The sequence below is a fragment of the Cnephaeus nilssonii genome (genome assembly GCF_951640355.1).
Source record: "Cnephaeus nilssonii genome assembly, chromosome: 3".
Lineage (NCBI taxonomy): Eukaryota > Metazoa > Chordata > Mammalia > Chiroptera > Vespertilionidae > Cnephaeus > Cnephaeus nilssonii.
Window position 1 is genome coordinate 75,816,962 of NC_137074.1, and position 72,089 is coordinate 75,889,050.

At 38.2% G+C, this 72,089-nt stretch overlaps 3 pseudogenes across 3 annotated transcripts in view; all 3 read right to left on the reverse strand.

Moving 5' to 3' along the window:
- The window catches only part of LOC307096735 (nuclear prelamin A recognition factor-like), a 1,468-nt pseudogene extending 402 nt beyond the window's left edge, over nt 1-1,066 (reverse strand). The window contains exons 1-2 of the transcript in view: nt 1,009-1,066; nt 1-851 (exon numbers count right to left, since the gene is read on the reverse strand). The exon at nt 1-851 is cut by the window's left edge and continues 402 nt beyond it. The product of the transcript in view is annotated as a nuclear prelamin A recognition factor-like (transcript). The remainder of the gene's footprint in view (nt 852-1,008) is intronic.
- Nucleotides 1,067-1,559: 493 nt separating this feature from the next.
- On the reverse strand, nt 1,560-2,395 carry LOC307094639 (phospholipid scramblase 3-like; annotated as a pseudogene). Its single transcript has 2 exons — nt 2,108-2,395; nt 1,560-1,956 (listed from the first exon to the last, which is right to left on the reverse strand). The product of its transcript is annotated as a phospholipid scramblase 3-like (transcript).
- Nucleotides 2,396-15,715: 13,320 nt separating this feature from the next.
- On the reverse strand, nt 15,716-45,599 carry LOC307096736 (phospholipid scramblase 1-like; annotated as a pseudogene). Its single transcript has 3 exons — nt 45,003-45,599; nt 15,831-15,883; nt 15,716-15,727 (listed from the first exon to the last, which is right to left on the reverse strand). The product of its transcript is annotated as a phospholipid scramblase 1-like (transcript).
- Nucleotides 45,600-72,089: the final 26,490 nt, after the last annotated feature.

Sequence of the window (72,089 nt, forward strand, 5' to 3'; positions counted from 1 at the left end):
CTTGGCCATGGGCCTGAAGATGTGTGCCAGGTGCCCGTCTGAGCTGGCACCCTCGTGGAGCCTCACCTCCTCCTCCTTCACGTCTCCAGAGTGTCCACGGCAGCGTCATTCGAGGAGAAGTCACTTTGCTCCATTATCTGGACAATTTCACCTGAGGTTAACACACAGTCAGCACCCTGGGAACTATGCAAAGCTGTGGGAACATCTTCTCAAAGGGTCTCCAGCTTCTTGTCATAACACGGGGCCACAATGATGTGGAAAATATTGTCTGGGGACAGTTTCTGCTGCCTGATGAAGTAATCCTTCACCAGAGAGCCCATGATCGGCTGGGGAGAATTGGCCATGCAGAGGTGGGGGTGATGGGGTGACCGATCACACGCTCTGCATATCGGTCCCAGCCGGGGCAGGCGGAGGTCAGCATGGGTAGCTGGGGCTCTTCCTCACGGTGCTGGTAGTACCAATGCCCAAATTCCTTCTGACTCTCCAGGATGCTAAGTCCGCAGCTATCTTCAGGTCAAAGACAGTGCGCCCCAAAGCTTTTGAGAAAGCCGCAGAGCCTCTGGATGCATCAGTGACATTGAGGCTGAATTTAGCAATAAAATAAGGCAGAGACTGAGGACACACGGACACTACCAGCACCTTGTGCTGTGACGTGTCACATTTCTTATTAAGGTTCAGAACATGGAAGAAGTCCTTGGTGTTCTGCTGAGAAACTTGGACTCCTTCCTCTGCAGTCACACAACTGTCACACGCCAGGCAGTCACTCAGAAAAATCTTGGCATCGGCCAACTTATGGAATTCTCCCTTCTCTCCGTTCTGAGCTGGACTCCGGATGGTGACTGTGGCATTCTCTTGGTTATCGGTTGTTGTTTTTTGTTGTTGTTGTTGTTTTTCCAAAATATTACAAAATTTATATGAATATAACATACAAAGATGCAGCCTCCTTTGTAAGAACAGGGAAGGAAGGGGTGGTTAAGTAAGGCACATGGAGTTGCAGCAAGCACCAACTGTGGGAAGGGCCGAAGGGGAGAGGAGGTTGGGACTGGGGACGAGGTCCTAGAGCCATTGCTGGGGAAGTAGGGATCCCCTCTGAGTGCCACGTTCTGAGGCTGAACTGATTGGTCAAGCTGAGGCAGAGGTGGGTGGCCATATAAGCCATCTTTGGTGCTGTTTACCCTTTCCCACCCCAGCTCTGCTGTAAAACCCCAGAGCTCTGGATTCCAAAGGCCCCATCCACAGCAGAGGCCCTGGAAGGGGGTGAGAGGAAGTGAGTAGGGCAAGTTTGAAAGCCGACATGCCTGTGTGCTGAGGGATGGCGGAGACAGAGGTGAGAGGTAGCAGGGGAAGGGCTCTCATGCATACCCTTCTGTGGGGGCCACAGTGAAGGAGGCCAGGGGAGTAGGGTAGGGATGGGCACCATGGCCCAGCCTCTTAGGCATCCCTGTCTGTCCTCTGCAGTGCACATGGAGGAAAGGGCTGCCTCTGAGGAGGGGCCAGGCCAGGCCAGGTGACCATCTTGAGTTCTGGCTGAGGGTATGGTCCTCACCCTGAGATATCATCTAACTGGTGATGGCAGAGGGCCCAGTGCCTCCTCGCTTCTCGAAGAACATGTAGTCAATGGGGAATGTGGCTCCCAGCAGTACAGCCTTCACGCTCACGTCCAGATCCAGCGCGAACTGCAAGCCAAAGTCATCTGCATCCGTGAGGGCTTCTTGGAACAGCCTCCCCCCCACACACACTGCTGCTGATGCGGCCCACACTGCGGGACTCATCCGGAGTCTTCACCTCAAAGTTGGTGTCCGTGCCACAGCCACAGGTCCAGCAGGGCCCCACCACTCGTGGATCGTATGGCGATCGGCATCTTGAACGGAGAACTTGGGGAGGGAGGGATGCCAGGTCTGCAGCACATGGCCAATGGTGGTGCCTGGTGGCGACTGTACTTCCATCGCTTGGTCCCTGGGGTCCACCAGATGGATGTGAAGGGGCCAGCGGGCCCCCAGCACAGACGTGCACAGCAGTTGCTCTCTTCAGCCGCCTGACCCAGGGGCTGTCCACCCCTGAACACAGTTCATACCGGGTACTTGTCTCCCAGCCTAGGAGTGTTTACACTTGTGCAGCCCTCTGCTGAATCAGGATTTGATCAATCGGCACCAAGAATTCCAGGCCAGAAGGCACCCTGGGCAGTGGCAAGAGGGGTTGCAGGCCCGGCAGCAGGCCTCAGGGCACTGGGGCCGGGTAAGGGGAAGAGAGCGAAGCCAGGCGCAGGGGCAGGCACATGGGCGGGCACTGGCGCCATCTGGGCCCAGGATGCTGCACCTGCTCCGGGTACCCAGCAATCACAGGGAGGGAGGAGTGGGTGGAGGGGTGAGCCTGTGGGGGGAAAGTATCCTGCCATAGGAAAGGGATGAGGTTTTGCGGGTTGTCGCTATACTGGAAGCTTAGTTCTAGAAGTGGAGGCAAGCTCGGGGACAGCCTGACAGACACAGAGACAGACACAGAGACCAACAGGCAAACGTGGAGAGGCGCTGCACCAGGCGCCCGCCCAGGGTCTCTCCGGTGGCACCTCTGACTTGGGGAGAAACCGAAAGTGACAGCGGGCGGGGCAGAGCACCTGGGACCCTGGATTCCCTCTGGGGTTTGCAGAACCGCCCCCTCCCTTTGTTCTCCCCTTCTCCTCGGAGGCGGCTGTGGCAGATGGCAGGACGGATGGATCCGCGATCAGACCAACAGCCCGGCCTCGAGGGAGGTTTCCTGACCCCTCTGTGTCCCCCGCTCACCTGAAGCCCCTAAAACAGTCGGGGTGCCCAGTGCTCAGAGGCCCCCGAGAGCTCGTGGAGGCAGGCCCTCGGTCATCGGTTTTTGTTTTTTTACTACATTCCTTCCGTGTGCAGTGATCACACTTAGTCTGGAGCGAGGCGGGCGGGGGCCAGCTGGAGTGACCTGGAGGGAGCACGGGGGGAGCAGTCACCGCTGGTCGCCCCTGGCGCTGCTGGCGGTATCCTTTCTTCCTTGTGGAGGGCTGGGGAGGGGATGCAGCCGCAGTGCCCGAGGCCGAGTTCCAGGAGGCCGGCAGCGCTGTCAGGATCATGCCCGCAGTGCTGGTCCTTGGTGCCTGGCCTGTCCTCTTGAGATTGAACCTGCAGCACTACTAAGGGAGCCAGTCCCCAGTTCCGCCCCGCCTCAGCCACCGATTGATTGGAGTCCTGGGCCCGGGAGGCGGGACCAAGAGGTCTGCCTTCCAGCGGCTCGCCAGTCACCGCTGCCACTGATTGATCACCTCCGGCTCCCTCAGCTCCCCAGCCTGCTGTTCGGTCATCCAGGTTGTGACAGCACCTGGCTTTTTATATATTAGGATATTTTGATAGCTCTGTTTCAGATATTATCATATTTCTATGTATAATGATAAGCCACCTCAGTGGAGTACTAAGGAGCAGAAGAGAACACACAACATTGTATTATTATTTCTATTTTACAGATAAGAAAACAGATTCAGATGGGTTTAATGAACTTGTAAAGGAAATGAAAGCTAACTATCTATGAATCCGGAGCTGAAATTTAAACCTTTATTTTCTCTACTGTACTACAACACTGTTTTTCTTTCCACAGCAACTGTAGTTACTATCAGATAATCAACGACAGTTGTTTGACCTGGTTGTGATTATGATATTATTAGAGTAGATATAACCATTCTCTCTCTCTCTCTCTCTCTCTCTCTCTCTCTCTCTCTCTCTCTCACACACACACACACACACACACACACACCTCTAAATGCCAAAAGCCCTGCTTGACTCCTGCACAATGACATTTTTGTTCACTCTCAAATCAACCTGGGAAAGTTGCATAAATGGACATCAGGCCTAGGAGATCATGCAAAGCAAGAGGGAGGGTGAGGATTCTCCCCATTGATAACCTCTGAAACCAGAGCTGAGGACTAGGGTACAAGGTAAGAGCAGAGTTTTGGCACACAAGACAACTGATTGAAAAAAAAATGTTCTCTGCAATACTATGGATCTCCCTGAAAAGAAAAAGAACAAAAATGAGAAAATTTATCTTTCTGCTTCAATACTGCCAAACTGAATAGGATTATTAAAATTTGTGAGGGGGTGATTAGAATGGATGAGTATATAAAATTAAACTGTCAAGAAACAAGTCTGAAATATTACAAATTGGTAAGGTTCTCTGAAATAAATTTTCTACAAATATAAAACTTCAGATTTTGACTATTATGGTCTCATTCTAGGGACAGAAAAAGAAAGCACATTCACATAGCTTCAATTATCCTTCGGATTACTGGAGAGAAACTGTAAGGTAGATGTTAGAGCAATTTGCTAACTATGATTATGAGACAATCAAAGCAAATGCTTTGAAACAAAATGAAACATTATAAACTATAGCAATCAGAGAAGCACAATTTAAATAATCCACAAAAGTTTTAAAAAACAATAAAACTATTCTTATAAGATTTATAGGTCCATTTTCTCCTCCCCCAACCCCACTCAGCTGGCAAATGTGTTTATCTACTTATTTATTTATTTAAGTGCTTTAATCAAGGGAACTGTCCCATTGTCACATTTCCTTAAATGTGATCTTGAACTTAGCACAACAGAAGGAGGTCGTGATTGTGCTCTGGAGCTCCCCTACTAGACACTCACTAAAAGGAATGACTCCATCACTGATTAAATAGATTTTTATAATTAAGTGGGCAAATTATGTTCTTTTGCCTTATTTAGCATTAGCAAGTTCTTATTTGCATCCTAGATTTTTTAACTATTTTTAATTTAAAAAAAATTGTGATTAGTTTTTCCTATATCCAGAACAATATTTATGTTTAAAGTACTTTATAGGGAAGGCTCAAGTAATCATATTTATTGGCTCTTCTGAAAAGTAGGTCAAGACTATCCTTTCATTTGGAAATGGAGAAGAGGATACACTAAATTTAAGTGAATTAATTAAGGTCCAATCATAAGAATAATTTATGAATGGATGTTTTTAAATTATAAGATGCTATCAAGGAATTAAAAGAAAGCACTGTGTGAAGTAAAGCTATTTTATTCTTCCTTTAATGAAGATGGTTAGCATCTTCTCAGAACCAATAAATTGAAGATGGTCAAAAGTTATAAACTATGAGGAATATTAGGATTATTAATCAAATAAAGAACTAAAATACAGTTCCCTTGGAATTTCCATGGTTTGGTTTAGAAGCCACATACTTACATAAACCTTGTATGTACCAGTCAATAAATAGCTTTGTAAGTCAATTTATAGACACATTACATAGAAGTTAATTAGTTCTATCAGCATTGTCAGCTTTGGCACATGCAACCAGAGATTGTTCTTTAGAATTATTCTACTGCCAGAAATAATTATAAAATAGTATATGGTAAAGGATCTCACAAAAGGATGCTCACCATCTAGATATGGACTCCATATTTCAGTATGGTCTTCATTATGCATCTCAGAAAAGTCTTGTCGATGATATCCTGTAAGGAAAACATGCTGTAATGGATTCATTTCCCAAACCAACCCCAATTCTTCTATTAGCAATGATTGCAATCAAAAAGCTGTGTCAATTATTCACAAAGTGTTAGATAACTGTAACCCAGATGTTGTTCAGAAATTATTTTAGAGGAGATTAAAACAAGCACAGAAATTGGAAAGACAAGAAAGAGCATGAAGGTCACAAAGAAAAAGTAAGTTTTTGAGATCATTCATTTGCCCCATGAATGTTTATTGTCTGTTTTGTATTGGATACAGACTAGGTGCCAGAGATACCCTGGAGAGAGAAAACAGACAAGGCCGCTGCTTGGTGAGGCTTACCATTTGAATGTGAGAGAAATATTTTTAATTCCCTTTAATTGCACTTAAAAATAAGAATAAAAAACAAAATATAACAGAGGATAAACTTCACTCCTCTTCCTTCCCCTTTCTTTCTAGTCATCAGATGTTGAGACTTGAATCCAGCAGCCATGGCTTCAGGCAAGTTCCGTTCTCACAGTAGAATGGGAGCTACAAGTGCCCTTATTTAAAGGTTTATTGTGTGCTGAAACCGGTTTGGCTCAGTGGATAGAGCATCGGCCTGCGGACTCAAGGGTCGCAGGTTCGATTCCGGTCAAGGGCATGTACCTTGGTTGCGGGCTCGTCCCCATTGGGGGGTGTGCAGGAGGCAGCTCTGGATCGATGTTTCTAACTCTCTATCCCTCTCTCTTCCACTCTGTAAAAAATCAATAAAATATGTTTTAAAAAAAAAAGGTTTATTGTGAAGATTGAGTTAATTAATGTAAAACACAATGTAGAACAATCTGTGGCATACAGTAGGACTTTACATTAGCTACTTGCTGTTATAATAGTTATGATTATTACAATTTTCTTCATTTTTACCCTTTAATAGTTAAAGCAAAATTCTTAAGAGATAGTGACAATCGCAATGTTGCAGTAAGTCCTGGTCAGTAAAGACCAGGTAAGTAAAGAGCTGGCTTATTAATAGAAACTCTGAATTAGGTGTCTTAGCATGTTCAGGCTAAGTTTTACCCATCACAGGGTGGGTTAGTCTGTCCTGGTGGGCATTATGGACAGTAGACAGGCCCTTAGCAGATTGGAAAGATCCAGATGCTGGTTTTGCTTCTAGAGCCAACACAAGCCCCTCCACAATAAGCCAAAGCTAAACAGGGCACCTGCAGCAAGTACCACAGGAGGACCAAGAAACTGGTTCCCAGAGGCCAGAGAGATATTCTTCTTGGCAAACCCAATATATAGGGTGTCCCCCAAAAATGTATACACACACCTTGAATAATTATAAAGGCAGTGTTTGTTAAAATACATTTCATTTTCAAAATTGAGCAACCAGCTTTTAAAGCATGTATACATTTTTGGGGGACACTGTATTTGGGTGAAGAATCTGAGCGTTTCTAGACTTTCTGCAGAGCAGGCATTAATTTATCCACAAAAATACTGATTTTTGTCTGTAACTTTGATGCTGTTGTTACCCCTCACTTTATATGATTTAGAATATTACAATTCTGCTGCTCCTAAATAACCACTTTAGAAATTTTTTAATGGGTGAACATTTAACTATGTATTATTAAAGTGTTTCAATTCCCACCTACAGTTTGGAAGCAGCAATGTTTTTCTCATTTATTTTCAACAGCGAATAAAGTTTACTTCCTTTCCTGGAAAGTAGAAAGTGCTTAGCATCGTTTTTATAAAAGATAAGGTTTACTGTCATGAAGCAATTCCCCATCCTCCATCATTTTTGGCACACAATAAGAGTACTTTTAATGTGGGCTGTAGTTAGTAAGTATAATCACAAAGAATATTACTTTCTAATACTTATCTCCAGAGCAATATAAATTAATCCTGGAAATAGACTCCATCCTTGAGCAAAAGATGGCTACTTCTAGGCTGGGGAAGTTGAAACTTAAAATTAGACACTCTGAGTTCAGTGCCTAGCTTTTGGTCTCCTGCTAAACTGAAAGGTTTTAAGGGAATTTTTAATAAATATGCTGAAGTAGGATCCCCAGTGAGTGCTGTTCTTTAAAAATGTTTATATGTTTGAGAACTAACTACTTATTTTGATGAAGGTTGTTGTTACTTAAACCTGGATTAGAATTCATTTTGGAAATTTTTAGAGATAGTTAACAAACTACGCAAAACACCAGACCCATCCATGTAAATTATATGGTCCCATCCTGTTCCTCGATTTAACTGTCAGGTTTAGTTCAGAATCCCCTCAGGCCTCTTCAGAAGCTCAGAGTCCACCTAAGTCAGGATAATTCCTCTGGTTATGGATGTGTTAAATTAACTGGATGGGGAGGAATTCTTTCATAATGTATACGAATATCAAATCATCACATTGTACACTTCAAGTTTCTTACATTTTTTTTTGTCCAACTGTACCTCAATAAAGCTAAAGAAGCCACTCAAAAATAATAATAACTTCTGCTGAAATAATTTTGGGAGGAAATTTCCTAAAAGATGTACCTAATGACAACAATGTCTTGAGTAATAATGGGATAGTTATACCATGTTTATAATCTCCTGATAAGTTTTAAGAATAAAAACTCTCACTTGTACAAGCTTAAAAATGTGCCTTACAAAATACATGTATTTATATATTTTCATCAGAAACATGAGTTTCAGCAAGGCTTAACCTTACTGAAATTGTTTTGGGGAGTTGGTAATTTTGAATTATTACCAAACAATTCTAACAATAGGAAATTACCTTACTAGTATACTAACCCTTTGTAAAATCTTCTGGTTAAGATTTGTGTTTGGGTATTTTCCATTAATATAAAAAGTCAAACCAGTGGCATTCCAGTAGATCTACCCTCCTGTCCACAGCCCTTCTTGACTTCAGGTTTGGCATGTTGGATTTTGCAGTGGGTTTTCTACAGACAGTGGTCTGTGTATAGCTAGGATTGCCATTTCCTGGGTAGCTTGAGTTAGTTTTAAGTTTAACATTTTTATTTTATTCCTAAAAATCCTGACATAAAAAAAAAAATCCTGACATAGACCCAACTAGGATAAAAATCAAGCTGACTATAGAAGTTATATTTTATCAATGTATTAGATGAACTTCTCATAACTCTTTTTTAAAATTTTATCTTTATTATTGAAAGTATTACAGATGTCCCCCTTTTTTCCCCTAGTGAACCCCTCCACCACTCAACTCCCTTGTCTTCCCCACAGTACTGTCTGTGTCCATGGGTTATGCATATGTGATACAAGTTCTTTGGTTAATCTCTTCCCTCCTACCCTTTCTCCCTGAAATTCGTCAGTCTGTTCCATGCTTCTATGTCTCTGGATCTATTTTGTTTATAAGTTTATTTTGTTCATTATATTCCATATTTGAGTGAGAACATATTTGAGTAATACTTGTCTTTCTCTGACTGACTTATTTTGCTTAGCATGATATTCTCCAGTTCCCTCTATGCTGTCTCAAAGGGTAGGAGATCCTTCTTTATTACAGCTGCATAGTATTCCATTGTGTAACTCTTAATAGGAAAACAAATCCCTCAACTGGAATACAATGTATGTACTAACCTATGTCCATCAGGAATTTTCAATGAAAGGCACATTTTCTTAGAAAGAGGCTCATTCAAAAAGGACTTGAATAGATATTTTTCCAAAGAAACTATACATGGCCAATAGGTACATGAAAAGGTACTCAAAATCACTAATCATCAGGAAAATGCAAATCAAAACCACAATGAGATATCACCTCAGACCTTTCAAGATGGCTGTTATAAAAAAGATATGAGATATTTGCTGGCAATAATGTAGAGAAAAAGGAATTCTTGTGCACTGTTGATGGGAATGTAAATTGGTGCAGCCACTGGGGAAAACAGTATTGAGGCTCCTCAAAATAATAAAAATACCATATGATCCAACAATCACACTTCTAGGTATATATCCAAAGGAAATAAAATTTTCTAATCAGAGATTTTTTGTAGCCCCATGTACATTATAGTGTTATGCACAATAGTCAAGACACAAAAACAACCTAAATGTCCATTAGTGGCTGAATAGATAAAGAAAATATGGTTTACTAGTATATGTAGACAATGGAATATTATTCAACCACAAAAAAGAGGAAAACCCTGCCATTTGCAACAGTCTGGATGAACTTAGAGGACATTAAGCTAAATAAAATAAGTCAAACAGAGAAGGAAAAATACCATCTGATCTCACTCAATGTGTAATCTAAAAAAAGTTAAACTCATATAAACAGATTAGATAGATGGTTGTCAGTGGCCAGAAGGTTGGGGGTGGGGGGTATGGATAAAGATGTCAAAGGGTACAAACTCCCAGCTATAAGACGAACAAGTTCTGGGGATGTGACATATATAATGGTGACTATAGCTAATAATGCTCTATTATATACTTGGAAGTTGTTAAGAGGATAGGTCTTAAAAGTTCTCATCACACAAAAAATTACAACTATATGAGGTGCTAGATTTGATAACAAACATCACTGTGGTCATCATCGTACAACATGTATGTATAGCAAAGAACACACTGTATACCTTAAACTTACACAATATTGTATGTCAATTATATCTCAGTAAGGCTAAAAAATACAAAAAAGGGGGCCCCTTCATATACAATAGGGGAGAAATAATTATTTGGGCATCTGTCACAGTCCTTGGATCAGAGCGTTTGGCCCAGAGGTCTGAGGTATGATAGCTTTATCACAAATATCGAACTTACCACTGTTCACCCATGAAAGTCAGTGGATCTGGCTGCACAGGAAAGCAGAGGACAGCCACATCAGGGCTAATCTACTATAAACATTTGGATGATATATGAATCTAGCCCCTTGATGATAAAAAAGGAAGCAGCAGCTGGAAGATTACCAAAAGCAAACAGCTTTCTTTGTCTCTGCAGGCATATATGCAAAATAAATCATTCCTGAGATAGTGATTAATGTTTTATATTCTCCTACTTCTCCTGCCAATAAAATTAAATTAACGTACATCTACTTACTTATGAGACTGACTTCTTACTGCCTTCTCAAAGGCTAGTTTACTATTTATGAATGTGGTTAGCTGCTGTGCTTTTTATATCTTTTTAATGGCCTTGATAATGGTCAAGACATTAGAAGTTATTGTGTTTTTTTCATTAAAAGGGCTTTTTCTTAGCTTCCCCTGGGTTGGGGTGAGTGGTGATCTGACAAACAGACCCACTCTGTTCTCTTCCACTGTCTGGTAGGGGTGTAGTCCCTGCTGCTTATGGCACAGCAGGGGCTGCTGTGAACAATGTGAACAATGTTGCTCATCAGTGGATTCGTTGATCTGGAGTGACACTTTGATGAGATCTAGTGTAGAGTGTTGTTGGCTACTCTGCCTCATACCATTCTGTAGCTTCATACACTGTAACATCACCTACTTGATATTGGTATTAAATCAGAAATCACTTTCATTGAATATTTAACCAAGATTGGACTCTGTTTTCATGAAATGGTGATGTGTAGATGTCCTCAATGTTAATAAGTTGTCACTGAGATTTATTCTGAAGAGTTTGAGGCAATAACGTAAAAAACGTGGGAGTCAAGCAAAGTCCCAGGTCTCCCCCTCATTATCTGAGTGATCTGGTCAAGATCTTTAATCTCTAAATCTCAGTTTCCTCATTTGTAAAATAATTAATTATCTGCCTCACAGTGTGATTGTGGGGATGAATATTTATACAGTTAAAACACATAACACATGATAAACACTTAACAAGTGGTAGCCATAATTAAATATTTTTCATTTTACAACTACTAATACATCAATAAATTGATAAATTCTATAGAAATAATTGTACAATGACTAATAAGTTGATAAACTAGTAAAACTCTATAACTGATTTATTATATTTTAAATGTGATATATAAATGTATTATATATTTCCTCAATAGTCACCTAACTCAAATGAAAAATAGTTAAGATTTCATTTTCTTGAATGTACTTTTAGAAGATTGCTGGTAATTGGTATAATGTAGCAGAGAATAGAAATAATTTAGAATAGAAAGTAATCCACAGATATGTCTAGGTGTTAGCAACACATGAATTTCAAATGCAAAGTTTTATAAAAACTAACCATAGCCTTGACCTATTATGGTAGCAATACAGGCAGAGCCATTGTAAACAGGTGATCAAACTACTAGTTCTAGAATATGAGTTTGCTTCTGTATCATCTTAAGATAAACTTTAATATTTTCAGATACCATATTTTAATAATATTAAGTTTTATAGGTTTTCTAATATTTAATCTTTCAAAAATATTGAGATTCATATATAATATTATAAGTAAATAATATATAGATATAATTATCATATATAATATAATTTTAATAATTGGGGCTGATCAGAACATATGACAGACATTGTCAATCTAATAAACATATACTATGTAATTTCCATGACTTTATTTTTCAAAATTATGAAAAATCATGTTCCTGTACAAAAAGCTAAGGCAGTCAGTAGGTTATTATTCCAATTCCTTCTGCCAGCATATTATCAGGATTTCCTGAGCATAAGACTGCTGTATCCTTCTTGAAAAGTTTTCTTTTATTGGGATATCTTTCCTCCGACTTACGCAGCAGCTTAGGCAGCTAAAAATGTCAGACTATGGATTTGAATTTTAAGAATAACAGATTAGTAATAAGATGTTACTGAGGCAATGTTCAGGAAGATGTACAGTTCTGTTTTAAGGGTGAAATTCCTTGTGAATCAAATTTTTTTCCCAGGAAGAGTACAAAGCCTCACCCAACCAAAATTGCACAACTTTGTGGACAAATGGAGCCACTGAAACTCAGACACTGGGCATTATCAGAGATGGAGAACTCGGGGAAAGCACAGTTGCATAGTTAGATAATAGTGGCAGAAAAGAACAAAGTGGGTTTGATGATTCTATTATTTGATAAGTTTCATAAAAAGAAGTTTGTGTCTATCTCAGTAATATATTTAAATTGCTATGGAATATGATAACTATGTCAGCATAGGAACTAAGATGTATGTTCTCATATTTCAGATCTAATTGGCATCAGAAATCACTTTCATTGAATATTTAACCAAGATTGGACCCTGTTTTCATAAAATGGTGATGTATAGATGTCCTCAATGTTAATAAGTTGTCACTGAGCTTCATTCTGAAGAGTTTGAGGCAATAATATTAAAAAAAAAACAACATTGTTTACTCACAGTAAGACAGTGAAGTGAGAAATGACGGTTAGGGGGCCTGATATGAAATTTACACATCTGGGCAGACTGGGAACCAGGTTTGAGGACAGCACAGTCTGGTATACAAGGCATGGAGGCCAAGAGATCATAAAATCTTAACCACAATTGGGGTAATTTATAAGTTCTAAATTTCCAAGGAGTCTGAAATATGACAGAAGGTGGTGAAAACCAGTGGTGAGAGAATCCAGGGAATAGTGATATTCTAAAACCCAGATTGCCAAAAGGCATCAGGGGGGGTTGCTCGACGTTAGGAGCCCGCCTCCATTCCCAGGAAGAAAGCAAGCTCCAGGCTTGAAAGGTTTCTGGGAACATGCAGGATGTTAGTACAAAGCATGAAATGGTGATCAGTGCAGAAGCTCAGTGTTATAAACTGAGCTGCATAGAGTAACTCTGGGCTCAGGAAATCAAATGTAAAGGACCTACTCTCTGTTAGAGGAAACTGTGATGTAAAAGCCATGTGAGAGTCCTAGTGATCACAGAAAAGATAAATGTGCCAGGTGAGTTTTGCAGCAAGAATGTCTCAACGACTGTGTCCTCACCCAGAACAGTAAGGAGGGTGATCCAATGCAAAGACCAGTCAAAATGGAATGGATAGATTGGAGTTCCTAAAATTCTTTCCTAATTACATCATGTTTTATTAACCAATGTCACCCCATTGGTTAATAAAGTTATATAGGTTTCAAGTGTACAATTCTATAATACATAATCAGTATATTATATTGTGTGTTCACCACCCAAAGTCAATCCCCCTTCCATCACCATCTATCACCCCTTACACCCTTCTACCTCCGGTGATCACTGCGGTGCTATCTGTGTCTATGAGGCTTTTTGTTTTGTTTTGTTGTAGTTGTTTGCTTTTTTTGTAGGGTTTTGTTGTTGTTGTTTTGCTTAATCCCTTCACCCTTTTCACCTAGCTCCACAACCCTGCTCCCCTCTGGCAGCTGCCAGTCTGTTGTCTATTTATAAATATGTTTCTATTTTGTTTGTTAGTTTATTTTGCTCATTAGATTCCACATGTGAGTGAAATCATATGGTATTTGACTTTTTCTGACTGGCTTACTTCACTTAACATAATGCTCTCTAGGTCCATCCATGCTGTCCCAAAGGAGATTTCTTTTATGGTGAATTAATATTTGACAAAAGAGGCAAAAACATACAGTAGGGTAAAGATAGTCTATTTAATAAATGGTTTTGGTAAAATTGGTCAGATACATGCAAAAAAATTAAACTAGACCACCTTCTAGCATACACAAGAATAAACACAAAATAGATTAAAGACTTAAATGTGGGAATGCAGATTGATACCATCACTGTGGAAAGCAGTATGAAATTACTTCAAAAAATTTTTAAAAAAAGATTATCCTATGACCCAGTGATTTAACTTCTGGGAATGTACCTGAAGAAACCTGAAACAATTATTTGAAATAAGATAAGCACCCCTATGCTTATTACAGCATTATTTATAATAAAATATTTGGAAGTAGCTCTAGTGGACATCAGTAGATCAGTGGATAAAAAAGCTTTGGTGTACTTACACAATAAAATACTACTCAGCCGTAAAAAAAAGAGGAAATCGTACATGTGTTTATTATGGAACCAGGATATAACCTAACTGGGGAAGTAGGCATGGAAAGGATTGAGCAATCTGTGGCAAATAAGACAAATAATAGATCTGAAATGCCAAAGTTCTGTGTGTGGCAAGATCAGTGAGTTCACCTGTGGAAAATATGGGGCAAGCAGAGAAAGGGGGATTGAGATCTGAGTCAATGTAGATGATGTGACAACTTCAGAGAGACACTGCATGCAGGTGCAAGGAGGAACATGCTACATCATGAGAACACTGGAAGGAACAGTGTCTTCACATAAAGTGGGCGGAAAACACCCAAAGGAAGCTGAGTCCTGAAAGAAACAAACCTTCAGAACTTCAATGGTTCTTAAAATAAGTCAAGGCAGACCTCTGAGAAAAGCATGTGGATATGGTATGAATACATTCTCAGAAGTTTCCTTAAAAACTGTGGCCTGCAGGCCTTGTCCCTTTTCTTTTAGAAGCATCTGACTAACCCTCCAAAGCCTGCTACATGGTACACTCAGGCTATCACCTCCCCATCTTACAGTGAACTTGAAGCTTTACCACATTCCCAGGGTCTCCTTGGTAGATTCTGTGTGTGTGTGTGTGTGTGTGTGTGTGTGTGTGTGTGTGTGTAGTGTAAAGCTGAAGAGAGAAGCAGAGGAAGTCTGGGTGAATTGAATACTGCCATTACATGTAGCATTTTATCTTACATAATTTTTGGTAATGCATTAATCCATTAATAAAAGCAAGCTTGTGTATTGATGGCTGTATGTCAATATTAATGTAACAAAACCATGCCTGAGGGTGGAGACTGAGAGACTGCAATGAAATCAAAGTGGGCACCACCACAGAAACATTTCGGAAGGAAGAGAACTTTATTGTATTTCAATGGAGTGCTTGTTTGCCACTTCTAATTAAAGCACTGAGAAAAAAAAGGGCAATATTTTTTCCAAATTTCTGAGCTTTCATAAACAATAGTATCGTGATAATCACTTGAGAAGGCGAAAAGACATTCAAAATTTAATGTTTTTTTTCTAACTGCAATGCAGTTTTTTGTCCAATGTGTTTTAAACTTATCTGCACTGATATTTATCGTTGTTATCATATGTCCTTTCTTACAAATACAAATATTATGATTTTTAGCATTATTATTATTATTTACCATCAAGAAATTATTCAACTTCAGCTGCTGATATAGGCCACTCTGTCTTTAGAACATACAGTGTGTCACCAAAAAAGTTTTTTTTTTTAAATAACTGATTTATACAAATGTAACTAAGAGGGTACCAAGTAAAGTTTAGAAAAGGAAGAGCTCATTTATTTTAAGGTGAAATGTGAAAGGGGATGAGAAAAATAATAAATGAAGTGGTAATGTACAGGAACTTGCTGTGTTTCTTTAATTTAAAGTAAGTAACTATGCATTTAGTCATAGAGTAATCTGAAATAAGAAGAGAATATTAGAAGAGAAAGTGAAGCTACTACTATACATTTCTTTTAAGGAAATTAAAGAAAGTTTAAAATTAATACTAAAAATAACATACCATATCAGGATCCCTATAATTCCTGAAATTGGAGGTGAAATCTCCAATAACACCTTCAGAGAGAAGAATCAAAATGAAAATATACCAGAAAAAGGTATAGAAGAACTTAACTCACACAAAAGTCTAAAGACCAGAAATAAAGGAACAGAGATGAAAGGAATAATTAGGACAGCAGCCCTACTCGGAGAAACAGAAGGAGAAATTCTTTTTTTTAAAGTATATTTCACCTACTTTATCATTTTGCTCTGAGCTGGACCAGATGACCTGGAACTAAGGGACTTCGAAGAACAATTTGCAATAAGGGTAGATACTCTTAGCAATAATTTGCAAATAAGTAATGTCTGCCCACATATTTATTATTCATTATCATGTAACCATGAATAAGTGTAAAGTCTTCTGACATGAAAAAATACTTTGTTTACTCTTTAGTCAATACCTCAAATGATAAAGTTCCCAATAGGAATTCTAGCCTAAGCAATGACTGGATTAGAATTTGTAGCAATATAGAATTTGAGTGTACAGAAATCATGTTTTTTATAAGCAATTTTAATGCCAAGAGAAGTTTATAATAGTTCCTTAATAAACATCAGAATTGCCTCATGAACACAAGGGTGAATTAGGTTGTACAAAGAAATCAGTGGAAAAAATAGAATGCAAGTAAATATGGAAAATATAACTTATAAAAGTATCTTCTTTTCCAAGATGTATGGCAATTGTTTTACTTGAAATAGTGACCAAAATTTTGTAAGATAGATTTTATTTTAAACTAAAATAATTATAATTATATGGATTTTCATAATAGTTCTATTTTTGTTAGCACATATAAGCAACAAAATCAATATGGGCCTTTATTTCTTTAGATTACCATGAGGAATTCGTTCCACTTGAGCCTCTTTGCTGCAAAGGCTTCCAAAGAATTAACTAGGAACAGGTCATGGATTCCACCCAAGCATTTTACCAACAGGTGCTGACTGGGATGATGCCTGGGTTGCTATATCCTTTTAGAGAAAGCTTCTGAGAGGTTGTAACACAACAAACATGTGTGAGATTCAGATTATTCTGATTTCTGGCTACAAGTGCAGTTATCTACACTGTGTATAGACTCAATTCCAGTGGACAATATTTTAGGAGCCACTAAGGATTCAGAGTTCTTTGCTAGGTGTGGGTTCTACAAATCCTGAGGACATTAGGAGAGTTATTTCTCAAGCTTACTGATTCTTATTTTCTAATGTAAGATATGCCTCTTGATTGAAAAGGAGAAATTATTTTAGGCCACCAAAGAGGAATGAAATGAAGAGTGGTCCTCCAATAATATCTAAATCTCCATTCAGATAAAATGCTCCACCATTCCTGAGGAGCTTGGATGCAATATGGTTGGTGAGTGGAGGAACAAGGACAATCCTATTAGCAGTGTCAGTTCAGGCAAAGTGTTCTGACATAAAGAGCATTTGGAAAAAAATAATAACTCTGTTTATGGAACTAGACAACTTACTTTCCATCTTTGATTCCTAAGTGTCTAATCTGGAAAATGAAAGTAATAATAGGACTATTGTGAGGCCTAGAAAGATTCCAACCAGGATAGTTACGTAGATGAGAACCAACACAAATGTAACACAGATGGTGGCAGAAAGGAAAAAAAAAGTAGGTAAAATTTTATTAGGCAATAAAAAGTATAAATCTAAAGATTTTATAATATCAATAACATATCAAATTAGTGGTTAAGAACTTTAAAAGTCTTAAAATACTTGTTTCCATGTTATAATGAAATTTTCTTTATTTCTGCTCTCCAGCCAGGTTCACAAAATATATTAGGTTGGAAGGTACATAGTAGTGTAAAATTAAGTGGCATAAATTTATGTGGTGGAGCTGAGGATAAAGTCAGGATGATGTATCACTCATCTCGTTACCCAGTTGTAAGAATAGAGGTCAATTAATCAAACGTTCAACAAATATATAATGAGTACCCACTGTGTGCTTGGCAGTGTGAATTAGCAGATCAGCAACTGCTCTAATTTTAACTCATCTACTATTGGGAGATAAATAAAATTTTTTGTTGACTTTGGATTAATTTATATGGTTATACCTACAGAAAAAAATGAAATCAAAAATTCTATTCTTCATCCCACACTGATGCAATTTCACATATGTGTTGTTTCTTTCATTCGGCATCCCAGTGTTATACAGTCTGCCTTAACAACATATGGTTGGTGGAAAGAGTGCATCTGTGTTTCAGTAATCTATTCAATAAAGAAAAGTCCATTTATGGCTCAAGATGAATGTAACACAGGAATGCAGTGTGTTGGTTTTTAGCTTTGCTATGACAACTACTCTTCATTGTGAAAAAAAAAAAAACAACTCAAAACATTCTCTTGCTGAATAATAAGTGAGAATGATTCATTTCCAGTTATTTTCTTTATGAATATAGTGGCTTATGGAAAGAACAAAAAGTATCCATTTCGCTTACATTAGCTTTTGATAAAGTTAAATAGATCCATTTCAAAGTAGATTTTCCCACGATACTTGTTAGAGACAATGCAAATCTTCCTGCTAAGTGGTCGCCAAGATTGTGAGACTTAAAAAGAAGAAAAATTATCCACAGCATGAAATTATGGTTCCTAAAATGCGAAAGTGGAAACTAATTTCTAAGAATGTTTTGGAGACAAAGAAAAATTGGAGAATATAGTGTTTTGTTAAACAAAAGCAAGAATTATCAGTTGGTTGTTGAATGGATGTTTCCATTGGGATATTGTTAATGAAGATAAATGAAGGCAGCTTAGAAGGAGAAACATGTTTCCTTTGCAGATTTAGAGCATGGTTTGGTTAGCTAAAAGGCAGGTGAAAGGAGAAACGTGCCCCCAGGACAAATGCTTAAACTTACTATTTCACCCTTCTTTGAACTTCTTATTTACCTACATTTAAACCAGTTTTCTCCCATAGAATAAAGCTCCATATTGAGGGAGTTCACAGAAAATTCAAACCAAAAACATATTATTTTATTAGACATATTTTGGAAAAACTAAGGACAAAGTAGAATTTTGACCACTAAAAACACTATTCAGCTTTGATTAAACTTCAACCCAGTCTAAATCTAGAGAAATATAATAAAGTAGATACATAAACCAGTTACCCAACTTGGATATCTCCCCCACCATCTGTAAGTCTCTTCAAATATCACCTTTATGACACAGACAATGGTGACCACCTAATTTAATATTATAAATTGCCCTCTCCCAGACATCTCAATCACTTTATCTTGATATTCTCTATTTTCTTTCTTCCTTAGCATTTGATAATTGAGATCATTTGCCTCCACAGAGCTTACCCATAGCACTGAGACCTGAGACCCCAATATAAACAAGATGTAGAACATTTTTTCTCCAGAAAATAAGGCTATATCTTATCTAGTAAATAACTTTACTCTTTGCACTGGGAGATGCAAAATGATTAAGCGAGACACTTTAATTATTTGGGTCTTTCTCTCTCCTATCATGCAATAGATCATTTACACTTATTAAACAGGAGCTTACTCTTCAAGAATTTCTATTGACCTTAACAATTATATTACAAACTCTGTCCAATTTCAGTAGATTTCCCACTCTGAAAGACACATCTTAGTCACTTGATCCCAATGTCCAAACACTATAAACACCCTGCACCAGTCCGCTGACTTTTGAGACACTACTAAACCTCTGTCAAGGTGATGCTCTCCGTTTTATAGAAGTAGGTCAAATAAACTTAACTTTGCTTAGTCAATAGTTTGCCGGCAATCTTTTGGAGAGTCAAGGGTCAACACATTTATCACTTTCAGACATATAACACTTTACTTTTCATGTTTATTCTTATATTTGGTCTCTTCCAACAAGCAAATTTCATGAAGGCAAAGATCCTTGTTTTATTCATTGACATATTCCAAATACTTAAGACAGTACCTGCAACTTAGAAAATACTTGGCATATATAGACACTCAACCCCATAGCAGCAGAATTCTCATTATTCTCAAGCACACTTGAACTATTCTTTAAGAGAGATCACATGTTAGGTAACAAAATTAAGAAGAGTGAAATCATACCAAGTATTTTTTGCCAACCACAATGGAATGAAACTAAAAGTCAATAGCAGAAGAAAAACTGGAAAAGTCACACCTACATGGAAATTGAGCAACATGCTTTTGAACAACTAATGGATAAAAGAAAAATTAGAAAATACCTTGAGATAAATCAAAACAAGCTTAACCAAAACTTATGGGATGTAGCCAAAGCAATACTGAAGAAAGTTTATAGTGATAAATCCCTTCATTAAACAAAAAGAATGTCCTCAAACAACTTTAACCCTCAAGATACTATAAAAAGAAACTAAGTATAGAAGGAAGGAAATAATAAAGATTAGAACAGGAATAAATGAAATAGAGAATATAAAACAATAGAAAAAATTGGCAAAACCAAGAGTTGGTTTTTGAAAAGTTAAACAAAATTGACAAGCTAGACTTACTTAAGGAAAGAGATGATTCAAATAAATAAAATCACAAATGAAAGAGAGATATTAGAAGCAATGCCACAGAAATAGAAAGGATCATAAGAGACCACTAGAAGAAATTATATTCCAACGAGCAGGGTAACCTAGAAAATGGATAAATTCCTAGACATATAATCTACCAAGATTGAATTATGACAAAACAAAAATTCTAAGCAGATCTCTAATTAACATGGAGATTGAATCAGTACTTGAAAACCTTCAAACAAAGAAAAGCTCAGGACCAGATGGTTTCACAGTTGATTTATACCAAACATTTAAAGATGAAATAATGTCCATCTTTCTCAAAATCTTACAAAAAGTTAAAGAGGAGGAAACACTTTCAAATTTATTTTATGAGACAAACATTTCCCTGTTACCAAAGCCAGACAAAGAAACACGACAGAAGAAAACTATAAGCCAACATCCCTGACGAGCACAGATGAAAAATATCTTCAATAAAATACTAGTAAACTTAATTAATAAGCACATTAAAAGGATTATACATCATGGCCAGGTGAGGTTTACCCCTGAAAAAAAATGGTTTAGCATATGAAAATCAATTAATATCATATACCACATTAACAGAATGAAGGATAAAAATCACATGCTTTTAACTCAATAGAGACAGAAAAATAGATTTGACAAAATTCAACACCCTTTCATAATAAAACCTCCCAATAAACTAGAAAAAGAAGCAAACTACCTCAATGTAACAGAGGCCATATATGGAAAGCCCACATCCAATATCATATTCAGCAATGAAGATTTAAAGCTTTTCCTCCAAGATCAGGAACAAGGCAAGCATGTCTATTCTTGCCATTTCTATTAAACATAGTACTGGAAGTCTTAGCCAGAGCAATCGGGCGAGAAAAAAACAGGCATCAATAGTAGAAAGGAAGATGTAAAATAGTTTCTGCAGATGACATGATCTTACCCTATATAATAAAAGGCTAATATGCAAATAGACCGAACGGCGGAACAACCAAACAACCAGTCATTATGACATACGCTGACCACCAGTGGGTGCATGTGGAAAATGGTGGGCGGTGGCCGCAGCAGGATAGTGGAGCAGGTGGGCAGGGGTGTCAGACCAAGGCGGAGCGCCATTCGCTATCATCAGAGTGAGCCTCTGGTGGTTACTGAAAATTCTTTGCTCCCATAGATTGCAGTCCCACCAGGCGCTCACACCTGCTGCCAGCGCCAGAGCTATCACTCGCACCCACTCTGGCACCAGCCCCAATTGCTCCACGCTATCAGTGGGTGCAAGCGGGGCCAGTGCCATCAGCTTGTGGGAGAGATAGCAGCCAGAGCAGGGCTACTGGCAGACAGGGGATCGGGGGCCATGGTGGGAGGGGCCGAGACCCATCCCTGTGTCCGCTGCAGCCTCATGGCCCACAGTTCCTTTCAAGGTGCATGAATTTGTGCTCTGGGCCCCTAGTATGTAGATAATTTTAAAATCTCTATATAAACTGTTAGAATAAACAAATTTAATATAGTTGGAGAATACAAAATCAACAGAAAAAAATCCTTCAATGAACTACCAGAAAAAAGAAAATAATCCCATTTACATTAGTCTCAAAACAATAACAACAACAACAAAAACTTAGGAATTAACTAAGGAACTTAAATACTTAAACATTGAAAACTATAAAGCATTAATGAAAAAATTAAAGACATCAATAAATGGAAACATGTATGTGTTTATGGATTTAAAGACTTAATATTGTTTTATTGTCCATACTACCTAAAGCAATCTACAAATAAAATTTCTATCAAGTTCTTAAAGCTGAAATAGTAAAATAATTCAAAAGTCCATATAAACCCCAAAGGACTCTAAATAGGTAAAACAATCCTGAGAAAGACAAAGTTGCAGTCATTATATTTCTTGATTTCAAAATACTTTACAAAGCTACCTTAATGAAAACAGCATGGTACCAACAAAAAGACAGACATATAGACAAATGTGAATGGAATAAAGATCCCAGAAATAAACCCAAGCATGTACAGTCAACTGACCTTCAACAAGGTTGCCAAACATACACAGTGGAAAAATGATAGTCTCTTCAACAAATAGTGTTAGGAAAATTGTGTATTTGCATGCAAAAGAATAAAAACCAACCCATATTTTATAGCATTCATAAAAACAACTCAGAATGGATTAAATTTTAGTAAGAGGTAAGGAGAAAGGAATCCAGGATTGCAACAGAGATGTCTGCCTGCCGGCTTAGGCCCGATCCCTGGCAGGCAGACATCCCCTGAGAGGTCCTGGACTGTGAGAGATCCAGGCCAGACTGGGGGACCACCTCCCTCCCACCCCCCAGTTCATGGATTTTGTGCACCGGGCCTCTAGTTAGTGTATAAAAAAGGCATAGATTTCTGGGTGTTAATTTTTGTATCCTGCTACATTGCCAAATTCATTTATTAAAACTAGTAGTTTTCTTATGGAGTCTTTAGGGTTTTCTATGTAAAAAATCATGTCATCTATGAATAATAAAAGTTTTACTTCTTGTTTTCCAGTTTGGATGCCTTTTATTTCTTCTTATTTGATCACTATGGCTAGCACTTCCAGTACTATGTCGAACAGGAGTGGTAAAAGTGGGCATCCCTATCTTGTTCCTGTTCTTAGGGGAAATGGTTTTAATTTTGAGTATGATGTTGGCTGTTGGTTTATCATATAAGGATTTTACTATGTTGAGGTATGATCCCTCTATTCTCACATTGCTGAGAGTTTTTATCAAGAAAGGGTGTTAGATTTTGTCAAATGCTTTTTCTGCATCAATTGATATGATTATGTGATTTTTGTCTCTTACTTTGTTTATGTGATGTATCACATTTATTGATTTGTAGATATTGTGCCATCCTTGCATCCCTGAAATAAATCCCACTTGGTCATGGTGTATGATCTTTCTAATGTAATGTTGGATCTAATTTGCTAGAATTTGGTTGAAGATTTTATCATCTTTGTTCATCAGGGATATTGGCCTGTAATTCTCTTTCTTTGTGGTGTCTTTATCTGGTTTGGGGATTAGGATAGTTCTGGCTTCCTAGAAAGAACTTGGAAGTGTTTCTTGCTCTCAAATTTCTTGGAATAGTCTGAGGAGGGTAGGTTTTAGTTCTTTGAATGTTTGGAAAAATCCCCTGTGTAGCTGTCCAGCCCAGGACTTTTGTTTGCTGGAAGTTTTTTTATTACTGCTTCAATTTCCGTCATCGTCATCAGTCTATTCAGATTTTTTTTAATTCTTCCTGATTGAGTTTTGAAAGATTGTATTTTTCTAGGAATATGTCCATTTCTTTTAGGTTGTCCAGTTTGTTGGAGTAGACTTGTTCGTAGTATTTTTTTTACAATCCTTTTTATGTCTGTGGGGTCAGTTGTTATTTCACCTCTTTCATTTCTGATTTTGTTTATTTGGTTCCTCTACTTTTGTTTCTTGGTGAGCCTGGCTAGAGGTTCATCAATCTTGTTTATCCTCTCAAAGAACCAGCTCTTGGTTTTATTGATCTTTTGTACTAGTATTTTGGGGGGATTCTCTATGTCATTTATTTCTACTCTGATCTTTATTTCCTTCCTTATGCTTTGCTTACTCTGGGCTATTCTTGTTGCTCTCTCTAAAATTCTTTAAGTTGTACAGTTAGATAATTTATTATCTTTTTTTATTTTTTTTATAGGTAGGCATGTATATCTATGAACTTCCCTCTCAGGACAGCTTTCACCATGTCCCATAGATTTTGGGTTATTTTGTTTTCATTGTCATTTGTTTCCAGAATGGTTTTTATTTCTGTTTTGGTCTCTTTGGTAACCCAATCATTGTTTAATAACATGCTATTTAGCTTCCAAGTGTTTGACATTTTTAGTGTTTTATTGTAGTTGATTTCTGATTTTATGCCATTGAGATCTGAGAAGATGTTTGATATGATTTCAATATTCTTGAATTTGTAGAGACTTAGCCTGTGTCCTAATTATGTGGTCTATCTTTGAAAATGTTCCATGTGCACCTGCGTAGAATGTATATTCTGAAACTTTAGGGTGAAATGTTCTGAAGATGTCAATTAATTCCATCTGACCTAGTGAGTCATTTTAGATTGCTGTTTCTTTGTTGATTTTTTGTATAGAGGATTTATCCAATGGTGTTAGTGGGTTATTAAAGTCTCCTACTATGATTGTATTTCTGTTGATCTCTCCCCTGATATCTTCCAGAAGATTTTTTATGTATTTGGTTGCTCCTTCATTGGATGCATATATGTGTACCAGAGTTATATCCTCTAGTTTTATCGATCCCTTTAGTATTAGTAAGTGGCCTTCCTTGTCTCTTGTTATGGCCTTCACTTTGAGGTCTATTTTGTTAGATGTAAGTATTGCTACCCCAGCTTTTCTTTCATTTCCTTTCACCTGAAAAACATTTTTCCATTCCTTCATTTTCACCCTTATTCTGAGGTGGGTCTCTTGTAGACAACATATATATGGGTCATGTTTTCTTATTTATTCAGCTACCCTATGTCTTTTGATTGGAGCATTTAATCCATTTATATTTAAGGTTATTTTTGACTAGAGGTCCAATGCATGAAATTCTTGCAAGAGTAAGCCTTCCTTCCCCCAGCTGCTGGCACTGGCTTCCTTCTGGCACTCGGGACCCAGGTTTCCCTCCAGTCACCAGCAGGTACTTGGGACCTGGGCTTCCCTCACAGCCCCAGCTTCATCCAGAAGGACATCTGGAAGGATGTCTGGATGGGTGTCTGGTCTAATTAGCATATTATGCTTTTATTATTATACATAGGTACTTGTTTGTTGCCATTTTTATTCTTTATGTCTGTGTTCCTTCTTCCCTTTCTATTTCTTCTTTTTACACCAGTACTTTTAGCATTTCTTGCATTGCTGGCTTGGTGGTAATAAACTCCCTTTGCCTTTTTTTGTCTGTGAAGCTCCTGATTTCACCTTCAATTTTTATTGATAGCCTTGCTGGATAGAGTATTCTTGGAATTAATCCCTTGATTTGCATCACTTTGTATACTTAATTCCATTCCCTCTTGCCTTATGTGTTTCTGTTAAGAAATAATTTGATAATATAAGTGGAGATCCCTATTAGGAAACTCTCTGTCTCTCTCTTGTAGCCTTTAAGATTCTCTCTTTGTCATTAACACTTGCCATTGTAATTACAACTTGTCTTGATGTTGGTCTTTTCGGGTTCATCTTGTTTGGGACTCTGTGCTTGTGTGACTTTTCTTCCCCAAATCAGGGAAGGTTTCCATCATTATTTCTTCAAATAGGTTTTCTAATCCTTGCTCCTCTTCTTGTCCTTCTGGCACCCCTATTATAAGTACGTTATTTTGTTTCATGTTGTTCCAAAGCTCCTTTAAGCTCTTCTCCTGCTTTCTAATTTTCCCCCCAAATTGCTGTTCAGATTGTGTGTGTTTTTCTACCCTGCATTCTAACTCACTAATTTGGTCCTCCACTTCTTCTAATCTACTGTTTAAACCTTCCATTGTGTTTTTTATTGTAGATATATCATTCTTCATTTCCTCTTGATTCTTATATATGTTAGTAATTTTCTCATCCAGCCAGTTTAGGAACTATATGACCCTTAGTCTGAAATCTTTCTCTGACATATTGCTTACCTCCATTTCATTTAGTTACTTTTCTGGTGATTCCTCCTTTTCTTTCCTTGGGGGGTTTGCTTTGTTTCCCTATTTTTGCTGTCTCTTTCTGTCCCTGGGCTCCCTGCTTGGGGTCTGAGGTGTTGAAGCCCCTGGTGGTTCAATAATTGGGACTCGTTAGACCAGAGGCTGGATCTGCCTTGAGTTTCACACCTTTAATGACTCTTCTCTGAGTTGTACCTCCTTCTTCCATGGTTCTGGTCCTTCAGTTGTCCACATCAGATTCTCAGGGTTGGCGGGTGGTGTGCACAGTTCCTCTGGTCTGCGACTCCCTGTAAGGGCCCAGAGTCCTCTGGCAAGCAATTCACTGTGTGGCACCAGCACGCAAGGCAGGATGGCACCCTAGGACTCTCTGGCAGTGCACATGCAGAATGATCCTGTGACCTGTAACTGGGCATACCAGGTCACACCAGCAGCTTTTACCTGGTCCAGGGCTAGGGTACACACAGGGTGACCACTCTATCCATGATGGGGGCAGAGCCCGTGCCAGCCTGAAGACTCTGTCTGTGCCAGGGGATGGAGCCTGCTCTGGCCAGAAGGCTATGTCTGTGGCTCTGTACTAGGAGGGGGCATTAAGCAGAAGACGGGTACCCCTGGCTTGCACTCACAGTGATCCTGGGACTCTGCATTTGGGCTTTGGCAAGGACACGCAACTTGGGAGGTCTCTCTTGGTACACTCACTACAGACGTCTAGGACCTCCTGTGTGCTCACTGCTGGGGCACAGTGGTGGTTCCACTCAGGTTATGGCTGCAAGTGGCTCCCTGTACAGGCCCAGGGTGGTGTCCAAGGTTGGCCTAGGTGTTGGTGTGGCTGCACTTCTGGCCTCTGTTGCTGCCCTCTACAAGATGGCGTGGGTTCCCATCTACTGCAAGGCCTGGAGGGGTCCAGGAGCTTAGGCTTGGGTCACACAGGGTCTGCAGCTGAAGCAGTGGCCTTGGCAGGAGAGGTACACATTCCCAGCTCACAGGAGCCTGCGGCTGGGGAGGCTGGAGTCCCGGGGTCTGTGGGTCTGCAAATGAGGTAGCAGGTCTTTGGCCAGAGTGGCTGCAGGGTCCAGAATGGTGTCTGAGGCCAGTCTGGGTGGTTGTGAGGCTGGGTTTATAGTCACAGCCACTCTCCCCTTCAAGATGGTGTAGTTACTGTTCCAGTGCTGGCCACCTGGGAGTGCTTGCAGCATTAACAGGGGCTGACCATGCCAGCCCCTGAGACTCATCTTTCATAGAAGGAGCAAGATATAACTGTCCCTCACTCACACACACACACTCACACACACACCATGCACACACACACACACACCATGCACACACACACTCCCTTATTACTCCCTCACTTATTTACATTCTCTCCCTCACTGCTGTCCTGCCAGCCACCATTTTAGTCCCCTCCTGTTTTGTTTTTAAATATATTTTTATTGATTTCAGAGAGAAAGAAAGAGGGAGCGAGAGATAGAAATATCAATGATGAGAGAATCATTGATTGGCTACCTCTTGCGTGCCCCACAGCAGGGATCGAACTCAAAACCTGGGTATGTGCCCTGACCGGGAATTGAACTGTGACCTCCTTGTTCATAGCTGAACACTCATCCATTGAGCCACTCTAGCTGGGGTAGAATGGTATTTACCAAGAGCTGGAGGAGGGGGAAATAGGAAGTTTCTGTTCAATGGGCATAAAGTTTCAGTTATGCAAAATTAATAAGTTCTAGAGATATACTGTATAGCATTATTTCTATAATCAACAATGAAATATTATACACAAAAATTCATTAAGGGGGTAGATCTCCTGTTAAATGTTCTTATCACAATAACAGTAAGTTAAACTGAATTTAACTTAAAAAATGACTGACTATATTGCTCACCTACTGCATTATGCTCACCTACTGCATTATGCTATATTGCTCACCTACTGCATTATGCTTCAGAAAGATGTACAAAATACACATGGGCACTGATGCTGAATATATTGCTGAGGTGGAATCCTGCAGGCATCCTACTGAGTAAACTGGCCTTGCAGAATCACTGGGGAGGTCAAAGGTATACTGAGGCCTGTGGGAGAAGAATAGTCATTCAGGGGGCTTGAGGCTGCAGCTATTTCCCAATCAGTGTGGAAGCATTTTAGTGTTTTAACAAATGGTGTACACAGGTATATATCAGCTAAATATCAGCTCTTTATATTGTAATATTATTATTTCCATTTCATTGATGAAGAAATGAGGCCCCATAGAGTTGAGCGATTTATCCAAAGTCACATGGCCATTTAATGGAGAGGGTAATGCTTGAACTTAGGCAGTCTGACACCAATTCCTGTTCTTGTAACGGTTATGCTATTCTGCCTCATCTTTATAAAGAAAATAATTAGCTTTAAAAACAATTAATTTGTCCTGGCTGGTGTGGCTCAGTTGAGCATCATCCCATCCACCAAAAAGGCATTAGTATGATTCCTGGTCAGGGCACAGCCTGATCTCCAGTAGGGGGCATGCAGGAGGCAGCTGATCAATGCTTCTCTCTCATATCAATATTTCTCTCTCCTTTCCTCTATCTCTAAAATCAATAAAAACATATTTTTTTTAAATAATAAATGGCTATCCAACAACTAATGGATTCCAGGCACTGTGGAGGACAAGCTATAGGTGGATTCAAACATCAATTATGTAGAATTTCATAAACGGTAATGGTTTTAGCAAGAAGTGCTAAAAGTCAGGAAAGACCCGTAACTAGAGTTGGAGGCTTTTCTTCAATAAACTGAAGGTGAAAATGAACTGTTTGCACATATTATCTAAATAATTGCTCCAATTTTCCATTATGTTGTATTAGAAGACAGTAGTTTGGAAACAAGAATTTGTAAAGTTTTTGGTAACATCTCCAGGGATGCAGCAGAAGGCGTTCCAACTGCACCTTGGCCAACTCTCTTTTCATTTTGGAAGTAGATGATTAGCCATGATTGGCAGTGATTGCCAATGACAGCAGGAGATAACTGGATTGGTCATGCCAGGAATTCTAAATACATAGTGGAGAAAAGCAGATAGAATACTTGTTCCCTCATTTTCTTTATTCCCTAATATTCCCCTCCCAGTTAGCACTCTTCCTGGTGCTGTGCCCAACTACCTGACGCTGGTTCTCCATAGAATGTGGCCTAGGATCTGAATGTGGCCTAGGATCTGCGTTCAAGGCTCTGGTAAAAAATGTTCACCAAAAATGATCAGTGGCACCATTTGGAAATAAAATGTGGCCATTGTTTTCAAACACTAGGTTAACCTTTCAATATAGTTAAAATAACAATTTGGTGTTACCATACCTCCCTTAAAATTATTTAAGGTGATGATAGACTTAAAGTGCAGATGACACTGCCTTTCTTTCAATTAAAAGACAAATTTTAAACAACTACAGACACAATTCCTTTTAGTAGTTTCCTGATATTTTTAACAGAATACCATTACAACCAAGAGTTTATATTAATATTTGTGGTTTTCAAATAGTAAATAACTCAAAAATCAAATGATGATAATTTCAATACAGTGAGAAATTTGATCAACATTTAATAAACTGGAAAACAATACCAACTGGAGCTGAGAAACTAAATCCCATAACGCCAGCTTTCATTTCACATGATCTCCAGGTGGCTGCTGGCCAGTTTGCCACATGAAAAAAGCCTGACATTTACTGGAAAAGACTCCAACTATTAAAAAAAAAAGACATTCAGTAGAGAACACACAATGTTGTGCTGAAAGGCTATGTTATTTTGCCAGAAAAAAATTCAATCTGTGCGCAAAATACCTCTTCCCATGTCTTTTGATCTGATGTAGCACTTGTCCAAATGGATGGGCTCCCTAAAGGGAAAACCCATTTCAAGCACCGAGGAGCTCCAACAAATGCGCAGCACTCAACCTCGTGCTTAAATATCCCAAATGGTCTCTTGCTGGTAATATGAGAACAAAATCAGTGTTTCACTCAGAAAACAGCTTTCCTGGCTTTTCTCTTCTGTTCCATTTGTGCATTGATATGAAGATCAGAGTCATCAACTTGAATGTGATTTAGAATCTCGATGCAAACAATGAGACATTAAACACTTTCTGGCGCTCTGAAATTTGTATTCAGACTCTTCTCTTTTCAGGGTGTAATCACAATTCCATCAGTATTCGAGGGATTTGCGCACACAGACTGCCTCTGTCAGAATTGTAGCCAGCTATTGCATTCTCATGTAGCGTGGTCCTGCGAATAACTGCCTTGGAAGGTGGATGTAGCTGGTATTTTGACATATGCTGCTTTATATGGAGCACAACATCTTTTTGTTGCAAAACCTCACAGTTTCAGCTTAATTGCTTGAAGATTTGGAAAACAAAATTCAACGTTAAAAAAAAAGTATGGAAATCATAATCTAACTCACAAAAAAAGGAAGACAAAGACCAAAGTCACTATCATACTATGGCCAAATAAGAGGATCAAAGACTTTAGGCTTTACTTCTTGTCTTTGCAAACTGAGAAATAATGTTGCTAGCATTTATTCATTCCCTGAGACTTAACAACATGTATTGTTTTTTTTTTATTATGTTGTCAATTTTTCTCAAAGAAAATTACCATTTCAAAGCTTCCCATAAATCCCATAACTTCTATAAGCTTAGTTTCCTCATGGGTAAAATGGAAATAACAATGCCTAGTTTGTCGGGTTGGTATGAGGGTTAGAAATAATATAAAATCACCTAATACTGCCTGGAACATAATGGAAGCTGGCACTATTACTATTATCCAACAGCTTTATCTAGACATATAAATTGGAATAAAACTCTGAGACAGTTTCATACTAATTCACACATAAGAAATAACACATTTTCTTATAGATACAAAGTAATTGAGGTAAATGTTAAAATATTTCTTTGAATTATCAAAAAACATAGATTGTTTCCATTTTCCAATTTACATGTCCAGATATGGCTTTTGTGAATAGCCCCTGGTAATCCATGGACTTTTGAAACTTTACCTATTTTTGAAGGCACTCAGTATCAAGTTTAACCAACCTGGATATGTAGCTACCAATAGGCTGCAGGGCAAGTTTCATCCATTAGTAGGGTTATTGCATCAGATATCAAAACCAAGAAAGCTGCCCAACCAGCATGGCTCAGTGGTTGAACATCGACCTATGAACCAGGAGATCATGGTTCAATTCCCGGTCACAGCATATGCCTGGGTTATGGACTTGATCCCCAGTTGGGGGCATGCAGGAGGTAGCCAATTAATGATTCTCTCTCATCATTGATGTTTCTATCTATTCCTCTCCCTTTCTCTCTGAAATCAATAAAAATATATTTTTAAAAAACAAGAAAGCTAATCCATATATAGTTCCAATAATTATCTCTCATGTGATTTAAATCAGTAAATTTGAAATTTTCCTGAATGGGGAATAACAGAACAATGGGCAATTTTCAAAAATTATCTTTGTTCTGAGTCAATGTAATCTCGGGCATTCTAAATATAGAAATGTGTGTGTGTGTGTGTGTGTGTGTGTGTGTGTGTGTGTGTGTGTGTTCATATATATATATATGAAGAAAATAAAACCTGTAAGAAACTAAAGGCAAAATAATTTTCATAGACACAGACAATAGCTTGGTGATTACCAGATGGAAAGGGGGTTGGGGAAGGTAGAAGAGGGTATAGTGGTGATAAATGGTGATGGAAGGAAACTTGACTTGGGGTGGTGAACGCACAGTACAATATACAGATGATGTATTATAAAACTGCACACCAGAAACCTGCATAATTTTATTAACCAATGTCACCCCAATAAATTCAGTAAAAAAACAGCATAACAAAAAAATTGTAAAATGATTTTGCTTACCTAAAATTAAAAGAAAAACACCTATGTTTTGGTCTCTTGGGACAGTCTTAACAGTTATTCAGGGAAAAGGGAAATATAGTAAAAGGTTCTCATAAAAAGGTGGGGGTGTTGAAAAGAATATATAATTGCTTTTTAATTGTAGGAAATACTTATAAAGTTATTTAATAGCCCTAAAATTCTGTGTATATATTAAAGATTATTATATAAAATTTGAGATGTGAAAATTATCAACTCTATGTTTATATCCTATGAACAATAGCAGAGCATCAACATGATGTTTGGGTCATTTGCACTGATCCCAAAAATAATGTTTGGACATCAGTACCTAACAGGGCACTAAGAAATCCTGAGGGTCTCATTAATTTCCTCTATAAAATGAGAGGATCAGAGTAAATAGAATTCTCTTATTCCCTCCAGATATAACATTACTCCTTTACCATGCAATTGATCTTTGGTTCAGGTCAAATAATTATAACACAAAGTTAAATTTAGAAACAGAATTATCTTCATTACATACTGGGCTATGTTGGAACTCCCTAGTTTATGTCACTAGACATAACATAAGTAAGGGAAAGCTCAGTTCCATAAACACTGGGATCAAGAATAAAGGGAAATAGAAAAGTCCTGAGGTTAAAAAAAAGGGGAAGAAAGAAGCCCAAAAGACAGGGGCAGTATGATTGGGGCAGGTCATACCGAAACCACCAAAAAGAGTATATTAGTGCCCAGAGGCAAGTCAGCTGGGAAAGACATATAGGAGGGCAGTGCATACTTTTTTTTTTTTTTGGTACAGGCAGATAAATATTAGTATTGCAAATAAGTTTTATTTATTAGATGTTGGGGAAAACTCTTGGAAACCACTCTTACAAGTCAGAATTTACATAATAAGAGAACAGATTTGACTTTGAACTATGGGATTAGTCTGAGAACCAATAAGCAAAGACTGCATAGCCCAAACATGACTGGTCACTATCAAGAGGTACCTAAAGAATCCTCTGGGTTCTACTCTTCCTTTCCACAACATGTAGCAGCAACCCCATTTTCCCCTGACAACCATGGTTGGTCACCCCAATCAGGTGAGCAACTCCTTTATCTGCTTGTTGGTTTTGTGGCCTGAGGAGGTTAAAGGAACCAAATAGCAATTTCAGCTTCCAGTTAAATAGAACCTTAGTCTCCTAGTATGATCACATTTTTTTCTTGGAAAAGTAAGAGTTTTTATACCAGCAGGACCAAAAGATGTAGGCGGATAAAATATAAATTTTATAAGAGGGTTATTTGGGGTAGGAGTGAATAAATTTACTTAAATCACCTGGTTCCTGGACTCTGGTATTCTGGCTAAGGAAGACATATATGTAGTCATTTATTCAAAACATATGTTGCATCATGTATGACAGTTCCTCAGCTCTACAAATGTTGTCACCCAGGTGGCTCTGTAACTATGTGTCTAATAGGCCATTCCACTGTTCTATTAAGCCTCCCGTTTTTGACATGAAGAGATAAACGATAAAACTAGTGACCCCCCTCTAATAGGTTTAGCCCATTGCCTCTCCTTTTTTATTGTACAACAGCTTTCTTAGTCAAAAGTAAGATTATGTAGGTTACCTTGAGGCCTTCACTTAGTCCTGGATAATGGTACTGGAAGAAACATTAAGGGCAAGAAAGGCAGAGTAAGTATCTTTCCCTGTGAGGACAAATTGCTGCTCCCTCTGTGATAGAAGAGGCACCAATATGCCACCTGGTGGCTGGCTGATTCCCAAAGGCAATGGGGCATCATCAGGGGCTCAAAAATGGACCCTGTTATTGGCAAGCTAGATACACCGCAGGGATGATAGCAACTTCTATTCCTGCAGCCATAACCACTTTGTTCATTAGCCCACTGAGCAAGCACATGATGGATGGACAAGGAGGCTGATTGACATGGATAGATCATTTTGTTACCTGATAATCAAAAACCTTACCTGCTGGGTGAATACTCACATGTGACATAAATATTCTCCATGTTCCTCTCTTACTCAGGGTTCTTCAGAGAAACAGAACCAATAGGAGAGATTAGAGATAGAGGTAGAGATAAATTACAAGCAATTGGCTTATATAATTATGGAAACTGCCAAGTCCCACCATCTGCCATCTGCAAGCTGGAGACCCAGGAAAGCTGGTAGTATAGTTCCAGTCTAAGCCCGAAGGCCTGAAACCAGGAGAGCCAACGGTATAAAGTTCAGGAAAGGATTAGGAAAATAGGATGAGACAAAAATTCTCTCTGACCCCACCTTCCATTCTATTCAGGCCTCCAATGGATTGGATGAGACCCACCCAAATTCTGGAGAACAATTTACTTTTCTCAGTCTACCAATTCAAATATTAATCTCTTGTAGAAACACTCTCACAGACATACACAGAATGATTCAACCAGTTTGACACATAAAATTAACCATAGCAGTCCCCATTAACAAATAGTAACAGTCCAATTCTAAGATTGCTATTCACATATTCTTTTCCCAGACATTTTTTTAACCAAAATGTCAATCTTATTTCAAAGTTCCTAATCATCTAAGCAGACTGTTAACAAATTACCCTGTGATCACTTTAGGTACACACCTTTGGCTATCGCCTCTTTTCAGGCAAGTAAAACAAAGTATTCCAAGTTCTGCCCACATGGCTTAGGGGATGTTAGTTGACTCTTAGTTGTGTCAGCACATTATGCAGAAGTACCTGTAAAAAAGGCCAAATACTTCCCCCCTCCTCTTTGTCAACTAGTCATAGAGAATGCCCCATGAGGCCAAGCGTGATTTGAGAAACAAGGCAGCAATGTAACAAGAGTAGGGCCCGCTGCTAATGCCACTTACATATGATTTCAGGACACACTTGAACCTGATCTCATATGGCCACTTCTACATGATGAGACAGTTCTGTTGCCCAAGCCAAAGTCATGAATTTGGTAGTCACATGACACACAGTTCATAGTGGGCCTTTTAGGTCCCATAGTCTTCTTCAATGAAGATTAGTTAGCAGAAGAGAGCATGAAAGGTTTTCTCTAAAGCCTCCACTTCATTCTTTGCATCCAGCTGCCTAAAGCAGTGGTCAGCAAACTGCGGCTCATGAGCCACATGCAGCTCGCAAGCTGCGGTTTGCCGCTCTGTTGACTAATGAGTTTGCCGACCACTGACCTACACTCTCGATTCCAATAATTACAGGCTGTTTTTGTTCCTTGTGATTAAGCCCCTATAGGCCCAAAAGAGTGGCAAGAATATGAAAACTCACATGGGATGATTTAGTGTGAGTTCTGGAGGAAAAATTTAAGTCTATACCCACATCCGTTTGGCCAAAACTCATGATCAAGGCACCATTGAATACAAGAGTGTCTTAGAAATGTAGTTTAGCTTCCTCCCCTCCACCCCACAAACAAACACAGCTCTCCCAAAGACACACAGAAATAATACAATCTAGATATATTAGTGGTTCTCAAAATGTGATTCCTGGATCAGCAGCAATAGCATCACCAGGGGACTAATTCCTTTGCCACATGCTGAAATTATTAAATCCAAATCTCTAGGGATGGGACTCAGCAATCTGTTTTTCAACAGCCCTCCATGTGATTCAGATGCACCCCAGTGTTTGTCAATTATTGGTCTGGAACCAAATGAGGAAACACCAAACTTCACATTATCTTGATAGCTTTCCATAACCCCTTACAGCCTCCCAGAAATAAGAAAGGATCTTATTGCCCAGTCCAGTCTTTGCAACCTTTCCTTTACCCACTGCACTAACTCTGGGGAAGTACTGGCAGGAATTCTTAGGCAAAGATCAACGGTCCATTTACTTTCTGCTGAGCTGAAGGGAAAAGGGGGTCTCTTTATGCTTAGAGGTATATCAGACTCTTCCAGTGAGAGTCACATTGATCTGTTTTTTTAAGGTAAAAATTAGTTTAGACTAAGTTAATAATATCTGTATTGAGTGGTATAGTTTTAAAATCTAAATATTCAAGAAGGAATAAAGACTGGTCATCTCAAACTGGCAAAGCAATAATCTCACTTACTCTAAAATTCCATATTCTATTGGCTTGATTTAAAAATTAGTCAATATTACCCTTGCAGTTTTTTAAATTACGTTGGGGTCTCTAAACCATAATGATTTGGAACTATAGTACATATTTTGCAGTTCAAAGTGAAGATTAATTGTGAATATTAATTTGAACTCATTTTAATTTTCACTTGCTTTTCCATTAATAAATTCAATAATATAAAATTGACCTTTTATACTTGAGAAGCAATTAAATTGTATTAAATTATGATTTTGCATATTTTAGTTTGGTAGCTAGATTGATATATAACATAAATTTTCATTAAGGATAGATTTTTGAGTAAGTATTCTCTGGATATAAATTGAGAATCAAATTAAAGTTTTCAGAATTTTGTTTGGTTCTCAAACAGTCATTAACTAATGTATTTCAGGGAAACTAAAAAATTGAGGTGATGAGTTTACAATTAGGAATTATTCACTAAACCTGAATTCATGTCTTCTACATTCTGGAAAGATCATATGTATTAGTTATTTATTGCTCTGTAACAAATTACCACAAAATTTAGCAGCTAACAATAAGTATTTAGTATTTCATAATTTTTGAGGTTAGGAATTTAAGAGTAGCTTAACTGGGTGGTCTGGCTGAAGGTTCCCAACAGATATAGTCAAGAAGTCAGTCAGGGCTGCACTTGAATCTGAAGACCTGATTAGGCAAGGATGTCCTCTCAAGCTAACTCATGTGGTTGTAGGAAGACCCCACTTATTTGCCAACTTTTGGTCACAGGTCTCCTATTCTCTTCACATGGGCTTCTTTTGTCTGCCTCAGTATTCTCACAGCATGTCATCTGGCTTCTCCCAAAGTGACTGATGAGAGAGAGAGAGAGAGAGAGAGAGAGAGAGAGAGAGAGATTACTCTATATAGAAGCCACAGCCTTTATACCCTAATCTTGGAAATGATTTACCCTCACTTCTGCTATACATTAAGAGATCACAGAAACCAAGCTTAGTATATGATGGAAGGGGTCTCCTCAAGAATACGAATACATAATTTGGCAGTGGATATTTTTCACACAACAGTCTTTACTTAAGATGATTATTATATTACTAGAGGCCCGGTGCACAACATTTGTGCACTTGGGGGAGGAATCCCTCAGCCTGGCCTGCACCCTTTAGCAGTCCGGGATCCCTCAGGGGATGTCTGACTGATGGAAGCTGTAGTCAGACATCCTTAGCACTGCTACAGAAGTGAGAGAAGCTCCCACCACTGCCACTGCACTTGCCGGCCATCAGCCCAGCTTGTGGCTGAGTGGCGCTCCCCCTGTGGGAGTGTATCTGCCCCCTGGTGGTCAGTACGCATCATAGTGACTGGTCATTCTGCTGTTCGGTCAATTTGCATGTTACCCTTTTATTATATAAGATATAATTTTAATGCCTAGGAATATTCCGGAAACATACTTCTGAAATGTTTGTGTGAATATATTTGTCACTGTCTATTTTTCCACATCCATTCTCCTCCCTAGACTGTGAATTCATCAGGGGAAGTACTCTTTCTTATTCATGTTTTTATTTCCAGCTCCATGAACAGTGGCTAAGATAGATGTGCTTAGTAAATATTATCTGTGCTGAATTGTATTATATTTTAATTCTCAAAGTACTTTATATTTTTTCTTATTTTTAAAATTAATGTATAATTTATATAAAATAAAAAGCACAACCTTAAGTGTTTATTGTGATAAATTTTGACAATTTTACATATCAATGTCACCTCAAACAAGACACAGAACCCTTCTATCACACATAGAACCCTTCTATCACACCATAATTCCTAATTGTAAACTCATCACCTCAATTTAAATTCTCACATGCCACTTTTCCTCTCCTTCCACCCTCATGCAGTAACTATTTTTATTTCTGTCATCATGCAATAGTCTTATCTGTTACTGAACTTCAAATAAATGGAATAACTTTATGCCAAATGCTTATGTATTTGACCTTTTTTTTTTCTTTCTTAATATACATTATTGAGAAACATATTGTTGCCACATGCATCGTAGTTAATTCCTTTTTATTGGTGTACTAGAGGCCCAGTGCATGAATTCATGCACAGGTGGGGTCCCTTGGCCTGGCTAGTGATTGGGGCAGATCTACTTGGGGGAGGGACTGCAGGAGGTTGGTTCCAGCAGCAAACTAACCAACAGCCGATTCCCTGAAGAATTGGGCTCCTTCCTCCCTCCTGTCTGGGTCTGGGGTGCAGGTGAACCAGATTTGGGGCTGTTAGGGCCCCAGCAGCAAGGTCTGGGTCATTGTGCATCATAGCTACCCACCAGTCATCCAGTCATTCTGGTCGTTCTGGTCGTTTGGTTGTAAAGGTCACTTAGGCTTTTATATATATATAGATAATATTTTAATGTATGAATACACCTCAATTTATTTATTCATTCTTCTCTTGTAAGACATTTGGATTCTTTCTACATTTGATTATTATAAATAGAGCTACTGTAAATATTATTTTACAACTTTTTTCTATAGACACATGATTCCATTTTTCTTGGGTAAATAAATACCAGACAGTGAGATAGCTGGATGCAATTGTTATTAATTAATCAAAAGGCTTCTTTGTTTTCCAATATGTTTAAGAACTTAAGACAAAATTTTTAAAAAACATCAGCTATATCTAATTCCCAAAGAAAATGAAAAGCAGGCAGAAATAGAAATACTAGTTTTTACACTAAGGTTTTGGAGTAATCAAGAGCAATCGACAGCATCAGCATCCCTTTGTACAAAATTTGTGCACAAAGTTGTGGGGTGAATTCTCCACACTAGGACAGAGGCCATGAGCAACATGCAAAGACTAGGAGACCTGAGGGAGCAGTGCACTGACAGAAAGCAGTGAGAGAACAACAGACTGAGAGCAAAGACAGCAGTGGGCCTACTCTCCATTCTCCTTGGGAATTAGACATAGTCAGTGGTGACTGTTCTTCAAATTCATCTTTCCTGTCGTCCATTTCCAGTCTTTTTGAAAACATTTCTTCTTCTTCTCATCTTTATGCTCCATATCAGCCCCCTTACTTATCCGTCTATTTAACAAATACTTATTGAACATTTACTATTCAGCAGGAACTGTTCTAGAAGCTAGGAAAAACAAAACAGACAAAATCCCTGCTCTCATATAGCTAAGTGTATTTGCAAATATATATGATCAAAATATGCATTTCACTTATATTCTGTGTTTTTTTCACCAAATAGATTAAAACCGTAATATACCCATATACACTGGAAAATTGAAACTAAGGCCTGCCATAGCATCGCTCACATACTAGGTGCTCATTACGTGTTTGTTGAATGCATAAATGAATAAATGTCCCAAAGTTGGAGGAATTATTATGCAATAGAGATTCATTAGGTGAGCATATAAATTAAGGCTTTCTAGGAGGCAGCTCAGAAATATATCAGCAATCCTGAATCAAATCCTTTTTGGAAGTACTAAGACTACTAGATGTACCAGTTAATAATGGCGGATTTTGTAATCAAAGAAAACACGATAATTTCAAGCGAAACATCAAAAGTCCTTTATTCAAAGTAATGTCCATCACTAGCTACATATTTCCCCCATCTTTCAGGTAATTTGTGGATACTGTCCCAATACAACTTTTCTTGTTTTGAGGCAAACCATTCAGAGACCAAATTTTCCACTTCTTTGTATGTTTTGTTGAAGTGCTGCTCAGAAAGTGTGTGTGCCATAAATCGGAACAAGTGGTAATCTGAAGGAGCAAGGTCTGGTGAATACAGCAGGTGGGTTAATACTTCCCAGGCAAGATCTTTTAACGTGTCTATAACTGGTTTTGAAGTGTGTGATGGTGCGTTATCATGAAGCAAAATTACTTTGTCGTGTCTTCTGGCACATTCTGGTCATTTCACAATGAAAGCGTGGTTCAAATTGATTATTTGTTGTCGGTAGCAATCAGTATTAATGGTTTCACCTGGTTTTAGAAGCTCATAATACACCACACCTTCCTGATCCCACCAAATGCAGATCATTGTCTTCTTTCCGAAGTGATTTGGCCTTGCAGTCGATGTTGATGGTTGACCTGGATCAACCCATGATTTTGTGCATTTGGGATTTTCAAAATAAATCCACTTTTCATCGCCAGTCACAATTCCATGCATAAAAGACTTCCTTTCCTGCAGTTGAAGCAACATTTTACTGATGACTTTTCGGTTTTCCATTTGTCTTTTTTCAGTTGATGTGGCACCCACTTTCCTTCCTTTAAAATCTTTCCCATTGCTTGTAAATGATCAGAAATTATTTGCTGAATAACGTTTAATCTTTCTGCAAGTTGTTTTTGAGTTTGACATGCATCTTCATCCAATAAGTCTTCAAACTTTTTCGGTTGACCTGTACGTTCTTTGTCTTTCACATCGAAATCATCACTTTTAAAGCGTTTACACCAGCGTTCACAAGTACCTTGAAATGGAGCATGTTCACCATAAGCTTCCCGAAGTGAACGATAACTTTTTCTTCAAAATAAAGTAATGAATTAAAACTTCCTGCAAATGCTCTTTTTTTTGGCACAAAATTCAACATTTTTAAGCGTAAAAATATCTATGATGTTAACACCTTCAGCAAATTTGTCATATGAAGTTTTGAAACTTGCTGTCAATACAACAAAATAGCATACATATCAAGTTGCATATATATCAACATATGTGTAACTCCATCTATTGAAAAAAATCCGCATTAAAAAATCCGCATTATTAACTGGTACACCAGGTATACTACAATTTTGCCACAGAGTACATGGTCTCAATCTGAGCTAAAAATAAAGCTTACTTTTCCAAGAAAAGTCAGACCATTTTCAGAATGAAACTAAAAAGCAAATTTAACTTAATAATGTCAGACATTTATCAATAACTTAGTGACCACCAACCAAATTACTTTATACTTGGCTTGTGGTTAAACCTTTAGCACAAATATATTTCTAGATACAAAGAGAAAATTTCATTACACAAAATTCACCTGATTAAAAAAAATCATATCTGAAAAATCACTCATCTGAGAAAGCTTCAAACCCTGGGCTTGCAAGGTCATGCTGTTTTCAAAGTGAATGTGATCAAAGGGCTTAAAGAACATAAGAAATAACTTTCAAACAGCAAGACACCACCTCAAGAGGGCATCACAAGTGGCCAGTGGATAAGCATCAGCACTAAACTGAACTGTTTGACACACAGCTTTGTCTCACTTATTCTCTGATGATAAAAGTAACATGTCTATTGTATAAAAATCAAGCATATAAAGTTAAAAAATGTAAATTACCAGGCATACTCACTGCTAAATATTGGTGAATTTCCTTCTAATCTATTTTTTGCACATATTAGTTGAGCTCTGCTATATATAAAAGTTGGGACTGTTTTTCATATATAATACTGCAACACAAGCTTTCCCCCCTAGTTTATTACAAATATCTACTTATACATTCTCTTAGTGACTACATTATAGTTCATCTAATTCTTTCCTTATTTTGACTATTACCATCGTTTTCATATTTTTTCTCTGTCTCAAGTTAACACTCCATTAAATGTTTCTAGAGTTTGAGGGATTTGTTGGTTTCTGCAGATTGGGCAGGTAATTCAGAATTTTTTACTTAGGGTTTACCTATCCTTAGGAGAGAAATTAAACAATATGTATTGCCAATTACTATACAGTCTCATAAATCTGATACATGAAAAGGTAGTCACTCCCTATCCCATGTATATAATATTCTCTGAAAACCAATTCTAACCTAATGAACCCCAGTGTCCTGACACCAGGATTTGATATAGATCCAGGATCCATATTTTCATATTTTAATACATAATTGAACCCCACTAAATTCTGTAATAATTTTATAGATATGTCAATACTCTCTAAAAAGCATTAAATGTCCTTTTTGTGGTTCCTAGAGAATGTTGCATTTTTAGACCTCATTTTATTAGATGCAGGAACATTTCAGTAGGTAAAAGATAGTGCTGAATTTATATCTCATTAATTTCAATTGTTTGTACTCAAATGAAAATGAAGATACTTTCTCTCAAATCTAAACTGATCAATTCTAAAGTCTAATTTGTTGCTACAGGTCCATTTATCTCCCTGTTCAGGACATGATGAAGGTACAGACCTGTCCCTGCAGACTGATGAAAGCATATCTGCTGAAATGTCCACTTTGTATTCTTAAAATACCCCAAGACTTTAAACCGGATAAGCCATGAAAAGAACACATCAGATACAACAAAATAAGACAGATGAACACGCAGAAACATACACCTGGCCCCAAATCTTAAGATATTTTTCAGACCTAATTCCAAAAAGTGGGGCAATGGAGAGCACTTTTTGGGGTCATGTTTCCTAGAGCTTCAGGGTAGTTTTAATGCCATTCACTGGGCATTAAGGAATCATCATGAACACAGTGCACTCATTTAGAACAACATGTGATAAACCACTAAAACATGTAGGAAGAAACCTGAAAGCCTTTTTAAACAAACTTTCAGAGCTGAATTGAAATGCTGGTATCAAAAGATGATTATAGGTATAATTACAACAAATTGTTCTGTCTTGTCACAGATGAATAGTAATGAAACAGGGAAATTAGAAGCAAAAACATAGTGGTATACCTTCAGGCAAATATGAAAGATATATGGATGTTCCTAAGCCGCTCTTTAAATTCAAGTGTCAAATAGACTCTTTGTAGGGAAACCATTCCACATCCCATTGTTTCAAGAGCAGAACTACAAAGCCAGAATAAATGTAGTCATACCTAATTTCATCTTGCTCTACAATTTGCTGGACGTTTCTCTATGTTTCTTTTTTTTTAATTTAATTTGACAGACAGCTCAAAGTTAAGTGCACTGCTGGGTACTGAGGATATAAAAGTGATCAAAATATAATTTCTTCCTTCAAGGCATTTATTAGCTAGCACTGTTTTAGGGCATAAGACAATAGCTGCACTATGGCCAATAGGGTATCATCAGAGGTATTTCAGTAAATGTCCATTTTTTCTTTTGGTACAGACACAAATAATATAAGTCAGTCCATACAGACATCATCTCACTTCATGTCCACAAAAGCCACAGGTAGGGAGTATTATTGTCTCCACTCAGAAGATGAATAAACACAGGCTTGGAGAGTCATGTGGCAAGTAGAAAGAAGAGCCAAGATTCTAGGCAAAGCTCCATTGTGACAGTAAATCATAGTGTCTGAGATTCAGATAATTACCTCAGTTTATTTTGCATGTGGAAACAAGTCACCCTTCTGACATTAGAACCATTAAAGTTACAGAATGTTGGAAATCAACGCTTGATCACAGGAACACATAAAAATATCATCTCTTCATAACAATTATTTTATGCCCACATAGTACTTTCAACATTACCCACTATCAGCTAAAGAATATACATCCATGGTTATCACCTTCCTTCCTAGATTAATATATCCCCTTTACCTAAGGTGTTTCCTTCCTCATTTCTGATTCACTTCCAACCATTTCTAACATGGCTTTCATTCCAAGCACTATAATTCACTTGCTCTTTTCAAGACCCAGTGGACACTTGTGTGTCCTCATATTATTGCCTCTCAGGTGCATTCAACAAAACTATTCATGTCTTACTTGACTCACCTTTTTTGCTGTCCTTTCATTACATAGCTCTGCCCGGTCTCACTATATCCGAGCATCCTCTCCATCTCCTTCAATGGCCTTGCCACTACATATTAATGACTCATTTATTGGTCCTGACCCCTCTACCTTTCTCAGTCTATATTCTTTTTCTATGTAATCTCATTAACATCTGTAACTTTATATGCTAGCTTTATGCTGATAGCTACCAAATTTATAACTCCCAAAGACCTCTCCTCTGAGTACAAGATATAGCCAATTATATAACTGACATTTCCACTTGGCTATTGAATGACCATCTTAGTTTCCACTAACTTCTTCTCTAAAACATGATTATCACCTTCACTTTCTCATTTCAGAAAATAACATTATCTTATGCAGTTGCTAGATAAAAACCTAGGAAGCCATTCTTGAATCCTTGCATTTCCTACTTTTCTTGAATTCAACCCAGCAGCAAATACCATCAATTATACCTTCAAAGTAAAGCTTGAATTTATCTTCTCTCCATATTCTTTCTCATTACTTTTGTCTAAAACACTATATATATACTAGAGGCCCGGTGCATGAAATTCGTGCACAGAGGGGGGTGGTGTCCCTCAGCCCAGCCTGCACCCTCTCACAATCTGGGACATCCCTCTTGCAATCCGGGACTGCAGGCTCCTAACCACTTGCCTGCCTGATCGCCTCTAACTACTCACCTGCCTGCCTGATTGCCCCTAACTACCTCTGCCTGCCTGATCACCCCAACCACTCTGTCAACCTGCCTGATGCCCCTAACTGCTCGCCTGCCTGCCTGATCGCCCCTAACCACTCTGTCTGCCTGATCACCCCTAACCGCCCCTGCCTGGGCCCCCGCAGCAGTGGCCTTGTTAAGAAGGACGTCCGGAATGATGTCCAGAAGGTTATTCTGCTGTCTGGTCTAATTAGCATATTACACTTTTATTATTATAGACTACAGGCCAGTTGCAGGAAGATTCCTGCAAGAGTAGGGCTTCCTGTGGCTGTAATGAAGCAGAGAAGGGAGCAAAGCCCAAGGCGGCTTGGGCTTTGCTCCCTTCTCTGCTGCCTCACTCCCTCCCATCTCCGTTGCCTCACTCCCTCCCTTCTCCACTGCCTCCCTCCCTCCCTTCTCCACTGCCTCACTACCTCCTGTGTCCGCTGCCTCACTCCCTCCTGTGTCCGCTGCCTCGCTCCCTTCTCTACCACTTCACTCCCTTCTGCAGCACTTGGCTGCCTTCTATGCTATCTTCAGTCTTCACTCTGCACCTGTGTATGCAGATAAACCACCATCTTTGTTTGTTTAATTTGCATACTTACTCCTGGTTGGCTGGTGGGCATAGCAGAGGGATGGTCAATTTGCATGTTTCTCTTTTATTAGTATAGATATCCCACCTTGGTTCTTATTTTTTTCTCCCAAGGAGACTTTTATTAATTCACTACCAAACTCCTGCTCTCTGTTCTTTGCCTTCAGTCCTTTAAAAACAACAAACAAACAAAAAATGAAGTAAATGGGGCAACACATGCCAAGCATCACAGCTTTTATTTTCATATCAAGTTCTAAAGGGAACTGGATCCCAAAGTTATTGGCATCTATAAATCACAAAACCAGTCTATTGCTTGGGAATCTTGCCAATCACATTTTCTTCATCAAGAGATTCAATCTCAAAATCAATATCACCACAACATGGACCAATAATTTTTAGTACATCCTCTCCCCTCTTCATTTTGAACTATAAACTTTGGCTGACAAGGATACCAATTCTGAGTAACATAACCTGCTGGTACACCAAGAGGAGTGTGGATATCTATCTCTTGAGGGCAGCAGGGGCAACAACAGCTGGCGCACCTCAGTGGTATCTCCAGAGTTATGACCTCTTGGCCCATATTATCAAGAATCCTTACAGTAAAAGACTTAAAAGCCCCATAGCAGTTTCAGGTACTATCTTCCACTGCAAAGTAAATAGTTTGTCTAAGGCTGTTCTTCATTTTATATTTAATACTAGTTCTAAAACTTGTGAAGACTTCCAGAAGCTCAACTTGCTGATGAATCAGTATCTGATCTATCTGCGTGAAATATGCCAATCCTGGTGGACAGTCTAATGGAGGTGGTGATGCTGACATCCACCATACCCCTGCAACTACACCTGGCTGATTATACAATGGTGGGTGTTGGACAGGAAAGCCCACTGAACCATCCCTCCCCATCAAAAAATCCATTGATTAATTCAATAATATTGAAAGCACACTATGTGCTAGGGCCCTGGCCAGGCAGCTCAGATTGTTAGAGCGTGTTCAAATACACCAATGTTGCATGTTTCATCTCCAGTCCAGGCACATCTAAGAAGCAACCAATGGATGCATAAACATAGAACAACAAATCAATCAATCTCTTTCTCTCTCCCTAAAATCAATCAGTATACTATGTGCTAGGGACTTTTCTATCATCTAGAGATACAAAAAAAAAATGACAAAAATCCAATTATTACAGAACTTCATTCTAGTGGAAACAGCACACAATAAACAAAAAAATAAAAGTATTAGTATGCCAGATGGTGATAAATACTAAGGAGAAAAATTACTAGTAAGCAAACAAAGGCAATGGGAAATGCCAGATGCAAGTAAGTTGTAAGGTAAATAGAGTGGCTGAGTCATACAGCAGACAGAGATTAGACTTTCTTTTAGTATAATTAGTTCATATCATTACACACCCTAAAATTCTTCTAATGAGTCACATTAAAACCTAGGGTAAAATCTAAAAATTCTTATTTTGGGTCTCCTGCCTACCTATCCTACTTTCCTCCTTCATCATAGACTCCAGAAGGTTCCATTCAGTATCTCCCCACTCTAAATGTTTCTGCGTCAAGGCCTTTGCACTGTTTTCTCTATCTGGAACATTCTATCTCAGCTCTACTTTTAGCAGACTCATCAGATATCACTTAGTAAGAGATGCCTTTTCTGAGCATACACTATCAAATAGCACAACCATCCACCAAGATTTGCTTAACTTACTTAGTCCCCTTATAAAACCTATCACAATTGTTTCAAATGCATATTATCTGACTTTTCTATTATGTATTTTACCACTAGAGTGTATGTTTCATGAGGACAGACACTCATGCTCTGTCTAGTCACTGCTTCATCCCCAACCTAGAGTTGCTCCTGGCATGAGAAAACACTCTGTAAATACTTGGTTGTTGATTGGTTGAATGAGTGACTATAAATTCCAATTCCAATTGTTTTCATTCATAAAAAAATGTATTAATAAACACACACTGTGTGCCAGACATTGATATAATTCTTAACATTTGCCTGGTCTGTAGAATGTAGGCGGATTAGCCTACCTTATTCAGAATTAGAGAAATATGAAATTCTGGTGATAAAAGGACTTTTTAAAATGACTTTTTAAATTCAACCTCTCCAGGAAAATGAAGCTAAAGGATGTTGAATAACATGTTCAAATCACATAACTTTAAGAGTACAGTGAAAACCTACCCCAGTTGAAGACTTCTCCTGTGGGTACATTGTAATAAGAACATGAGCGGCAAAATGTCTCAGGCTCCAGAATGTTGTAAATGACATCAATATTAAATATGAAGTGTAAATTTTTATATGTTTTATGAAAAATAAATAGATAATAACTTTCATTTGCAATTTTTTGCTGTGAATCCCTGAATGGATATACTTAAAGAGCATTGTGAGGATCACATTTTCAGCTAGACCAGGTAGAATGCAGATGTCTAAGGACAAGGCTCTGAAACACCAAAACTTTCATGATTAGGACACATTTGATTCAAGGATTGATCACCATTACCACCTTTCTCTCCCAAGACTCCAGTAAATAAAGATACAGGATTTAAAAAGGTAAAACATCAATCAAGATAATGTGATTAGGGGAGGAGCATCAATAGAAAGTAGATTCCAAGAAACCTCTGGAACATGAGGGGGTGGAGGTGTATAACTGAGGAAGAGTGACAAAGGAAGCATAGCTGGTGTGCTCACAGGAGGACACGTAGAGGAGGGAAAACTGCTTTCCCTGCAGAATCCCAAGAGGCTTGCCACTCAGAAATGTCAAGTGCTTATGAAGCCAAAGGTAAGAACTAAGGCCAAAAACTAGGAGATAAACTGATAGTTTATAAAAGATTTGACTGCAAACATGGTATCAAACTTCACCAACTAAATAAACTTCTCCAAGGCAATGAACCAAAGGTCCCACAACACAACAGCCAGATGGCCACTCCAGTGGGGACATCTCAGTGGGTGGAGTGGTCACCTGGCTGTTGTGTTGTGGACTCTGCCCATCCTAGGCTGTCTCTGGGGCTTCTCAATTTCTTTAAGGAGGACCCTTTTGGTTCACTTGGGAACAATGAGATCAAATCCCAAATTGTACTGGGACAAAATATCTAGATGTTTTCATTGAATAGAGTGCAAGCTTGGACTGCTAGTGGCCATCTTTTTCACCATTTGGTAAAATGAAGCCAATGCCAAGCAAAGCAGATCCTAAATATGGAAGAAACCAAAGTCCTAATAACTTCATAGAGCACCTGGCTACAGAGGGGCCTTTATTTAGAGTTACCTATAAAATTCAGAGAGGAAACCAAATGCATTTTTTGCTAAATGAAAATGTTTAAAATCATAGAAAATATTACAATATAAGATAATTTTTATAGTTTATTTTTACTTCTCCATATTCTTGTAAAAATGGAGTTTGGTTTTGAGAGGGAATATTCTTAGAGATATGCAGTTAAGTAGTATTTTTATTTTTATTATATACTGTATTTTGAGATTTTTGCTTAAATTTATAACTTAATATTTTCAATAATAATAATTAAACTTTTAAGGAAAAACATGTAAAGCAATAGCTGAGAGAGATAAAGACAAACTGGATGGATCTAAAATACAGACATGAGGGAGTCGGGAAGCACATTTCTGGAAAGAAGTCAGACTACAGAGAAAGTACGAGTGTACTGATGGCAACACTGGATTTTGCCTTAACTCTATGGTCCTGGAAAACAGTAACAGTTAAAGACGTTACTTCCCCTTTTGTGTTCCAGAATATGTCTTATTACAAAGAAACACCATTCTCCATATGACTTAGATCAGACTCATAGATGCCCCATTTTTCTTCCTATGACAAGGCTGGACACAGAGCCTCCAAATTCCCATTCTTTCCCTCATAATGACTAGCTGACTGTTTCATCCCTACTCATAAGTCAGGAAAAAAATGCTTTTTAACTATATGTTGATTACATTTCCTTTCTCCAGGCTGCTGACTTTTGATTCACCCTCAGCCTGAGCCAGTACAGGACCTCTTCTTAATGCCCCTTCTGACAATATTAACTAACCTCAGGGTAGCAGTCTCTGATCTACCGTCTTTTCAAAGCCACTCTCACTCATCCTATCTCCCAACCTGGTTCTTCCTTTTCTGACTACTCTTTGTGATGCTCACAGAGCTTATGGCCCAAGCATTCGCTCTATTACAACAGTTTCCCTTCTCCTATTGCAGGAGTCTCCTCCTCCCTCTTATGATAAAGTCTCTCCTTATGTAAGGCTGGTTTTGTTTTTCTCTGATACTAGTTAAAAGTCAAAGGAGTAAAGATCAACTCTCGAAAGGGGCTAAGGAAAAAAAGTTTCTCAGCAGAATTGAAGTCAGCACATAGATTGATGTGCAGGGAAGAGAGGGAAGCTTGCAACGTTATTGAGATTTCAAACTGATGTCAGAAAAAGCATGCCGATCGCCCACATAAAACACAAGTCTTCTTGGATCCCTTGATACAAAGCGGGGCTAGATGATGGTTCAACCTAAGATGGGAAGAGGGAAGGCATAACAGTGGTCAAAGGAAACACAAAGTTAGGGCTATGGGATAGACGTGCAGTCTACAGATGAGGGATGGCAGAGAGAGCACCTGGAAGATGCAGTAGGCCCCCTTCATTCGGGGGATATGTTCCAAGACCTGTGGTGGATGCCTAAAACCACAGATAGTCCGGAACCCTATACATACTATGTTTTTTTCATGTATATATATATACATATATATGAGATAAAATTTAATTTATAAATTATGCAAAGTAAGAGATTTAAAAATAATAAAATTGAACAATTATAACAATATATTATTATAAGATTAAATGAATGTGCTCATGTATGGTCTCTCTATCTTTCTTTTTCTCTCTCTTTCATTCTCATAACGGATCTGTTAACCAGGATGGCAACCAAGTGTCTAAGGATATGGAGCATATACAGTGAGGATACGCTGGACAAAGGGAACATTCACGTCCTGGGTGGGACAAAGTAGGACAGCCTGAGATTTCATCACACTACTCGGAATGGCATGAAATTAGCACTTACAAATTGTTTGCTTCTGGATTTTTTTTCACTTAATATTTCAGACCAAATTTGATCACAGGTAACTGAAGCTGCAGAAGGTGAAACTGTGGATAGGGAGGGACTACTATACTGTGCTGAATGTTGAAGCAACACCATCGCAAGAATCAAAATCCAAACTGTCAGCTTTACTTGATGAAAATAACTGTCCATCCACCGCTTCCAGGCATACCTCACAACAGCAACCTTAATGAGAGCTTCATCGTGTGTGGAATCTGAAGCTGTACAGGAGCCATAAGGAAGAACACCTTTTCAGCTACAATCCTTACGATCTTACTTTTCAGTAAAAGTGGTGAAGCTTTAGGTGCAGTGCAGTAAACTAAGCTTTTCCTACCGCTGCTCATTGAACATTGACTCCACAGGAGTGTTTCTGATCTTTTTTTCCTGAGGCACTAACTCTAGAAAATGGGACATAGAAGCCAGCTTTTAATGACAAGCATTTGCAACAATCAAGGTAAACCCGTTATTATCCATCCCTATTATTATCATCCTTAGTAGTATTAAGAACTGCTGGAAACCAAACATTGAGACATTGGAAGTTAAATGTGAAAAGGGAATCCTGAATGCTTTGGTCAACATTAATCGCTCTGAATGGTCAGAGCTAGTCACTCATTGTTTAGTTGAGACATTGGTAGTTATAGCAACTCTCACCTGTTAATCATATGTAAATTTTTGCTGATTGTCTATTATTGGAATTTCCTGCCTAAAGGATATGGGTGTGTCTCAGAACCCCAATAAAAGGGATGGCAAAGGCCAGAGCACGGAGTAGTCCTCCCACTAGAGGTGGGCTCCCACCTGGCCCCCCATTTACCCAAATTGATTCTTTTCTAGCTTCTCTTCATTTTGATTGCGGCCTTCTCCAGAAACCGGACCTGAATGGGAACCCTGAAACACTCAGGACGTGACAAGGGATTCCACAAAGAACAATTGCAGCAGAACCTTTGTGTTCAGATGCAGTGGATTAGCCTCAAGCAGCAATTCTCAGCAAGTAGGAAGAGATGCTGTTCTTGGTAGGATGCATAAGTAGGAAAGATGGTTGTCATAATATAGCTAATAATTCCAAACAAAATATCCATTTCATATACTTACGTCTTTTATGTCCTTAAAGTTTATTATAAGTGATAGATGTAAATAAAAATCTGTCCACTGCAGGTTATTTACATTTTGAAATTTTGGAAATATCCAATTTTGGGTTAGTTTAAAATTTTTAATATATTCATAAAAATACATCATATATATGCCATAAATCTATATTTAGAATTTTGATAGATAGATACATAGATATAGATGTATACATGAAAAGATAGCTGCAATATGTTGTTGAGAGTGAAAAAGCGAGTTACAGGACAAGCTGAGATAAACACACAGAGATGTATTCCCAAAAGATTGACAATGAACCAGAGATTGTGGCTCCTTCTAAAAAGCTGATTACAGAGTGCAGAGGGATAAGAGTATGACATCGATTTTTGTTTTATATATTTCTGTATTCTCTTTTGTCAATAAATGAGTGCTGCTTTTTATAATTTAAAATATCAATTTTAATATAAAAATAAATGCTAGGAACAGATAAATATTCTCAGAAAAGGTGGACAGTTTTGTTTTTTCCCAACACGGCAACACTTCAATAGAGCGAATGAAGGGCAGCATATAAAATATGAAAGAGCTTTACAATCCTTAGAACAGTTAAAGCCCCAAATAGCGAGGACACATAAGACTTTGGGAAAACAGCAACATGAGGATTTAAAAATACCCTTTGAACTATGCTTCAATCTATGCAATAAAAGCCACTAGCACTCAGAATTTTCTGTCACATTCAGAAATGTGCTGCTTTTATTTTCTTTAATCTCATTTTGTTATTTATGACTCCACTGCTCATGCATGTGCTTCATTAACCCCTCAGACCTCTTTAAGAATTTCAAGAGAGCAACAACTGAATTTTTAACAAGCATGGGCTCCTTCTGAGAGAAAGACCCTGTGTGAATGTACGTGTCACACACCCTTAAAGCAGGCCCTGGATTTCAAGAGAAATGCAAGAAGTTGCCACAGTGCCAGGTTTGTGGAACATGTGGGAATTGATAGTCTAGGTATAAATGAAACATGTGCAGGAAACAGGCTGAGCTCTTCTGCTGTATAAAGAGCATTTAAGTGTCTGAATATTGCAACCACAGTGGGTGGGACATTTATCGCATACCTGCTTATTTTGTTGTTTGGTAATGCCTTTTAGTTCGTTTTTCAATAAGCTATTTCATTGGTAATGAGCATTAAAAGCACAAGTGGATGTTTATTTTTTAAAATAGGCTTTTATGTTCTGTTTCTCAAGGAAACTGATGATGCACACGTAATTTGTGATGTGTTTGTCAGTGTTTACCATCTAAATTGGAGCCATGGAGATTTCATGAACTGAAATCCAGAAGATGTCAGAATCTGCTGAAGAATTATCAGCATCCACTTGAACAGTTAATAGCTATTTTAAGAAAAATTGCTCCAAGACAATCATTTAACATGTACAGATGTACAACTCTATCAAGCATAACTTTTCATTAAGATCTAAAGATTATGCTTATAAATTAATTTCACTTATTTTTGTAAACCCATGAAATGTAAAATAATAGTTGTTAATGGACTGGCTCTATTCACTGTAAAACTTTGTAAATAGTTCAAGTTTGCCACTTATATATCAGTATTATCATATACTGTAAGCAGAAAATCAATTAACTCCAATAATGGTTTAATAATTTCACCCAAATCATGGAATCAATAATGAAGCTCTGGTAAGTTCTTTCTGACAAAGATGAAACATTTGGCCTTATTTTTTAATCAACTTTACTGAAATATAGTTTAAATATGATAAAAGTCACCATTTTAATTGTATTGATGAATTTTGACACATGTGATGCATCACTGCCACAATAAAGATATAAAACATTTTCATCTTCCCATATCATTTGCTATTAACCCTTAGTAGTCAACTTCTTGGCCCTAGAAAAACACTGAACTGCTGTCATTACAAATTAAACTTTTATATAAAGAGAGTTATATAATATATAGACTTTTGTATCTGAATTCTTTTACCCAGTATGATTTTTTGAGATTCATTTATGTTGTTGGATATTCAATTAGTTTGTTTTTTTGTTACTGAGTACTATTCTATTGTGTGAATATACTATGATTTATTTAGCCATTTATCTGTTGACATGTGGGTATTTTCGATTTGGGACTATTATGATACAAGCTTGTATGAAATTTGATGCTCAGATCTTTCTGTGAACATATGTTTTCTTTTAAATACCTAGGAGTGGGATTTCAGAGCCATATGTTAAGTGTATATTGCATTTTATAAGAATCTGACAAAATATTTTCCAAAATATTTTCATAATCCTACAAGCAATGAATGCAACTTCTAATTGCTCTACATCTTTGCCAACACATAAAAAAACATTTTATCATTTTTTGAAATATATAGTTATAGCTCATTGTGGTTTTAATTTTCATTGTTCTGGTGACTAATTATGCCCAGAACATTTTTGTAGGCTTATTGGCCATTTACATATCTATTTTGTGAAGTGTATATTCAAATATTTTGCCAAATTTTGTTGGGTGATAATCTATTCATTATAAAGTGCAGTTTTTTGTTATAGTCTAGATATTAAGTCCTTTTTCATATAAATGTATTATAAATATTTTTCCTAGGCTATGAAAATATAAAGTGATTTATATTATATACAAAGCATCATCATTATATAATTTAGAACATTTTCATTATCCCCAATGAAACTCTGTACCTATCAACAACCACACCCCATTTTTTTCTTCTCCATAATCTGGCAACCACTAATCTATTGTCTGTCTTTGTGGAGTTGCCTATTCAAGACATTTCATAGGAATAGAATATTATAACATGGTCTTTTTTGATTGATATTTTTCACTTTGAATAATATTTTCAAGTTTCATCCATGTTGTAGCATGTTTCAGTATTAATTTATTTTCATCTATATATATAAAAGACAAGTGACTGGAATGGTGGAACAACTGGAACGACCAGAAGGACCAGTCACTATGATGCACACTGTGGCAGCCAACCGGCCCAATCAGGGCCTTGATAAGCCCCCCTCCAACCCCCGTGGCCCCTCCCCCTAGGTGGCCTGGCCCTTGATTATCCCCCCACCCCAATTGGGGGTGGGGCTGGCAGCCAACCTCTTGCATCCCCTCCCCCTCGCCAGCCCGACCCTATCGGCCCCCATCGGGGCAGGCTGGCTGGACCCCACCCATGCACAAATTCATGCACCGGGCCTCTAGTTGTCAAATAATAATCCATTGTATGGATATGCCACGATTTATTTATCCATTTATCGTTAATAGATATTTTCTGGAGGGGGTTCCCTACTTTTTGGTATTATATATGCTTCTGCTATGAACAGACATTTATAATTTATGTGTGGACATGTATTTTACTTTATTTGGGGTATATATCTACGAGTGGAATTGCAATATATTAACTCTCTGTTTAACATTTTAAGGAACTACCAAACTGTGTTCCAAAGAGGTTGCACCATTTGACCATACTACCAGCAGTAAATGGGAGTTCCAATTTCTCCACATTCCAGATAACATTTCTTATTGTCTTTTTTATTTTTGCCATTCTATTAGGTGTGTTGTGCTATCTTGCTATGTTTTCTAAAAATATGTTTTTATTGACTTGAGAGAGAGAGGGAGAGAAAGATAGAAACATCAATGATGAGAGAATGATCAGTTGGCTGCCTCCTGCACACCCCTGACTGGGGATTGAGCCTGAAACCTGGGCATGTACCCTGACCAGGAATCAAACTGTGATCTCCTGGTTCATGGATCCAGGTTCAAACTCTGAGACACACTGACCAGACATTGTTATGGTTTTTATTTGCATCTCCCCAATGATTACTGATATTGACCATGTTTGTATATGATTATTGGCTATTTGTGTACCTTTGAAAAAATGACTTTTCAAATCCTTTGGCCATTTTTAATTGGATTATTTGTCTTTTTATTATTGGACTAGAGGCCCAGTGCATGAAATTCATGCACGGGGAGTGTGTGTCCCTCAGCCCAGCCTGCACCCTCTCCAATCTGGAACCCCTCAAGGGATGTCCGACTGCCCGTTTAGGCCCAATCCTGGTGGGATTGGGCCTAAACGGGCAGTCGGACATCCCTATCACAATCGAGGACTGTTGGCTCCCAACCGCTCACCTGCCTGCCTGACTGATTGCCCCTAACCACTTCTGCCTGCCATCCTGATCACCCCCTCACCACTCCCCTGCCAGCCTGATCAATTCCTAACTGCTCCCCTGCTGGCCCAGTCACCCCTAACTGCCCTCCCTTGCCAGTCTGGTCACCGCTAACTGCCCTCCAATGCCGGCCTGGTCACCCCCAGCAGCCCTCCCCTGCTGGCTCAGTCAACCCTAACTGCCCTCCCCTGCCAGCCTGGCCCCCTAAATGCCCTCTCCTACTGGTCTGGTCACCCCCAACTGCCCTCCCCTGCCAGCCTTGTTCCCTCCAACTGCCCTCCCCTGCTGGCCTGGTCCCCCCCAACTGCCCTGCCCTGCAGGCCTGGTCCCCTCACAGCTGCCCTCCTCTGCTGGCCCGGTCACCCCTAACTGCCCTTCCCTGCTGGCCTGATTGCCCACAACTGCCTTCCCCTGACAGCCTGGTCACCCCCAACTGCCCTCCCTTGCAGGCCTGGTCCCTCCCAAATGCCCTGCCCTGCCGGCCTGGTCACTCCTAACTGCCCTCCCCTGCTAGCCATCTTGTGTCCACATGGGGTCGGTCATCTTGTGTGTTGGAGTGATGGTCAATTTGCATATTACCTCTTTATTATATAGGATTATTTACACTTTATAGGTACCAATATCTTGTCATATATATGATTTATTAATGTATTTATCTCAGTCTATGGGTTGTCCATTTTCTTGATGGCACCCTTTGAAGAACAAAAGATTTTCATTTTGATAATGTGAAGTTTATGTATTTTTTTTCCTTTTGTTGTTTATGCTTTTGTGTCAGACCTAAGAAACCATTGTGTAATCTAATGTCATAAGATTTACATTTACATTTTCTTATAAGAGTTTTGTAGTCTTATTTCTTACAGTTCATTCTCTGAAGTATTTTTAGCTAACTTTTGTATATGGTGTGATACAGGGTTTTTTGTTGTTGTTCTTGTTGGGTTTTTGTTTTGTTTTGTTTTTGGTGGGGTTTTCTTTTTTCTTTTTGCATGTCGGTGCTCAGTTATCTCAGCATCATTTGTTGAAAATATTATTCTTTCTCTATTAAATTGTCCTGGTACCCTAGTTGAAAACACTTAGGCCAGTACCACACCCTCTTGATTATTGCAGCTTTGTAGTCAGTTTTGAAATCAGGAAATGTGAGTCTTCTACCTTTATTCTTCTACAGGATGTTTGTGTCTATTCTAGGTCCCTTGAATTTCCATATGACCTTTAGGATCAGCTTGTCAATTTCTGCAGAAAAGACAGCTGGGATTTTTATAGGGGTTTCAGTGACTCTGTAGATCAATTTGGCAACTATTGCCATCTTACCAATATTAAGTCTTTTGATCCATGAATAGGGATTGTTTTCCATTTATTCATATCTTCTTTTACTTCTGAATGTTTTATGATTTTCAGAGTATATATTTTGTACTTCTGTTCAATTAATTTGCAAGTATTTTATTCTTTTGATGCTATTATAAATATATTTGCTTTATTAATTTTATTTTGGATGTATTCATTGTAACTGTATAGAAAGACAATTGATTTTAGTATATTGATCTTGTATTCTTTAACCTTGGTGAACTTGTTTACTAGCTCTAATAGTTTCTTAGTGTGTGGTAGTGTTTAAGCAAAGTTGTGCAAGAATTTCCTCCTAGCATGAAGCACTATTAAAAAGAAAGATATATATAATTCAAGTGGAAGGTGTCACATGCATTTGCACATTCATATATTTTTTAGATTTTAAAATAAATAGTATACACTTAAAATTTAAAAAATAAAAATTCAGAATCAAACCAATGCATATAAATGGTTTTAGCATAGTTATGATTATATTAATTTTATGGTTTTAGCATAGTTTTAATTACATTGATTTTTATTAATACAGACGTCAGCAGTATTTTGCATACCTTTAATTAAGAATGTCCTTTAAAAACTCTCTTTGCTTCAAGTTTCAACACAGAATGAGAAATCATCTCATTTTCTCATGAACATTCACTAGAGAACATTAATAGTGCTTCATAGAACTCAACAAAGCTGACTTTGATATAATATATATTAATCACTTAATAGATAAGGAAAATTGAATGTGAATTGAGTTTTCATAAATTAATTTACTTTATTGCATGAAAACAACCCATTATTTAGAAAAATTCTATACTGAATCCATGCATAGATAGGAAAATTATTATGAAAATTGATAATTATCATCCATTTTATCCATGTTACAAATTAAGATTTTTATAAATGAAATTTTACTTAGTGAACAATATATACTTAATTTACATTGTCCTCTGACATTTTGGTCACTAAGAATTCTAGAACTTTAAGATTAATTCAGTAAAGTAGAAGAATACAAAACAGAAGGTGTCATATGCTTAAATATTCAGAAGTTGATTGCATTTATATACACAATAATGAACTACCAGAAGGAAACTAAGGAAACAATTCAATTTATAGTTGCATCAAAAAAATAAAAACACATCTAGGAATAAATTTTACAAAGAAAGTAAAATACCTATATGTGAAAGACACCAAAGACTAAAATTAAAGAAGATACAAATAAATGGAAGCATATAACATGTTCATGGGTAGGAATAATTAACTAGATTTTTCATACTACCTTGAGAAATCAACAGATTCAACACAATTCTTATCAAAATACCAATGGTATATTTCACAAAACTAGAAAAAATAATCCAAAAAATGTATATGGAACCACAAAAGACCTTGAATAGCCACAGCAATGTTGAGAAAGAAGGTATCATCCTATCTAATATCAATATATACTACAAGGTTATAGTAATCCACTCAGCCTGGTACTGGCATAAAAATAGACATATAGATCAAGGGAACAGAAAAGAGAGCCCATAAGTTTTTACATAGCAAAGGAAACATCAAAAAATGAAAAGACAGCCTACTGAATGGAAGAACATACTCACCAATGATCTATAATAATAAAAGCAGAGACAGTTAGGGGCAGTTAGGAGCAATCAGGCAGGCAGGTGAGCAGTTAGGGGCAATCAGGCAGGCAGGCAGGCAGAGTGGTTAGGGGTGATCAGGCAGCAGGCAGAGTGGTTCGGGGTTATCGGGCAGGCAGGCAAGCAGTTAGGGGCCATTAGGCAGGCAGGCAAGTGGTTATGGGCAATCAGGCAGGCAGGCAAAGTGGTTAGAGGCAATCAGACAGGCAGGCAGGCAAGTTAGGAACCAGCGGTCCCGGATTGTGAGAAAAATGTCTGACTGCCGGTCTAGGCCCAATCCAGCAGGGATCTCTGTGGGATCGGGGCTAAACCGGCAGTCGGACATCCCCTGAGGGGTCCCTGATTGTGAGAGGTTGCAGGCCAGGCTGAGGGGACCCCCCACTCCGGGCCTCTAGTACATATGCTAAGGCATTTAATATCCAAAATTTATAAAGAACTCATATAACTCAACACCAAAAAGAGAAACAATACAATTAAGGAATGGGCAGAGGACCTGAATAGACACTTCTCCAAAGTGGACATACAGTTGGCCAATAAACATATGAAAAGATGTTCAACATTACTAATCATCAGGAAAATGCAAATGAAAACCATCATGAGATATCACCTCACAACTGTTGTACTGTTGGTGGGGATGCAGATTGGTGCAACCATTGTGAAAAGCAGTATGGAGTTACCTCTACAAAATAAAAATGGAACTGCCTTATGACCCAGTGATTCCACTTCTGAGACTATATATGAAGAACGCAAAACATTAATATGAAAGAATATATGAACTTTTAAGTTCATTGTAGCATTATTTACAAAAGCTAAGATATGGAAGTAGCTCAAGTGCCCATCAATAGATGAGTGGATAAAGAAGATATACATATATACAATGGTATATTACTTGGCTGTAGAAAAGATGGAAATCTTTCCCTTTGGGACAGCATGGATAGACTGAGAGGGTATTATGCTAAGTGAAAAAAATCAGTCAGAGAGAGATAAATACCTTATAATTTCGCTTACATGTGGAATCTAAAGAAGAAAATAAATGAACAAATAAAACAGAAATACACACATAGATACAGACAACAAGTTGATGATTGTCAGAGAGGAGGGACATTGGGGTACTGGGTGAGAAAGGTGAAGGGACATTTCAGATTGTTAGCACAGATTGTTAGTTATAAAATAGTCATGGGGATGTAATTACAGTATAGGGAATATCGTCAATAATATTTTAATAAATATGTATAGTGCCAGAGAAGTATTGGAAATATTACGGGGAACACTTTGTAAAATATATGATTGTCTAACCACTATACTGTGTACCTAAAACTAATTCAAAATAATATTGACTGTATAGAAAAAGAACTCTAGAACTTTATACAAATTAAACTAATAGAATATTTATGTTATTTGTCTTTCTACACAGACATGGAGTTTTTGATCCTTTATATGCATGTCTTTTAAACAATACACTTATCAAAAATAGATCCAATAAATAGATAAAATAGGGAGGGAGGCCCAACTAATATGACACATCTTAAAACAATAGCCAGTTGACAATAGAGAGGGCTATCTGGTGAAGAGCGAACTCCCTATTTTTTGGAAATGCCCAAGTGTTAGATTAAAAACAACCAATCACACCTATAGTCAAGGAGACTTCAGCATTACATAGAGAATTTAATTTGTGGCCTCTAAGAAAATGTATACTAAGACAATAAATTTTAGTGAGATTCAATTTTCTATCATCTAAATTGTTTTGCCTAATTTTATGCCATCTGTGAAATAAAACTACAAGTCTATATTATATATTTACACTTACATATAAGTGTACATTGCATTCTAAAGAGGATGCTGCTTTCACTTACTGTGTAGAATTGATTTGTGTGTTTGTGTGTGGGTATGTGTGAGTATGTACAATATATATAACGTTATGTGTATAAAGGCATTTTTTCTCATACTCTTATCCATGGCACAAAATATGTATTATTTCTAAAAGAAAAACAGTACTGTGAACCAAAAAAATTAATTTAAAATCATCATCTTGTCTTCAAAAGGGTAAGAGGAAAAAACTCTTTTTCTTAATAAAGATCGAAACTTCTAAAAATATGCGTTTTAAAATAAAAATACTAGTATACCATAAGGCACTGCATTAAAAAAAGGGTTATAAGCAATGAAAGAAATTCACTCACATGAAAATGTAGCTCCTGATATCAAACACCAAAATCTTTAAAGAGAACAATCTTTAAAAAAAGACATGCTAGTTGCTAAGAAGACTGGTTTAGTACCACCCATGTACTCAACGCTGTGAAAGAAATGTGAATATAGTCTGGCCTTACATCTTCTGAACTTTGCTGATTGCACTATATGGAAAGATGCATCTGTTCTTCTCTTGGAAAAGATAGTAGAGTCTTTAAAAGTGTACTCAAGGAATCTGCAGGGATTCTGAGGCAGAACTGCTAAGCACAGACCTCGGTGCATGTGACTGCTTGACGCTGTGTGTGCCACACACCCTGCTAATGTTCATCAATACCATCTCTGAAGCATGAAAATTGAGGCTTCATTTAGTGCTAACAGCAGCTACATTTCAAAGCCAGATATTACTGAAGACAAATGGATACTTTGGCCTAAAATATTGAGCTTTTACAAAAGCATTTCTTCCCTAAGCTGAGGCTTGCTTATCTGCTTACCGTTAAGAAAAAGAAAAAACAAGTCTATTCTGTAATTTCTTTAAAATAAGATGAATAAGTTCAATAAAATGAGGAGTTCTGTGGGGCCAGAGCTTTATTCGATTTAAAAATGTATTTTCACCCTGGCCAGCATGGCTCACTTGGTTGGAGCATTGTCCTGTACACCAAAACGTGGTGGGTTCAATTCCCAGTCAGGGCACATACCCAGGACATACCCAGGTTGTGGATTTGATCCCCAGGGCATGTGCAGGAGGCAACTGACCCATACTTCTCTCACACATCTCTCTCTCTCTCTCTCTCTCTCTCTCTCTCTCGTTCTCTCTCTCTCCAATTTTAAAAATTTTTAAAGAATTTTCTCACAAATTCGCGGCCAGTGGGCCGCATGCCTCGTTTAAAATACTAGTATACCATAAGGCATTGCATTAAAAAAGGATTATAAACAATGAAAGAAATTCACTCACATGAAAAGGTAGTTCTTTAAAAGAGGCATAAGGCCAAAACTGGTTTGGCTCAGTGGATAGAGCGTCGGCTTGCAGACTCAGGGGTCCGGGTTCGATTCCGGTCAAGGGCGTGTACCTTGGTTGCGGGCACATCCCCATTGGGGGGTGTGCAGGAGGCAGCTGATCAATGTTTCTCTCTCACTCTCATCGATGTTTCTGACTTTCTATTTCTCTCCCTTCCTCTCTGTAAAAAATCAATAAAATATATTAAAAAAAATTTTTTTAAATAAATAAAAGAGGCATGCAGCCCTCCAGCCGTGAGTTTGACATACTTAGGGGTTCCCATCAAGATGGCGACATAGCTAAATGCAGTACTTGAATCCTCACACAATCACATCAAAATTACAACTAAACTACAGAACAATCATCATTCAGAACCATCTGAAATCTAGCTGAACAGAAGTCCTACAACTAATGATATAAAAAAGAAGCCACATCAAAACTGGTAGGAAGGGCTGAAACACAGAACAGACTGGTCCCGCACCCATGTATGGTGGATAAAAATCAGGAGAAAAATTTCACATGCAGTGTTCCCTACTTGAGGAGTAAGAGGTTCCAGCCCCACACCAGGCTCTCCAAAATCAAGTGCCAGGAAGAAGTCCACATAACTTCTGGCTATAAAAACCAACTGGAATTGTGGCTACATGAGATAGAGGGCTGTTGGAGTCCCAGGCATTCCTCTTAAAGACACTGCACATGGACTTACTAGGATCCACTGGCTCTAGTGCTGGGGCACCAGGAAGGAACTGAATTGTCTGGCATCAGCTGAGAGCTGGAGGAACAGCTTTCTCCCAGACAAAAGTGCTGGTAGAGGCCATTGTTCCTTTACTGGGCCCTTCCCAAACAAAGTCAGCAAGCTGGTGCCATATTTGAATCTCTATTAACCTGGCTACAACGTTAGCTCTGCCCTGGTGATTCCACGAGACTCCACTCCAACCAACTCATGGGCCCAACTGAAGACATTTCCAGTGGTTTTTCCGTACAAATGGCTATTCTTGACTCATGCTTCAGACTTTCCTAAAATCTCTCAAATAAGCAGCATCTGGCCTTGGTATGCCCCATACTTCTTTCTAAGTGGCCCCAGGCTTTGTACTAGCAGCAGCTGGCCTTGATTCACAGCTTGAACTCTACTGGGAACTTTGAAGCCCAGCACAAACAGCAGCAATATTCACACTGCTTTGTAGTTCATGCCAAGTGGCCCCAGAAGGGCATGGGAGGTGGCTGACCTTGGCCTGCATCTCCTGGTGGATCCCAGAGCCAGCGTACCTGGTAGACAACTTCAGATCACATCAAAGCATCACCCATCTTTCACAGGGAACCCACTCACAGGTTGAACTTAGTGGGCACCAGAGCCCCACTGCAGCAAGTCCTGCTCCAGGGGGTCAGCCCCTGAACAGTTGACCATTCATGGTAGTTGCAACCAGTCCTTGCAGCCAATCATCTTGGGGTAAATCTCTCCCACTGAGGTGTCAACTACAACAAGAGGATGTACAAAGCCCACACAGGGTTCCCTGCTCAGGTGATTGAGGAGGCTGTGCCATTGGATCCTACAGGACACCTACTATATAAGGCCACTCTATCATGGTCAGGAGACAAAGAAGCACTACCTAACACATAGGAAGCTAAAATGAGAAGACAAGGAAATGTGTCCCAAATGAAAGAATAGAACAAAACTCCAGAAAAAGAACTAAATAAGCCCTAACCGGTTTGGCTCAGTGGATAGAGCATCGGCCTGCGGACTCAAGGGTCCCAGGTTCGATTCTGGTCAAGGGCATGTACCTTGGTTGCGGGCACATACCCAGTAGGGAGTGTGCAGAAGGCAGCTGATTGATGTTCCTCCCTCATTGATGTTTCTAACTCTCTATCCCTCTCCCTTCCTCTCTGTAGAAAATCAATGGAATATATATATATATTTTTTTAAAAAAAAGAACTAAATAAAATGGAGGCAAATCTACTAGATGCATAGCTCAAAACACTGGTTATAAGGATACTCAATGAACTTAGGGTAAGAGTAGATCAACTCAGTGAGAACGTTAACAAAAATAAAAACAGAAATAGAAAACACAAAAAAGAACCAGTCAGAAATGAATACATTAACTGAAATGAGGAATACATTAGAGTGAATCAACAGTGTAGTAGACAAAGCAGAGGATCAAATTAGAAGTTTAAAAGATAAGAAAGCAGAAAACACCTAATCAGAACACCAAAAGAAAAAAGAATCCAAAAAAATGAGGGTAGTATAGGAGCCCCTGGGACAACTTCAAGAATGCCAACATTTGCATCATTGGGATGTCAGAGGAAGAGAGAGAAAACCCATGTGGAAAAAAATAATGATGAGAAACTTCCCTAACCTGGTAAGGAAATAGGCAGACAAGTCCAGGAAGTGTAGAGAGTCTGAAACAAGATAAAGCCAGAGAGGCCCACACCAAGACACGTCATAATTAAAATGCCAAAGACAAAGAGAGAGTCTTAAGAGCAGCAAGAAAAACATAATTAGCTACCTAGAAGGTAGCTCCCATAATACTGTCAGCTGATTTCTAAACAGAAAATTTGCAGGCCAGAAGAGATTATCTCAAAATATTCAAAGTGATGAAAAGCAAAGACCTACATCCAAAATTACTAGCCAGTAAAGCTATCATTTAGAATCAAAGGACAGATAAAGAGCTTCTTAAAAAAAAGATAAATAATAAAAATAGCAATAAATGCTTATCAACAATTACTTTAAATGCAACTGGATTAAATGTTCCAATCAAAAGACATATGGAGACTGAAGGATAACAAAACAAGACCCTTACATATACTGTCTAAAACAGACTCACCTCCAATTCAAAGACACACACAGCCTAACAGTAATAGGATGGAAAATGTTATTTCATGAAAATAGAAAGAAACAAACAAAATCTAGAGTAGCAATACTTACACCAGACAAAATAGACTTTAAAACAAAGGCTATGTAACAAGAGACAAAGAAGAACCTAGCAATTTCACTTCTGGATATTTATCTGAAGAAACCCAAAACACTAAATTAAGAAGACATATGCATTCATATGTTCATTGCAGCATTATTTACAATAGTCAAGATATGGAAGCAACCTAAGTGTCCATAGACTGATAAACGGATAAAGAAATGGTGCATATATACAATAGAATATGATTCAATCATAAAAAAGCATGAAATCTTGCCATCTACAACAACATGGATGGATCTTGAGGATATTTTGCTGAGTTAAATAAGTCAGACAGAGAAAAACAAATGCCATGTGATTTCCCTTATATGTGAAATCTAAAAACAAAATAAACAAACAAGCAGAACAGAAACAGACTCACAGATACAGAGAACATTTTGAGGGTTGCGGGGGGGGGGGGGGGCGGGAGAACGACAGATGTAAAGGTGAAAGAATTAAGTACAAATTAATAGTTACAAAATTGCTATAGGGACTATAAATTACAGTATAGGAAATTAGTCAATAATGTTGTATTAACTACATATGGTGTCAGATGGGTACTAGAATTATCAGAGGAATCACTTAATAAGTTATATAATGTCTAATCACTGGCTATACATCTGAAACAAATATAATAGTGTATATCAGCTGTAATTAAAAAATAAAATACATTTTAAAAATATATTTTCTAGAGCTGTACTATCAAACAGGATAGCCACTAGTCACGTGTAGCTATTTAAATTTAATTTACTGTCATTTAAAATTGAATTAAAATCAAATACTTAATTTCTCTGTCAAACAAGATATATTTTCAAGCCCCACAGCCATATGTGGCAAATGGTGACCATATCAGACAACACAAATATAGAACATTTTCATAACAGCACACATTTTGTTGGTTAGAGAGAGGAAGGGAGAGGGGGAGAGAGAGAGGGGGGGAGACATCAATGATGAGAATCATTGATTGGCTGCCTCCTGTATGCCCCCTACTGGGGATTGAGCCTGCAACCCAGACTTGTGCCCTGACCAGGAATCGACTTGTGACCTCCTGGTTCATGGGTCAATGCTCAACCACTGAGCCACACCAGCTGGGCAGGTCAATATCATTTTAGAGAAAAACCCAGACTTTAGCTATGAAAGCACTATAAAGAGAAAATTTAAAATATTATCAAACACAATTTTATAAATCCCTGCTATTTAAGAAAAGAATATTTTACCTCAACTCTCTAAATTCATTCTAATATTTATTAGATGTACTTGATCCTCCATAAAATCATGGAACAAATAATAGGGAACACCACATAAATGGTAAGACACAGATAGCAAGCCAAAGAAGGTCCCACAAAGCGAAACGTGCTGTATAGTTACACATACACAAAAGAGTATGGCTTAGGAATTAGGGACTTCTAGAAGTCAAGAAGGCTAGAGTCTTAGATTTTTTTTCTTTTTTTATGAAATAATTTGTATGCTCATCTAAACTAAATTGAGATTCTGAATCTTTTGAAGGTATATTATAATTTTCAGATTTCTGTAACAAGAAATATATAAATGTATCAGTTTATTAAATGAGTTAACTCGGAAAAGTATAGGACAAATCAAATTGTTTCCATGACTGACCCCTCAATTTGACCTTTTCCACCCCTAGATGATATATTACTAAAACCTACAGCTTTTTAGTAACATTGGGGCGACCAAAAGTCTTGTCTAATATAATGATACTAGTGGCCCAGTGCATGAAATTTGTGCTTAGGGGGTGTCCCTCAGCCGGCCTGCACCCTCTCCAATCTAGGAACCCGCAGAGGATGTCTGACTGCCGGTAAACCGGGTGGGGGCGAGCAGGTTGGCTTATATAAATAAGACATTATATAACTTATTAAGTGAGGACATCCCTCTCACAATCCGGGACCGTTGGCTCCTAACCGCTCACCTGCCTGCCTACCTGATCGCCCCTAACCACTTTGCCCGCCAGCCTGCTCGCCCCCAACTGCCCCTCCCCGCCCCCCCGCCGGCCTGATCACCCCCAACTGCCCTCTCCTCTTGGCCTGATTGCCCCTAACTGCCTCTGCCTCGGCCCCGCCACCATGGCTTTGTCCAGAAGGTCTCCCAGTCTAATGAGCATATTACCCTTTTATTAGTATAAATAACTTGCAATCTAACATCTGATTCAAATGTTTCCTTCTCTCTCACCAAGGACAACTTTAGGGGCAGAGCTGAGTTGAAAAATTCTCTGTTTTCCCACATTGCTCTGCTTCCTTAACCTGTTTAACCAGACTGAATCTGGCCCCTCTAATGTTGGATCAGGGGAAAGCAAGGGAAATAAGAGTCCCAAAGTTCTCATTTGACAGAAGCTGGGAATTTTAGATTTCAAAGGTTGTCTTTCTTTATTTTTTTTGGAGTAGCTTGCCTGGTGATTGGGTTTATAGGACAGTGATAATTCAAAGATGTTTTCAAGAAATTTATTAAAGCTTGTATGATTGCCCTGTGAGGTGAGTACCTCGATCACTGGAAATTATGGAAGGTAAGCCCCAAGTAGGAAGCACATTTTCTAATAGTTTCTTTGCCATTGTGAGGGCACCAACCTTTCAGCAGAGGAAGGAAGGCTTAAACCCATTTGGAAAGTGTACATGCAATAACAAAAACTTATTAATAACCCAGTCTAGGTGGCAATGTGATACTCAAAATCTTCAGATTTCCTGAAATTGCTGGATTCCTTTGATCCCAGTGTTGCCTCTGGCTTTGCTGACTATTCACAGTACCCTCTTTGTGAACCCAGACTCACTCCATAGAGACCAGTGTCTATTGGTATACAACGTTCTGCTGATCCCTTGTTAGCCCATGCTAATATGACCCACTACTATAAGTCTTTAATGTCTTACTAAAGTCAACAAGTTAAAGAAGCTCTCCAGAGCTCATTTCAAAGGATCCTGTTGGCCACAGCCTAGATCCTGGTGATTGTGTATTCTGAAAACATCATCAGAGAAAAACAGCTCTCAGGCTCCATTGTAAAGGACCTTTCAAAACATTATTTCCCTAAAGTTACTGACCACTGATGCTGCTGCAAAACTAGAGAGCATTGCACCTTGGATAAACATCTCACAGTGAAAGAGGGCTCCACCTGACATCTGGTCCTGTACAGATGCTGAAGACCTCCAAATCAACTTGACAAGGAAGAGAAGCAACTGACATCAAAGTAGACGGCTTCTGCCCAAGAGGCTTCCAGATCAAAAGTTCATACTTTAAACACGAAACTCTGTCTTATTCTCTTTCCTTTATGCTTGTATTGACTGGACAAGATAGGCAGGTAACCTTTCAGATTGCTGGATTTGTCATCAAAGATTCCAATCTAGCTTGGCCGGTGTGACTCAGTGGTTGAGTGTTGACCTATGAACCAGGAGGTCATGGTTCCATTCCGGATCAGGGCACATGCCTGAGCTGTGAGCTTGGTCCCCAGTAGGGGGCATGCAGCAGGCAATCAATCAATGATTCTCTCTCATCATTGATGTTTCTATATCTATTTTCCTCTCCATTCCTCTCTAAAGTCAATAAAAATATTTTTTAAAAAGATTACAATCTATCCATGATGCTAGAGACCTTCTGGTCCTCCCTGTGACCAATTTCTTTTCTATTCCCAATGTCACTGAAAACTATAATCAATCAAGAAGTCTCTTACTGAGTTCAACTTTTATGACCAGAACAACCTGTGCCTTTTTTTACCTTTCTTTGATTATAACTGTACACACCCAATTAGACACCAAAAAAAATCTGTAAATCTTAATATACTGCATTCCCACATCCTCATGGTTACCTAGAATCAATTCTATAGTTCAGATCTGTCCATACTCCCTAAAAGATCTCACCATCAGCAACCATCTTTGCAAGGTATTTAGAATAATTCTTTATTTCAGGCCAGGAGATTTTCTTCCTGTCTACCTTAAAAACCTAACCGATCCCTAGATTAAATGGGTAAATGCAGCAATCCCTATGAGTGAATTAATTCAGTACCACCTAAGGGAAATTGTTGTGTCTTGAGGGTTTGTCATTATCTGTAGTGGTTATTCTTCTTCTTGGGCCTATGAATCCCTAGATAGCTGTCCTTCAACCAAACAATGCCATTAAATTACCTAACTGTGTTCCACAAATGAAGACATCTCATTGGTTGACTGCCCTGGATGGACATAGTTGGGTTAAAAAGGACCTACCAGGAGGCATTCATGACTCAGGATTCACTTTTGGCAAAGCCCTACTGCCCTGATTAGAAATAAATGTAAAAGTAGATATTATCAGAAAGCTCTCCTAACTCTTGAAGATATTGCAGAATTCATTGGTAAGACAATAACTGCCCCCAAAAAATCCTTAGACTTTCTGGCCAAAGTTTTTTTGTTGTTGTTGTTTGTTTATTTTTTGTTTGTTTTTTTAATATATTTTTATTGATTTCATAAAGGAAGGGAGAGGAAGAGAGAGATAGAAACATCAGCAATGAAAAAGAATCATTGATCAGCTGCCTTCTGCACTCCCCATACTGGGGACCCATACTGGGGATCGAGCCTGCAACCCAGGCATATGTCTTGACTGGAAATGGAACTGTGACCTCTAGTTCATAGGTCAATGCTCAACCACTGAGCTACACCATCTGGGCCAAAGTTGTTTTTGGTAATAGGACAGCTCTTGATTATCTTTCAGTTGAGCAAGGTATCTGTGGTATGGACAATACCACCTGCTATACCTAGATTATTAACACTTTTAGGGAAGTCTAAAGTCAGTTACATAAAATATTAAACAAGCTACTTGGCTTAAAATGGTGACTCTTTCCATGGACTCTTTCTTTGACTTATTTGATTTTTATTGGTTTGGTATGGATCCAAACATTGGGATTATCCTGTTCAAAATAATCATAATGATCTCCCGTGTACTGAGTTCTTTCAATAGCTTTAAATGTATGTTCACATCCACTAACCACAAAGCAAATGATTTTCTTAAGACTGGAACACCAGAAAAAGAATGCAGAGGACAACCAATTTAAAAACTGTGAACCTGAAGTCATGGCCTGTGAAAATTACAGAGATTAAACAGAAACAGTAAGTAATGAACTATGAATACCACACAGAGTTTCAACAAAATTTCACAAAAGCTGTGAGAACTACAGAGCAGGAGCTGATAGTGGTGCTAATGTATACATTTTGATCACATCTCTCAGTTAAGCTGACAGTCTGCTCAAAAGGGGTAAATTGTCAAAAGACCAGAGGCCCAAAATGGAGTCACTTATGTTATGCTCCATGGCAGCAAACCAAAACTTAAAACCTCCTTACAGTTTAACCTTCCCCAGGAATGTGACCTTTAACCAGCCAACCTGGAGTTTCCTGGTCAAGACAAGGAGGAAATCCCCAACAGACCCCTTCCAGGCTCCTTAGGACGGCTACTGTCCTAAAACAAAGCATTCTTTGCTGATTCTTTATTTCTTTCCTCTCCCTCTCTTGCCTTTAAAAATCTTTCCTTTGCTGCAGCTCAGTGTTCAATGAGATGCTGCCTGACTCGAATCATTGAATAAAGACAACTTGATTTTTAAATTTACTTCACTGTGGCTTTTGTTGTTAACACAAGTATGTTCTAAACTATACCAAAATATACAATTCTCAATATTAAAACTGTTTCTGTGCACCTTTGAAAAATAATTAAATATGTTTAATATAAAACCTCAACTTTAATATAAAACTTCATTTTATAAAGAATGAATTCATTCCCTGGCCCGTGAGTCCAATTTAACTGTTGATAATGATAATATTTTCACCATTTTCCTAAAGTTTTTACATTTCAAGGGGAAAAAATAGTATTCTTAATAAACCCAAATGTGATACCAAGTAGCATTGTTTAGGAATTAGGAAGTCTCCTTCCTGGTAGATGTTTTCAAGGTGAACATTTTTCTCTTGAGTAACCCATGTTTGAAATGCTCACTCTCCCATACACTTAAGTTTGTAAAAACCTAACTATTCTAAGTTAAACAAAGCAAGTATGCAAGTAAATATTTATATATCTGTTCTCATTTTCCAGAACCCTAAGTCCAAGAAAGTATCATATGAGAAAACTGTCAGGACAAAGTTTCTTTTTTAATGAGACAAGATTTTTATTTTATGATCCCTGCCACTTGTAGTAATTCTTCTTCCAAAGGCTATTCTTTCTTTAATAAATTTAGTGTCATAATCTCTATATACATGTAACACACTTCCATTCTTTATTACTTCCCATAGACAACATGATTAATGTTCTTCTCAACTATCAGTGACTTGCAGTGCAAATGCCGAACACTCCACTTCACATCTCAACCCACCAGGGACAAGCTGACTCTTTGTCATCAGATTTTTTTAATTCTTTGCCTAGGGATGATCTATTGTTGCTCAGTATTTAAGATTATTTCAGTTTACATTGAAATGAGTAATGCAAACCATTGAATAGTTTGTAACAGTCCTAGTATATTCAGTTTTATAGAATTAGCTCATTTTTATGTCTAATGAAATTCCATTTTTTCTCCAAATTATAACTAAAAACATATAGAAGATGATTTTCTTAAAACAGTTGGAGTGTTGTCCTTCACACCAATAGATTGTGGGCTCGATTCACCCATATACCTTGTTTGCAGGTTCTATCCCAGTCAGGGCACATAAAGAATGCAACTAATCTATGTTCCTCTAGCACATTGAAGTTTCTCTCTCTCTCTCTCTCTCTCTCTCTCTCTCTCTCTCTCTCTCTCTCTCTCTAAAAAAAAAGAAAAAAAATCAATAAAAATCATATCTTCCTGTGAGGATTAAAAAACAATAATGATAACAATAATAAAAAGTCCTTAAGCTCCTCTTAAGATTAATATTTGTTGGGCCTACTGTGCAAAACTGAAGCATGGAGAAGTACAATGCCCTAAATGGCTAAATCAGAACTAATACTTAGACCAAGTGTTGCAGAATCCAGTCTACCAATGTGTTTTACTTGACAAGCTAAATGTTTTATCTTTTTTTATTGAATTTATTGGGGTGGCACTGGTTAATAAAAGTATATGAGTTTCCGTTGTACAATTCTATAATACGTCATCTGTGTATCATACTGTGTGTGTACCACCCCAAAGCAAGTCTCCTTCCATCACCATTTACCCCCCCCCCCCCGCCCGCCATGTCCTCTTCTACCTGCCCCACCCTGCTTTCACTCTGGCAATCACCATACTGTTGCCTGTGTAAAATGTTTTAAAAACAATTTTCTTGTAATTGTATTTAGGTAGGGACGAACTCTCCTAATTGCCATGTATCCACCACTTTCTATAATTAGCCAGCCATTTTACACATTTCTATTACCTAGCTGTTTCACAAAGGCATTTCAGTTTTCAACACCCAATTTATAAAGCATTAGAAGTCTTAGATTAAAAGGACATTAGAGTTTAAAGGATCTTAGAAATATATTGTCCAACCTCCTAACTTTACTAATGAGGCACGGATAAATGATTTGCTCAACATTAAATTAGTAGCAGGGTAGCAGAAAAATCAAATTTCTCACTCCTGATACTGCTCTTTCATTACAACACTTTGTTCTCCAAGCCTGAAGTCTAAAATTTTCCTCTTACATAATGTAAGTCTCAAGAGAGTTGGGCTTTTAGGTCCTATGAAACTATGTATTCCTGAAGCCTAAAACAGCAAGAAAAAAATAATAAGCAGTCAATTTTTGTTAATTAAATGAGTAATGAGTGCTTAGTCAGAAGTAATGTGGGAAATAGGAGGATTAATATTAATAGACTTAGGCTACTTGTCAGGTACTTTATATATGTGGCTACATTTAATCCTTCCAAAAACAATGCAGGAGAGAAATTATTGCCCCATTTTATAGATGAGACAACTAAAGCTAGTGGGTGACAATAGGC